The following is a 51,464-nucleotide window of genomic DNA, read 5'->3' on the forward strand; positions in this document are numbered from 1 at the left end:
GGAGGGGTTGGCACCATGGTTTGTGACAGTGGGAGCCACTTAAGGAGGTTCCAAGCTGATCAACAACCGTGGGTGGCCATGTCTACAGGAAAAGGTGCACTCCCATGACACGGCATCTTCTGCAACGGAGACACTTGACTTTAATTAAGAAGTGGGCCCTTGATATACTATCAGCCTATGTAACGCTCTTCTCTGCTGACAGTTTTATTAAAAGGCTGTGCTAATGGACAGCTATTATGCTTTGTTCCTACAGGCCCCAGAATGCAAGAACAAGCCTGCCGTTTAAACATGCTCAGGATCCTCTGTGGCAAGAGAAAAGAATGTTGATTTATTACTAACAACCCTGCAGGCAAATCTCAACCCTTTCATTCATAACTCCTCTTCTGTTGCACAACCTTGACTCGGCATGCCAGGTTTACCAGAAAAACAAGATGCACGCAAGCTTGTTTTAAAAAAACCAGGATACCCTTGCAGAGTGGTCTGTGGCATGCACAGGGTGTGAGCGCCAAGTCTTTCCTCACATTCCGAGAGCAAAGCAGCAACCAGTCCTGAAGCTGATGAATGGGGAGTGTTTGCTGGAGGACTGCATGTTTTCTAAGTCTGTCTTCTCCCATCCAGAGAAGGAAGAAATGGAGAGTTGTTCTGTTTAAGCTGGCCCATCAATTCAGTTAACACACACCTCTCTTTTAGAGAAATTCTGTCTTTCCAAGTTAGAAGCACCCACAGAAATGCGAAGTTTCCTTCCATGCAACTTTTTAAAAATGAGGGTCACACCCATTCATGAATCATTCCTTCACTGACATACAAGATGCTTCCTACCCCTCATTTGATTTACCTCCATCTGGGCAACTCTTTTCCATTTTTCTTTGCTGAATTTTTGTACTGTATTTTGTCCAACTACAACCTATATTCTGGACCAGTGCTGGGCAGCCATCACGCTTCTGCATATACTTTGTTCTCTCCCCACACACTCTAAGCTGTTTGCATTACATCTCAGTTTGATATAGGCTTTAAATCTGCAGAATGCACACCATTCCCTCCATCCAATTAGTAGGGAAAATTAACAGATTAGGGTCCAAGGCAGTCCCTCATGGGATCTTCCTCTTCCACTAAGCCATGGGCCTGTTAATAATATCAGTGTTAACCAATATCCTTCCCATCAACATATGCTTGTTCAAGTTTGTGCCACCAACTCTCTCAATATAATCTGTTTAGGCTGCCAGTGACGCAACACCAACAAGATAGGATAGGGCAGAGGGCTAAGAACGTCATCTGTCAAGATAGGATAGGGCAGAGGGCTAAGAACGTCATCTGTCTTGTGAGTTCAATACAAGATGTGAGTTAGATCTGAGTGCCAGTTGGCAACTGTTCTTATATCGAGTCTTTCGGACTGGCATAATTCCTACGACAGTCAGCAGAACTCAATGGACAGTTGGGAAATTATTAAAAGCTTGCCAATGTTATGTGATTATTGTATGGAAGTGCTTGACTGATATTGTGAAAGATCACCTAGAAAAACATATTCATAGGAAATTTAATCCTCCAAGATTGGCAAGTGTGGCAACACTTCTTAAACTCAATTTAAATTTTAATACAAACAGACTACAGCAAGCAAAAGATAAAGGTAAGCTATAATTTCATTTTCTCCCCAACTCCCTTTTCATTTGAGACAGGGTGTTGAAAGACGTAAAACACCCAGTTGAAAAACACCCAGCAGCACCAGACAGGCCGCTTAACAAGATCAGCCTCTGTCCCATCAGCCAGGACAGCTAGGCTGGTGAGGACGAGGGAGAGGGCCTTTTCTGTGGTGGCCCCCACTCTGTGGAACTCCCTCCCTAGGGAACTCCGTCATGCCCCCTCTTTAATGAGCTTCCGTCGTGCATTAAAAACGTGGTTGTTCAGGCAGGCATTTGGGGGTGGGTTAGGGTATTTTAGAAAATGTTTTTATGGTAGAATTTTGTTTTAAACTGTTTTATTTTATGTTGTACATCGCCCAGAGTGGCTGGGTGACCAGCAAGATGGGCGATTAATAAATTTAATAATAAATAAATAAATAAAAAACTTACAATGAGCCGTCTCAGCATAGTCTGCTGCTTTCTTCAGCCCACTCGTGATTAGTCAGGAAGAAACACAAATTGTCATCATCTATTTGCTAGCCAACTGTCTCAATGACTTGAAGTAAACTGTTACCAGAAGTAGCATTTACACAATTTCAAAGCCACTACCGACAGTTTTAGCTGAAACTCCAAGGAACCATTTAAAAAACTATTGGTGCTTCTACATGGTCGGCTCCTAGCATTACAAATCAAAAATCATTGTGTAGCTATTCTGTCTTTCCATTTTTAAAGGATTTTTTCTGGAAAGAAAAAAGGTAGAAGCAGCTGTGGGAAAACATAGGAGGGTTACAAATGGAAGACATCATTGGGGACCCCCCCCCCATTATATTCCATAAATTAGGCAGAATTTTAGGCATAATAAAAGCCTCATCTAGAAGGATCCAAAGTTGAGAGCCAATGTTCCTGGTAAAATGTGGATTGGTTACAGGTATGAATGAGTGATTTTTGATCAAGGATCAAGTCTGTGAAATTAATTTGCCCCTTGAATACAATACACACACACGTAAGTCAGTTTATCTCAAAAACCATTTTACAAGTAAAACAGAACTATTTTATTGATAAAACAGATCCCATTTGAACTTTTGAAAATAAAGAACATTATAAAAGGTGTATTAAAACATACCCAGATCTGAAGAGTCTCAATTTTCTGTAGTAGAAAAAAAGATGTACAATGGACTAGAACACTATATACACAGTATATCTTTATATTAGTCTATCAAACACAGTAAATTTGTTCAGAAGACACTGCAGTACTGTAAATGTGGTTCGGTAACGTACACCATTTAAAAACTGCTCTTAAGAAATTTAGACTTGCATTTTATCTACTCTTGTGTTTTTATAAATTCATTTTCCAGCTTTAGCACGCGCGCACACACACACACAAACACACTCAGAACCTCCCTGTGCTTTTTTCATTCATTCACATACTGAAAATTACAATATCATGCATATACACTGTATATATACAGAAGCTGGTATTGTATATCAGAAATTAATTTCTATGCAATACTCCCTTCAATTATTATTTGGATGCTCACAGTTCTTATTGCAAGCATTAGCTGATTATGATGATCATAGAAAAATAGATCACCTGAGAACACAGAAATGTGTGGCTTCGAAATTGGTATTTCTTACATTCTTTAAAAAAAAAAAGATCCCCTGTGCATTATGAAACTGGGATTGTGATCGCTATCTGCATGGCTTAAGGACAACTATTCCTACAGCACTTTTCTTCCAACAATGCAAAAACAGTCATATTGACATATGCACCATGGAAATGCAAGAGGAAAAATCAATGTCAACAATATTCTAGTGTGACATTCTAAGATGCCTCTCCCATCATTTGTCTGAATGTAAAAAACAATTGAAATATTAGATATTGACTCTACACTGGAAGAGACAAGTGTTCGCTTAACCCTATCGTCTTCTTTTTTAATTACTCCTCATACCATCTTCAGGGCAAGTCAACTCCTCCGATGCTGAAGTACCAGGGAAAGAACACAATGTCTTCTCATGTGGCTTGCTTAACACCTCCTTACAGGCAAGTGTCAGACGGTGTGTCGGATTCTGGCGGCTCCTGCTCCCACGCTCGCTCAGTTCATTAGGCTGCATTGCTACATCAACAAGCAGCTTCTGCTTGGGCAGAATTTGGACTCGCCTGCAAAACGTAAGCAGACACACATGAAGCAGCAGCAGTCCAAGGGGGGAAAAGCCCTGTTATTCGGCTCCCACAGTCTCACTGCAAAGACAAAAGACCTAAGACCTAAACAAGTACCTATCTATCTCCCGCTGAGCAGCATGACGACAGCAGTGCTCCCGTGTTGCTTAGCCAGCTGCAACGGGGTTTGAAATGCAAGGCTTTGCCTATCTGTAAAGGCACCGTGCTCTAATAGAACCGCAGCTGTGTGCACGTGTCCACCTTTGGCTGCCAGATGCAGAGCCATCAACCCTCCCTCATCGGGGTCATTTACATTTTCCTGATTGACAAGTTCCTCCACAACTTCAACATGTCCATTTTCGGCAGCAAGGTGCAGCGCCGTCCTGCCCGAAGGGCCCCTGGCCAGGAGATTGGCCCCTTCTTCCATCAACAACTTGGTCGTCGATAAGTGGCCACTGCGAGCTGCGAGGTGGAGGGCAGTGCAGCCTTCTGCCGTTGCTGCTTCTACATCTGCGCTGCGGTTGAGAAGCAGCCTTGATGTGCTGGTGTGGCCGGTTTCAGCAGCGACATGGAGAGCGGTGTGAAGGGACGTGTTTCTTATATTGACATCTGACTGCAGTTCCACGAGGATACGAGCAGCCCTGTAATGCCCTCTCTGGGCTGCCAGGTGCAAAGGGGTTCTTCCATCCGCTGTCTGTGCGTTCACATTGACACCGGGCTGCTTAGCCAGAAGCTTCACAATGGAGAGGTGCCCTTGCCAAGCAGCATAATGCAAAGGCCCCCAGTCATCCTTCCCTTTGACATCGACATTCACTCCTCTTCTCAGGAAGATGCGCACAATGTTCTCTTGGCCATGCTGGCAGGCAACGTGGATGGGAGCTCTTCCTTCAAAGTCTATTTCGTTCAGCAAGGCATGCTTCTCCAGCAGCATTCTTGTGCTCAGCTCATCCCCATTCTGGGCAGCAAAGTGAAGGGCCGTCCACTGGTCCTCATCTTTAGCATTCACATTTATTTTCCTTGCCAGAAGCAGCTCAACAATGCTTTTATTCTTTTTCTCTATAGCCATGTGGAGAGGTGTAGAGCCTCTCTTGTTGGTCAGGTTGGGGTTGGCGTTATACAGAAGGAGCCACTTGACACATTCTTCTTGGCCCGATTCAACAGCCAAATGCAGAAGGCTATAGTTTCCATCCAAAACAAGGTCAACATCCTGGGGCTGAAGGATCTTCATCAGTTTACCAGTGTCTCCAGACGTGATCGCCTCAGCCAGCTTTCTTTTCTGGATATCCATTGTGCCAAGATCTGGAGAGACAAAAAAAGAAACATCAACATTCCATGACCATCGAGTTTCTGCTTGTCGAATTACTGCCAAACATTAAAGGCACAGGAACCCTGCTAGAGAAAAAGCAGCAGCCCCACTGCCCATACTCCCAATTTGCAAGTTTGGTACAAAGCCAAAATGCAGAAAGCAGTTCTCCCCCACCCACCTTCACTTTGTGCACATTGGGCAGGTGTCCACATGTCCTTACCCCACATCTGGATGCACTATCATGCTGTGGGGAACCAGCTTATCAGCATTTTTGTGCGCACTGCTTATGTGGCTTGCTGGGCTCACATGCACCGTTAGGTGCGTGTGCATGTGCGCACGAGACACACACACACGGACAGACAAATCCTTACGTGCAAATAGGGATCCTTAATTCTCAATACAAGTAGGATTTAGTGCCAGTTCATAATCAAGCATTAATCTACGTGATGTTCTTAAACTGGATGCATGCAACAAGACTGGTGTCCTCACAAATATAGCCTCGACTGTTGAAAAGTTATTCCTGTGATACTGGTGGCTGAAAATGTATTGCCATGATCATGAAAACTGCAACCAGGAATTAGAGGAGGGACCATATGTCTGTGGTACAGCATGTGCTTTACATGCAGAAAGTCCCAAATTCAATATTTGGCATCTCCAACTAGAAGGGGATCTGGTAGCAGGTGATGGAAAATGCCTCTGTCTGAGGGCCCACAGAGCTGCTGCCAGAGTAGATAAGTGGAGAAACAGACCGACCTAATATAAGGAAGCGTCCCTATATTCCCTATGGAGCTGAATTTCTGAGTGGCCAACTAAGCAAGAAAGATTTCTAAAGATCGTGGTCCACCACCACCTGGAAAACCACTGAAACAGGGGCAGTGAGGTGGGCTGCTGCATATCAACCACTACTCAAGGTATTCACGGAGCCACTCGCCTTATAAAAAATAAAAAGGTGTGTGCTTTGTGCTGGCTGTGTCACAACAGTCACTATCTCAAAGTAGCTGTCTCATAGCCACATTAACATGCATATAGTACATAAGAAGCCACCACATATTCCCCCCCCCCCCAGCCTCAACACAACATCCAAAATTCATCTAAGTTTTGCTCAACAAAGCTAAAACATCCTTACCACTTCCAGAATTCTCTCTCTCAAAAGAGAGTGACAGGGAACCTCGAGAAGAAAATGCAGAGTCTACAGAGGACACTCCTGAAAGCCTCTTGTCGCTGGAAGCAAGCCTGGATTCAGAAGCACTACGACTGAGCTCTTCGGGCTGTTCCGTCTGGGAAATCCCTGAGTCCAGTTGGGACAGCAACTCCGAGAGGCTGTAATCCTTAGTTGATGTGGCATCAGACTCTCGCTTTAGCTGGGATAGCCCAGGCATCTCCTGGAAGGAGAGGGGGGAAAAAGATAGACATCCAAAATTAAAAGTGGTAGTCAAATGATAGTCAGGAGGAAGGTAACGGAAATATCAAATTCCCTTGGTTTTTCAGATACTGCTGAAATACATACGTTGGGGTAAGCCTGAGCAGTCTTGGCATCCTCCTGAGCTATCATTTCCTTATTTTCATTTTCAGGTTTTTCACAGAGGTCTTCTGTTTCCGAGGTAATGTCTTGAAAATAAAAGTAAAAACCAAAGATGAAATTCATACTGGAAGAAGATGGACAGAAAACAGGCAGGGGTATACCTCCCCACACAACACAGACTCCTTCTCAACAAAGGAATATTTTAGAGATTTTTTTTTTTTTTTAAATAAAGGTCCATCTCTCTTGTTTAGGTGCTAGAACAGGGGTGGGGAACCCATGGCTCTCCAGATCCCATCAGCCCCAGTCAGCTTGGTCAATGGGAAGAGATGTTGGGAGTTGAAGTATGACAACTTCTGGAGGGCCATAGGTTCCCCCACCCCTCTGCTAGAAGAAAGGAAATTTGGTCAGCTGCTCCTGTTGCAAAAAACCTACACAATGTGAAGATGGCAAGTGTATGCCATCATTTTTGGAACTGGCAAACAGGGTAATCAACATGGGAGGTCCAGCTCTCCCTGCTCCATGCATACCTTCCTCCAATATACTTGACTTCCTCTGTGCAAGCAATTAAATCTGGGAAAATTTCTGAACCTTGAATACCCTGTTATGTAACCATAAAACCTATTCAGCTGGAATAAAATACGTCAGTTGCATAACTTTGCAGGATATGGAGCCATGTTCAGATTTGTCACCAGGAACCGAGAGGGAAGATTAGTAGTTGTGCTGAGTGAAGAATATGTACCTCCCTCTCCACCACACACTCTTGTGCACACACACACACGTGCACGCACACAGGAATTCTTTCAAGCCCCCAAATCTTTATGTATTTTTAGGACAAACTGCCAACAGTTTTCTAGCTCTTATATTGCACTTATTTTGAAAGTGATCTTATTTTTGCGTACAAGTGCGCATTCAAGTAACTGCAATGCAATTACACACTCCAAAATGGCATTAAATCCATATTCAATCCTCTACTGAAGATTCAGGCCTACGCTGATTCTCCAACTCACTTTTTAAGGTTGAAAGACTCTTCTCGCTTCCACCTGATGAGACCTTTTTTATATTATCGAAGATACAATACAAAAATAAATGTTTTGCCTTATATTGACAAAAATCTATCACAGCTATGTTATTATTGGAGCCACAATTGTGGTTCCAATAGATAAGGTGATCAGTAGACTTGGGGTTCAGTAATGTTAAATGGCAATGGGGGGGGGCTGTTCTGTCCTTAATAAAATCGAAAGGGTTCCACCAATCTTCCTGAAATTTTCACATGCCAGACAGAAATGTATATTTTACATAACCTGGAAATTTCAGGAAGATTGGTTAAAGACTGAGGGTGAAAGGGCAGTTAACAGAAAAAACAAAATAAATACTCGGTCACGCAAAAGTGTTCCTGAAAACATGTGTTGGCAACCTTTTGTGCCCATCAGTTGTGAAAAAACCCTAGGCTCCTTATTTTAAAGACTGATGTTTTCCTAGTCCCTTTATATTGTAGTTGGTGGAATGGAATTTCTTTTTTTAAATATAGATTAGAAAGTTCACCCTAGGCAACAGTATGGGGACTTAGCTGAATCAGTACACATCTGACATCTAAATCAACATCTACTCATGATCAGACAAGTTCTCTTATAATCCCTTCCCTGCAGTGAGGAAGTTCCCCACACTGCGGCATGTACAGAACAGTCGGTTGTGTATACTTTGCATTCATCATTTTTACAAGATTTTGGTGGAGCTCCACCAGGGATTAATACAGTCCGGAACACTGAAGTGACTCACTACTTTGCCAATGAGCCTGATTAGAAGAAACATTTACCTTGAAATGTTGGCCTCTTGCTAGGGTCATCTTGCCAGCATTTTTGCATCAGTTTGATCAAGTTATTGCATGCATGAGGTCTGGATTTGGAAACAGCTGGTAGTTCTGGGCGGTGGCCATTAACTACTTTCACCATAATATGTAGAATGTTATTCTCTTCTGCAAATGAAAAGCACAAATTGAGACTACTCTGAGAGATGAACTCTCACCCCTATTCAATAGGCCAGTTTCATCAGTCTCGTATTAGGGTTCTTTCTCTAAAGGGAAACCTACATTTTAGTACAGGGGTGGACAATGGTGAGGGATCATGGGAGTTGTAGGCCAAAATATATGGAGGGTCACAAGTTGCCCACTCCCGCTTTAGCTGTCTCAAGATGCTACTAAAACCAAACTTTAAATGCATGGGAAAATATCCTCTGCTCCTACATATGAATTATTATTTATTTATTTATTTATTTATTTATTTATTTATTATTTAATTTATTAATCGCCCATCTGGCTGGTCACCCAGCCACTCTGGGCAATGTACAACATACAATAAAACAATACAATTCTACAATAAAAACATTTTCTAAAATACCCTAACCCACCCCAAATGCCTGCCTGAACAGCCATGTTTTTAATGCACGACGGAAGCTCATTAAAGAGGGGGCATGACGGAGTTCCCTAGGGAGGGAGTTCCACAGAGTGGAGGCCACTACGGAAAAGGCCCTCTCCCTCGTCCCCACCAGTCTAGCTGTCCTGGCTGATGGGACGGAGAGAAGGCCATCCGAGGCTGATCTTGTTAAGCGGCCTGTCTGGTGTTGCTGGAGGCGCTCCTTAAGATAGGCTGGGCCGGAACCATATAGGGTTTTAAAGGTCAAAACCAACACCTTGAATTTGGCCCGGAAAACAACTGGTAACCAGTGCAACTCCTTCAGCACTGGAGTGATGTGATCTCGCCGGCAGCTGCCTTTAATCAGGTGAGCCGCCTCATTCTGTACCAGCTGCAGCTTCTGAACCGTCTTCAAGGGTAACCCCACGTACAGCGCATTACAGTAGTCTAAACGAGAGGAGACCAGGGCATGTACTACCGATGGGAGCAGATGGTTGGGAAGGAAGGGGCGCAGCCGCCGTATCAGATGGAGTTGATACAGCGCTGTCCGGCTCACAGCTGACACCTGAGCCTCCATGGACAGCTGAGAGTCCAAAATGACCCCCAGGCTGCGGACCTGGTCTTTCAAGGGTAGCTGTACCCCATTCAACACCAGGTCAACATCTCCTAGCCTCCTCTTGTCTCCCACCAAAAGTACCTCGGTCTTGTCAGGATTCGGCTTTAGCCTATTCCTCCCCATCCAGCCACTCACCGTCTCCAGACATTTGGACAGGGATTCTACGGCCAACCTTGGTGAAGATTTGAATGAGAGGTAGAGCTGCGTGTCATCCGCATATTGATGACACTGCACCCCAAACCTCCTGATGATAGCCCCCAGTGGCTTCACATAGATGTTAAATAGCATCGGGGAGAGGATGGAACCCCGTGGCACCCCACAAGTGAGTGGCCACGGGTCCGAAACCTCCTCTCCCAGTGCTACCCTCTGGTACCTGCCGGAGAGGAAGGACCGGAACCACCGCAATACGGTGTCTCCAATGCCCAACCCCTCCAGGCGGTCCAGGGGGATACTGTGGTCAACGGTATCAAAAGCCGCTGAGAGGTCGAGGAGAACAAGGAAGGAGCGTTCACCCCTATCCAGAGCCCTCCTCATATCATCTACCAAGGTGACCAAGGCCGTTTCTGTCCCATGCCCAAGCCTGAAGCCCGACTGAAATGGGTCTAGATAATCAGTTTCTTCCAAGTGTGCCTTCAACTGCACCGCCACCACCCGCTCAATCACCTTGCCCAAAAATGGCAGATTTGAGACTGGGCGAAAGTTGTTCAGAACTTGAGGATCCAAGGAGGGCTTCTTTAAGAGCAGTCTTATCACTGCCTCCTTGAGGGCTGATGGCATCACTCCCTCAAGGGAGGCGTTCACCACCGCCCTGATCCCCTCACCCAGTCTCTCTCTGCAGCCCATAATGAGCCACGATGGGCAAGGATCAAGTAAGCAGGTGGTCGGCCTTACAGATGAAAGCACCTTGTCCACTTCATCAGGAGGAAGAAGCTGGAACCGATCCCACAAATTCTGGTTTTCTTAGCCTGCTTACTTACAAAAAAAGTCTGAATGGAATACAGTAGTACTCCATAGGTATGTTACATGGAATAACACTCAGTTACAGCACTGGAGCATGGGAGATGCATCCAATTATATTGCCTTTGGATAGCTATAGATAGGTTATCATCATGCTCAGGGTCTCATAGATTAGGTTAACTTTCCCAAACATGGTGCTCTCCAGATGCCCTGGACTACAATTCCCATCACCCTTGACTACTGGCTATGCCGACTAGGGCTGAGTGGAGTTGTAACCCGAAACATCTGGAGGGCACCACATCGGGGAAAGCTGGATTAGGCAGTGACTAGAGCTGCTGGTGATGGCAGAAGACATGTGGCCTGGTTGTTTACACATGTCATCTCATTATGGTCATACAAGCAACTTTCTGCAGTCCACCTGCCCTTTGCTTGTGGCACACTGTGGTCAGGATTGCTTCGCTGACTGTCAAGGGACTGGTGGATGCATGCATGCATGGTCCTGTCTGGCAAGACAGGGTTAGACTCAATGGCCTTCTAGGCCCTTTCAGATGCAGAAACGATAGCTGGGATTTCTTCAAAGTTATCCTCAAAAGGTGTGGACAATATCTGAAGCAGCTGGCATAAATGTATGTCAGCAATGATGAAGGTTGGGCATACCGAAGTCTAACAACATCACAATAGGCCCTCTTACTTGAGGAGGCGTTTTCTTTGATGTGCTCATCTAATATATGATTCATTTAAACAAATATTTATATGCTTACCTGAAAAGGGCTTTTTCTGGGTGAGAACTCCCCAGATAACAATGGAAAAGCTGCAAAAGGAACATTAATTGATGTTAACTTTAGAAAAATATGACACATTCATGTTTTGTTTTGTAACTGTTAGGCTGTCTAATGCAATCACACCAGATCATTAGATGCAGCATTAGAAGTAATGTTAGAATGAGAATAAGCCTTAAAAACATGAGAATTGCCTTGCTAGAATACACCACTAAACCAAGCTCTAACTAGCCCAGGGGCAGGCAACATGGTGCCTGTGGGCATCAATGTGTCCTCAGACACCTCCCTTGGTGCCCAAACCTAGGCCTCCCAATTTTTATCTTAAAAATATTTTTGCATTTTCGTACTGGCAGCTGGGAATGCTTCAAAGCAAAATAGGAGCTTCTAGCTGCTGCCACCTTCATTTCCCATGAATGCCTCTGTGCAGGTTATTTGTCCTTTGTGATTATTAGCCCTGCCCACCCACGGTAGCCATTTTACACTTGTGCCCAGGACAGTTTCTCAAATTTCCAGATGTGCCCATGGGCCTAAAAGCTTGCCCACCCCTGATCCAGCCCAACATTATGTTTCCAAGAGCATCCAGCCAGATGCCTACAGAAACTCACAAGCAAGGCAGGAGAGTGGCATTAGCCCCAGTTGTCCCAAGTGCTCGGTGTTTGAACATACAGGTTCCACTTAGCTATCATAGATAATGGCTACTGACAGAACTACCCCTCCATGAATTGGTCTAATACTTGACCACCTAAGATAGGGGTCACCACATTTTGTGGTGTGAATTCTCTATGTTAAGTCATGCATTGCGTGCAGAATTACTTCTATAGCCAATCAACTTCACTGGCAGGCAAGAATTCCACTGTCTACTACATTCAACAACTCACAGCTTACTACTGATAGTTCCCAGCCCACCATTTTGGGAATGATTGGCCTTGAACATTTTAACATGCTGTCATCAAGAACATTGAAAACAGTGTCAAAGTAGCAAACAGCTAGTGGATATCAAAGGGTGCTTGCACAGTATATCTCTACAATCCAAAATCAGTTGACAATGTTTTCTTTTGGCTGGCCCTAAATGAACCATCACCATTGAAACAGGCACAATGCATGAACCTTGCTTTGAATGCTTCTCAAGTTGTTAGCATGCCTAGGTGCAACCCATCCAGACAGCACTAGAGGAAACAATAAAGCCAGGGTACGGATTAAATGTGTTCCAGGATTGCTCCACAAAGTATCAAGATATACCTCCAGAGATGACCTTGGTACGCAAGTACAGGAACGAATTTGAACACATATGCCTGCCAAACTTTAACAAATCAACATGAGACAATTGTGCCACGGTGACTTCCTTAGATCCCTCTTTCTTGGGTTTTATGGAGCTGGCCTAGCATACTGTTTTGTTGATACAATTGTAATGAAATAGTTTAAAAGCAATGAATGTAATCAGTTGCGAAGTTCTTGACCTTAAGAAGTTTCCAAGCATTTAATTCTGTCAGAGCTGGCTAACAGCTCTGGTGAGAAATAGGTATAATGAAGGGGAAGAAAACAGGAATGGGTACAGACCTGTAGACATCATGCTTGGTATCAAAGTATCTATTCTTCTCTTTAATGCGTTCTGGGGGCAGGTATGCAATAGTCCCACAAAGTCCATCCATGCTGAGATCGTGAGAATGAGCAAGGCCATTGCACTTGGCTAATCCAAAGTCTGAAATCTGATAAGATAAAACAAAAACATTCTAGTTAACTGGTCTCCAAAATAATTGCTGCATGTGCAGTTTCTTTCTTTTGAGATGCTCAGATTTACTACCTTCTTTTGTTATATTCCTAAATTAAAGTTTGAAACTGGTACTTGGAAATGTGAAGCAAATTTTAAAAATCTGGAGGTACAAGAACAGGACAAGCTATTTTTATCTAAGCTAGTAAAAGAAGAAAAATGGCCAAGCAGATTTTTAAAAGCTATATCAGTCTATAAAATACATAGATCAAATCAACGCTGCCCATAGTTTTGCACAAGTCTTTTTGGTTGGCTGATAAAAATGGTGTGTGTATAAATAGTGTGTGTATTGGGATTTCATTCTGCTGATGATGCATGCTCTGGCCACTGTTAGAATAATCCTGCTGGCATCTTCCAAGGTAACTTATTTCAAGGACACCGCCCTCCAAACACTTGCCCAAGTAGCAGAGACATATTTACAGATGCACCTCAAGGCTGCAGCCTTAGGGAACAATCCAGGTTATCACTTAAGTCCTACTGCTTTTAGAAGAGGGAGAAGCATATGTTGAAATTATTCGGGCATAAGTCCTTAGCTCTGGCTAGATCACAACCTTAGCCTCTAAATTAATGCTGCTTGTCCCTCTAACCAACATGCATTTCAGAAACATTTGAAAGATATCAGCAGGTTAAAGGAATGAATGGCTTGTTGAAAGAGATAGATAAATCATGACGACATTTCCCAATAGAAGCTAAATAGTGGCCATGCATTATCTAGGAACTGAAAAAATATTCCTTAATTAAAAAACAAAACATACAATCAACTAGTGTCAGATAACTGACTTATGAATATATTATTATTAATTATGTATTATATATTATTATTCAGTAAGAACAAGAGCAAGAACTTATTAAGAGATTATATACACCCCAATTGCGCTTTTACGACCCAGTTTGCACGTAATGCTGAACCAGGTCATAAAGAAGCATGCATGTAGGAGATTCATTGTGGGGGAGGGGAGAGGACACACTACTCAGTGGTCTTAGATTCAGGGTTGTTAAGATTCTGTAGTTCTGCAGCCACTCTATACAAGAATGGCCCTTTATACTCTGCTTATCTCCAGCAATGAGAAGAGCGTGAGTGCAGAAAAAATCATATAACCGTTCCTTACATCCCTAGGGAAATAGTTAGCTTCAGTACCTTTTTCTTCTATGCGTTAGATGAGCATGTACAAAAATGAGCATTATTCTATAAGATTCATCTCCGGTTGTGTACTTAGAACAAAGTAATGTGCAACAGAGGCAAGAACAGGGTTCCACCTTATTCCCCATGCTATTTAACATATACATGAACCTGCTGGGAGAGATTTCCACAGCTCTGGGGTTTGATGCCACCAATATGCATCAATATGCATCTTATCTCTCATGTCCACCTAAATCCAAGGAAGCTGTTCTGGTGCCAAATCAGTGCCTGACGTTGACATTGGATTGGATGAGGGCAAACAAACTGAAGCTTAATCCAGCCAATACAAAACTGCTTTTGGTCAGTCAAAAGGCAGATCAGGGAATAGGGATTCAACCTGTGTTGGATGGGGTTAAACTCCCCCTGAAGACTCAGGCTCATAGTTTGGGTGTACTCTTGGACTCAGCCCTGAACCTGGATGCCCCGGTCTCGGCAGTGGCCAGGAGTGCATTTGCATAACAGAGGCTAGTGCACCAACTGCACCTGTTCCTAGAGGTGTCTGAACTGACCACAATCAAGCATGCCTTAGTTACATCCTGTTTGGACTACTGTAACATGGTCTACATGGGGCTGGCTTCAAAACTGTTCAAAAACTTCAGCTGGTCCAGAATGCTGCCGCCAGACCATTGACCGGGAGCATGCGGCAAGAGCTTCACTGGCTACCGGCCTGTTTCCGGGCAGAATTCAACGTGCTGGTTATGACCTATAAAGCCCTATTTGGCTTGGGACCAGGCTACCTGAAAGACTGCCTTCTCCCATTTGAGCCTGCTCAGGTCTTAAGATCTTCTGGAGAAGCCCTTCTTTCAAGACTGCTACCTACAGAGGTGTGTTCGGTGGTGACACAAAGGAGGGCTTTCTCAGTGGCTACTCCCAGGCTGTGGAATTCCCTGCCAAGGGAGGCTGCGTTCGCTCCCTCTGTTGTCCTTTCACCAGCAGGCACAGACCCTTTTATTCAAGCAGGCCTTTGACATGTAAGTGGATCTGTTAGGTTGGATGCTGTTTTTATTCTGTTATTCCTGTGTGTTTTTCACTGTGTTTTAATGTATCTGTTTTATTATTGTTTTAATCAAGTTTTATTTATGATTATAAGCTTCTCTGAGTGACATTTTTCTTGGTAGACAGGTGGGGTACAAATCAAATAAATAATCCTTTATCTCCTCAGTAGTGAATCCTATTGCGTTCATTGAATAAGGAACATTAATGGGGTGAGAGAGGGAACAGAATTGAAGTAATAGGCAACTTCTGGTTAAGGATTATTTTATACTTATTTGCCAACCCTGACGTTCACGATAGGTAATATTTAATACACATACGCACACCCTAATATTACAACTACAACAAACTGCTTACATATTATTTTAAAAGTTAGCTTGATGGGAGAAGCATCATTATGGGATAAAGTACAGAATAAAAATCAGTGCAACTTGGGGAAGTAAATACATCTAACTTGAAATAGCAACAAAGCAGTGGCAACAGTAGCTAGATGCAGAGGGTGAAGGAGGATGCGAGGCAGACGACGGAAGGGATTCAGCGTATTTATTCCTGAACTAATATACAGACACAGCCTAACGTCACATAGTTTTTTTAAAGTTAGAGCTACTCTAGTAATTACAGAAGTCCCAGTTCAAACCTCAGCCAAGACATTGGGGGTGGATGAAGGAAGTAAGTGCAAGATAAACAACCAGGAAAGGCACATTTAAGATATGATTTTAGATATGTTTTCCTCCTTTCATTGAATGAGTAACAACAGTTATTTAAATTTTGTGCAATTTGATTTCAGCTGAAGTTGGAACATGTACCGACCAGGTACACTAGTAACCAAGATTCTGGGGGACCTGGTTGCACAAATCACTCACTTTTTCATTATGAGCCACCAGACAACTCCAAGTTCCCAAGTTATGAATGTGTATTTTAAGCAAACAAGCTAATGCTTATCTTCATCATCAGAACACATCCAAACTAGAGTTGGAGCTTCCAGCGTATCAAAATACTCTGAAAACTAAAACATACAGATTTGTGCCTTGAAGGGCTCTCAACACCTTGGCAAAAGAGGGATGATCTGGAAGAAGTTTTGTGGGTTTAAAAATTAGATGCTTTGAAGTCAGTTTCTACTACTGCACATCAGGTTTAGTCATACAGCCCATTAACATGAATGGGAACCATACAGCACGCGCATGTGAACATGCACACAAGTATAGCCATAAAAGGGCTTTTAATTCGGTTCCAAGAGTCACCCTGTAAAACACCTATACAGTAACAGACTAAAGCGAATGGGGTACGGCTACCCTTGAAAGACCAGGTCCGCACCCTGGGGGTCATTTTGGACTCCCAGCTGTCCATGGAGGCTCAGGTGTCAGCTGTGAGCTGGACAGCGCTGTATCAACTCCATCTGATACGGCGGCTGCGCCCCTTCCTTCCCGACCATCTGCTCCCATCGGTAGTACATGCCCTGGTCTCCTCTCGTTTAGACTACTGTAACGCGCTCTACGTGGGGTTACCCTTGAAGACGGTTCGGAAGCTGCAGCTGGTACAGAACGCGGCGGCTCGCCTGATTAAAGGCAGCCGCTGGCGAGATCACATCACTCCAGTGCTGAAGGAGTTGCACTGGTTACCAGTTGTTTTCCGGGCCAAATTCAAGGTGTTGGTTTTGACCTTTAAAACCCTATATGGTTCCGGCCCAGCCTATCTTAAGGAGCACCTCCAGCAGCACCAGACAGGCCGCTTAACAAGATCAGCCTCGGATGGCCTTCTCTCTGTCCCATCAGCCAGGACAGCTAGACTGGTGGGGACGAGGGAGAGGGCCTTTTCTGTGGTGGCCCCCACTCTGTGGAACTCCCTCCCTAGGGAACTCCGTCATGCCCCCTCTTTAATGAGCTTCCGTCGAGCATTAAAAATGTGGTTGTTCAGGCAGGCATTTGGGGTGGGTTAGGGTATTTTAGAAAATGTTTTTATTGTAGAATTTTATTGTTTTAAACTGTTTTATTGTATGTTGTACATCGCCCAGAGTGGCTGGGTGACCAGCCAGATGGGCGATTAATAAATTTAATAATAAATAAATAAATAAAATAAAGCAGAGTCAAACCCAATGACTCAGTATTTGGAGTCTTAGGGATTCTCCATGCATTACATCATTAGAAGACTCTTTAAATTTTATTCAGCAGGACAGTTCAATTTTAACTCCTATCTTCTTCTGGGATAAAAGGATAAGGAGCAAAAGCAGAATGATGCTGGAGCAAGGAGCAACTGCACAGGGATGCTCAGGTACATCAATCCATGGACACTTTCCAAAAAAGAAAAGATAATGGTAGAACCCTGAACTGTCTTATATTAGAGTGAGATCACTGGTCCAACTGATCCAGCATAGTCTCCTCTGGTGGGCGGCAACTTTCAGGGGTCTTTATCCAAGATGCCAGGGAATGAGCTCAGACATAATGCATGCACTCTACACTGAATTAGGATCTACCTCAACACACACACACTTTTAAGTTTTATAATGGAAAACTGATAGCTTCGTAAATCTGGTGGTGACTCAGCACGCACACAAGCCAGTTTCCATAAACCGCAACTTTACTGTAGTGTGACCACCATTATGTAGTATGCACACCCAAATAAAAAACATGGACTCCTGGATAGAGTATAAAAGAGAGAGATCGGATTCCAACTTATAAGAAATACAATAGTAAATCAGCAATTTGCATAAGAGAGTGGCAATTCAAGACTAGTGATTCCGGCTGTACCTCTGGCTCCCAAGAAGAACACCATGGGAGACCAACCTGGTCCCATCCATTGGCCACGGAAGGAGCAGCTGCTCTAAAGCTTGCTTTCCTCTTGGCATTTCCTCCTCATTTCCATTGCCAGCAGATGTTACTGGCAGTGCACTCAAAGTAGCTTACACGAGCGCTACATAATTTACATTAGCACTAGTGCCAAATCGTATACTGCCCAACGTTTTCAATACTATAGTGACAACTCCAGGGAAGCTTGGTCCAGAGAAGCTGCTGCTGTTTTTACTCTATGCTTGCTCCACAGTTCAATAGTCAGTCTACTCAAACCAGTTTTGAAGGTGTCTTCTTAATTACTGAGTATTGGGGGGGGGGGGGGACACAAGCCTTCATTGACCAAAGTATGCCATTACTTAGCATGTTTTACCAAAATACTCAAGTCTCCTTCAAAACCGGTTTGAGTGGACCAGCCTTCTATAGACTACTGAATTATAGAGCAAGCACAGTATACACAACTTGAAGCAAACTGCTAGAGCTGGAGCAAGCTCTTCTAGGGGAATCACTCTGGATTTCTACAGTATGTAGAGCGGAATCAGTCATCGTAGTATCTCACTTTGGTAATACAGGTCACAACAAGAATCCAACATAAGGGCTGGATGCGCCCAATCTCATCTGATCTTGGAAGCTAAGCAGGGTCAGTCCTGGTTAGCACTTGGATGGGAGACTGCCTGGGAATCAGGCTTCTTGCACTGAACAGGGGGTTGGACTTGATGGTCTTGTAGGCCCTTCCAAACCTATGATTCTATGATATCCATTTTATATTTCACTTGCTACTACTATGGGAATACTATAATAGCCACCCACACAATGGATAATGATAACTGGTAAACGGAGAAATGAAGCCAAATATCCAATCCCTTCTACAAAGAAACAATGCGATCTTAGGCTATTAAAATTAATACTGCAGGGATGAGTATGAAAACCTATGGAGAGCGTGACTAGTGCTTCTAACACACATCCAGAGAGAAGGTTCCCAGCAAGTTAGAACAAGCCATGTTATCTCCATTCATATTATCAAATCTAGACACTATTACCCGATTTGAAAAGTTTCTAAATACCAGTTTGTTTTAATGGTTGACTGGATTTAGAATTCTAAATTTAGAATTTAGAATTCTAGTCTGGCTAGGCAGCTGCAGACGGGCACGTGCTCTGACGGCCCTGCAATACGAGCTTTTCATGAGAAAGACAGTTTGAACACCAATTTTCAGCTCTTTCCACTGCCTCTCTCTGTTGAGCGGTCTTGGAGCCTGAATTCTGGAATATCATATCACCCCCTTCAAAGGACTGCTTACCCAAACTCAGCAACACAAGGTCACAATCTACCCACAACTGAAAGCAAGGCAAAGGGGGAAGCTTTGGAACGTGACAGCGTGACGCAGAGGCTGGAGCGTTAGATTTAGACGTGGTAGTCCACTGGGTCACATTTCCATGAGGCTAAGAAAGCCTATTGGGTAGTCTTGGGCAAGTCAGAATCTCTTGCTCCCAGAGCTCCATGGAGAAAAGGCAGAATGCAAATGTATCAAATAAAATAGACACACCCCTTCCTGGAATTCATGCAATAATCAACACTGGTAAGGCTGAAGCTTGTAAATGGGATACAGGCCCAGGAGGAAGCAACAGCTCCCAGGATTTTACCTGAGCAAAGGTGGCTTTAGAGGTTATAAATCATGAACAACTACGGAAGAGGCCTAGTGGGTTTCCGGGGCGGGGGGAGGGACACAGAAGTCATTGGTAATGAATTTTCTTGCATCACACAAGGATAGTCTATCAAGTAATAAAGATGGATTAAAAATTAAGCTCTGTTACTATGACTTGTATCTTGCTGTCAGATATAACTACGCAACTGGAGAGCTGTAACACAGGGGCATCCTTGATTCAAAGATCCTGCTGTATGAGTGAAAGGCACTTCTGCATGTGAGTGTATGGGGGGGGGCACAATTTCTGCACCCTCCCTTCAATCCTAACCAAAAGACACTCTCTGAAGAGTCCCACCAGCCCTCTGGAGTCAGTTTTTGGGGTGAGAATGAAGAAGATTTGAACTTGCAATAGAAATTGGCTTTAAAAAACAACAATTTAAGGGATCCAAGGGTAACTGCAACTTTAATTCTGTGGAAGTGTCTAAAAATCTAGAGTTTGACAAGACACTCGACAAACAGTGGCCCAGCTCAAGCATAGCAGGAAACTATCATACGAGTCACGGAAGCCTTGAACTCCCCTCTCCATGAACCGGGCCAGCATGTTATGAAACTAAACTTGTTTTATGAAGAATGTCCTGTTTTCATTCACACTGCAAGTAGCATGATACTGACTGCACTGGACAAGAACAAAATCTCAGGCATAGATTAGCTGAAAAGAAACACAGAAATCCATTTCAGCCCTAATAGTGCTCCTTGTAAATTACTTTATGAAATCCTGGAGGATATAGCTGGGGCACCAACACAAAATAGAGGAGAGGGAATTTGCTATTTCCTTGGGTCAGAACATTTTCGCATGCAGTGTAAAAGGTTCAATTTGGAGAATGGAGTAAAAGTATAGCAATTTTTTTCATTTTTTTTACCCATGGTTAATGTAGCACTGTGATTTATAGAAGTAAGTAGGTGGCTCCCACGGTAAGTTGAGTTGTTCACACCTGCATTAAAATTAGGAGATTCCTCATATCATATCATATCAGTAGAAAAATGCTGGCTTGTAATATCAAATCACCCTGATTTAATATCTGGTGCTACCTAACACAGGTAGCACACAGCAAGGACAACAACTATTTTAAAGACACTTATACATTCATTCTTACTTTTTGTCATCTGCCTTGGGGGCCTCTCACCAGGCAGAAACATGGGATTTAAATATTTTAAATTATTTATTATGTATGCCAGCCTTCCCCAACTTGGTACCGTCCAGATCGGGGAAGGGTGATCTATGCAGTGAGAAACCCAAATGGTTATCAAGAGACCAGAATTTAGCCCAACTTTTTTTCTTGTTTAGTTCCTCTTTTCTTATATATTTTAATTAGCATACATCCTTCCACCCAAATAATTCTCCATTCAAAACATAAGATGGCTTACAAATATGAACCAGGGTAGGTGGGGGGCTGTTAACACTGTTTATTAACTACCTCGATCTGCCATCATAATTTTCCTTAAAAATTATGCAACTGTAGATTTGCATAAAGCTTTCTGCTAATTGTTTAATATGAAGGAGATCACTTTCTTTTTTCTGGTATTCTTTTTTTTTTAAATCAACTTCTTAAATGGCAGGAAAGCTGTAGTTGTTCTTAGACAGATGTACAATCTTTTCAAGAGAGGATAATGCTTTACTTACTGAATTGACAAGTTTTACAACAATGCACATTTATGTTGAAGCCCCAAAGATAAAACTTCCTTTATTTTGACCGGATTTCTTGTCTTTAGTCTGGTCATGAACCTGAGGCCAAAAACTGTGGGTCAAATATTGAAGGTCTATGACATACCTTGACATGATAATGGGCATCAAGCAGTATGTTTGCTGGCTTAAGGTCCAGGTGGAGCAGAGGTGGGGACATGCAATGAAGGAAGTTCATGCCCACAGCTGTCTCATGGATGATTCGGAAGCGTAGCTCCCAGGGCAGTGGTTCTGAGGCCAGAAGCTTTTCCAGTGATCCCGTCTCCATGTATTCCATGACCAAGCCCACAGGCTCTTTACAGATACCATAAACTGGAAGAATGTAGCGGAATTTTGCCATTTCCATTTTCTTGGCTTCTTCTAATAGTTCCATACGCTCCCTAGATAGAAAGAATGGAATACAGGGCTTTAGTTCACCTTTATCAATGGTGCTTCAGCCATTTATTAACTTTGACATGGTACATGGGACATTCTTCTATTTAACTGAAATTTAGTGCATAATTCCTGATATTACCACGAAGTGTCAATGCATTAGAACTACAAACAGGCCACCACAAATCCACTCATCAAGGATAAATGCTGCTGGACCACTGGAAAGGGCTTCTGTTTAGCTTGATGAGAACCTTACCTTTCCTCAGACACTGAATGGTGGGAGGGGTCTCAGCACAACAAACATCAGTGGCAACTATAAATTATGGCCAGCTACTAAACCACGCCAAACTGTGTGGGCTACTGGCTGTAAATTACCTGGCAACTTAAAATGGGACTAGTGAGCTGTTTTACTTTTACTGTGGTTCCAACAAATATTATGTTTACAAAGAACAGGAATTGTTAAACTGTGTACATTTTATGAAGTCAACCCCATTCATTAAATGGACTTAAAAGCTTCAGGATAAAAACAAAGGATAATCTTACAGTTACTAATGTCATGTAAGTTTACAAGTGGAGTAGAATATACATATGCAATTTTGGCTCATAAATAATCATCCTATTGTCCAGATAGAAAAGGCATAAAGGTTAGACAGATAAAGTATCTTAAAACCTCTCTGTTTACAATCCTTTATGAAGAACATAAAATATGCAACATGGTATTGAATTTTATCTGCGCTAGGATGAAAAAGTTAGATCTCAAGTGAACTCACTCTGAGGTTTTTACTCACTGGATTTTAAATGTTCTTAAATGTCTAAAAATTATCACCACATTTGTACCCCACCAAGGAGCTCAAGATAGCAGACATGGGGGTTATCCCATTTTATCTTCACAGCAACCCTGTGGGGTAGGTTAGCATGAGAAAGAGCATACATTATTTGCCCCAAGGTCATCTAGTACATTTCATAGGTAAAAATTGGCTAGGAAAACCCCCAGGTTCAGAAGTCCACCACTCCCATCAGCAGTCCAAAAACTTAACACTTGTAATGAATAAAAACCTCCATATTCCAGCATTTTAAAATGCTTTCAGTACCTCATGCCTTCAGAGGAAGGAGCAACAATTAATGCAAGTCAAGCCAGGTTATGGGCTATAGATAGTATACAGGTACAACCGAAAGTTGTACTATTTGCTGCCCTTTCTGATTAAGGGCACAGTCCTATGCATGTTCAGACAGAAAAAAGTCCTACAACTCCCAACAGTTGTTGGACTTTTTTCTGTCTAAACATGAATAGAACTGTGTCCTATATTATTTTAATCCTGTCTTTGGGGACCAAGCCCTCACAAGGTGGGTTACAAAGTAAGAAATTAGGATTAAGTACGTTACAGTTAAAACAACCAATCATGGGCTTACTGATATGGAACACAATGAAGCTGGTGTAATTTGAACATGGCTGCATGTACTAAAAAGAGAGGTCAGTTGTTCAAGAAAGGTAAAAACAGTGCCTTGAAGGCCATCACACAAAACAGAGTTCTATGTGTGACGGACATACAAAATCACCAAACATCCAAGAGTCCTGGTACTGTTCCATTTCCATGCTTACTTGGAAATATTCACACGAATATCCACCAGAGGAAATGCCCATTTCCTTTTAAGTAGCCATGGGCTTGTAATAGGGCACTGAGCAAGCTAGATGAGCAGACAACTTGCATGAGGTCTGGTTGCATGCCTTGTGACAGGGTTTTTGAAATGTTCACACAGAGCACACTGTCAAAGGCACGCAATCCAGTCCTCTTAGTCAATCAAATGGGATTGTGCCAGCCAAAGCAGGTGCACTTGGCAGGAATAATCTAGCATTGTTACCATGGACTGAATCTGTGCACAAGAGAATAGGTACTGTACCTACTTAAAACAGGAACTGTTGGAGGGGATGGTTTTACCCATGCCCTAGTAAAGAGCTTCATTCGGGTTTTGTGAGAAATAAGTGAAATCAATGTTAGTCATCAAGTTGGGCACACAGTAATTAACTAGCAAGTCCGTGTCTAGGAGTAAGAGTCTGATGCAGCAATGTTGGCTTTCAAGGTTGACACATCAAGTCACATCAAGTAGGATGAAACAAGACAGCCGAATTTTCATTAAGGCTTAGAGACATTTTTTAGTTCCTCCCTACCACCCCCAACCCAGTTCCTCAGCAGGGGTGTGGGAACAGATGGTGGGGGCTTTTTCTAGTATCCACAATGGCTGCTACCACTGCCCCAAGGCAAGCATCCTTTGAGATAATTGCCTTTGAAGAGAAACACCAAGGTGCTTTGACATGGAGGAAGGGAGTGTCAATGAACAAACAGAGCTAGCACTTGCCCCTAAGCATCCTCAACTCGTCAAGCTACAGCTAGCTTGGGATACAAGATGCAGAACATTTCTCTAACCACTACAACGGAGTTAGTGACGATGGCCAGTGACTGTCTTTACCTAACAATGTAAAATAAAACCCGCCAAGTCACAGACCAGTTTACAAAATAATAGGTCCCTATGTTATAGGGAAGGACAAGTGCTGGTTCCAGTTCTTGGGGAGCCCTTGGGCAAGATGCTCTCAGTGGGCCCCTGTGTCTTTTCCTCCTCGTCTGCACCACCTTACAGAGGGAGAAGACCATGCACATGGACATTACTGCTCTTTTCACAGCTTGCTGTGAGAGGGAAGGAGCAGCAGGGACTGGCAGCGTGACCCCTGCTTGGATGTGGGACTTGGCAGGGGCCCAACAAGGCCAACCCCCCAGACCCTGGGAAGAGCATGCAGTGATACTGTACATCCATATCCTGCCGCTGAAGAGCCTTCTTGCTAACTGTAGGCAAGTATAGGGGTTGAAATTCTGAGTTCAGTATTTCAATCACCTCAATATTAAAGGGGAAAAGCTTGATGGAAACTAGGAAGAATCAAAGGGAAAGCAAGCTAAGATTCAAAGGTTTGTCAATATTTTGTGATTCAAATAATTGCCTTGGGGATTGCAATGGTATGAAGCTTAGGAGCATTGTGTGGGTGAGGGTGTTGGAAATGGATAGAACATTGCTGCAATAATTTCTGTTGACAGGAGAAAGGCTGCTGCCTGTTAAACACAGAGTTATATGAACAGAACTAGATCTGAGAAAGTTCTTCCCCACTTTATGGCTCATTTGCCGGGTGGACAGAGAATGGAAAGTAGTATCATTCTAAATTGGACTGACATTCGGAACACTACCCCATCTGGAATATTCCCAAACTTTTCACCACATTGAGAACTGCTATATTGTCAGAGCACACGACAGGGGCATAAATGAACAATGTCAAAAGATTCACTCAGTTGAAATGAATCCAGTTCACAAGCAGAAGACATATTTGTATCCACAGTTCTTAATGGCAATAGCTGTTCCACCACTCCCATTGATATACATCTACTCTGTTTGATTAAGTATCAGAAGGGAGACAAATATGTCCAGGGGAGCATTCTTTTCACCTTTTAATTTCAGCCTAAATAAAAGAAGAGACATTTCAAACAGTCCTTCCCCAACCTGTGTTGAGCTGCAACTCCCATTAACCCCAGCCACTGGCCATCATGGCCGGGGAAGATAAAAGTTGTAACCCAACAGGCCTGGAGGGCACCAGGTTGGGGAAAGTTGTTCTGCACAATCCAGCTATACCCAGAGAGCCTGAGCACATGGAGGGCCTATTTGTAAAATCCCCTTTCACACGTTCCGCTGAATGCTCTGAGGCCAGCAGGTGCCATCCTACTCTCCCCCCTGCATGTTCAGTGAATGCAACTTTTGAGTGTGAGAAAGGGGTTCTTCTCTATTCCATATTGCTAATTGACCTCGCCTTTTTTTCCAGGCTAACATAAAGTAAATAATTCAACAGCCTTTATTGTTGAATATACTTCTGAATTAACACTTTATACCTGCCTTTCCCAATCTGGTGCATTCCAGATAGGTTGGACTCCCAACTCCCATGATTCCCAGCAGAGAAGGCTGCTGTATACAGAGTTTTGAATTCTATATAGATTCTGAAGCAAATGGGAAGCATTCAGCAAGAATATGCACTATTTCTAAAATCAAAGAAATCCCTTACAATAAAAAAGGAAAATCACTTCCATTCGGTAGTTAGGTTTTCTGTCACATAAATAGCTTTAAACAGACAGTGACACTCCAAACCCTAGTCTGAACACCCTTCCGTGGATACACACGCACACATTATGTTTGGCATTTGAATCCCCCATATAGAGACAATTCTTCTTGACATAATTCACAGTATTATACTAGGTGTTCACCAGTAAGTGCAATAAAAGTAATGAGAAAAACCTGAAGCAATACAACCACCTTCTGCATCCTTTCCCTCCCCTTGTAAGCTTGATTGTTCCCTTTGTATTCTTTAAAGGATCTTTGTCTCCTTGTATTTATATCCACCTACCTTTATTGCAATGCCTAAAGGACTGTACTCTGCAGATTACAATTATGAAAACTGGCTAGACAAGCAGTACTGCTTTAAAAGTGTATGTTTCTGCATCTACCTCCTGAGAGAAGCCAGTTAAATGCTTCATTATTACTCCAAAGAGAGAAAGAGATAATGATCCAGCAGCAGTCAGTACAAAAAAATTGCTGTTGTTCAGTCGTTAAGTCGTGTCCGACTCCTCGTGACCCCATGAACCATAGCACGCCAGGCCTTCCTGTCCTCCGCTCTCTCCCGGAATGTGCTCAAGTTCATATGCATTGCATTGGTGATGCTATGTAGCCATCTCATCCTCTGCTGTCCCCTTCTCCTTTTGCCTTCAATCTTTCCCAGCATCAAGGTCTTTACCAGGGAGTTTTCTCTTCGCATTAGGTGGTCAAAATATTTGAGCGTCAGCTTCAGTATGTGTCCTTCCAATGAGCAGTAAGGGTTGATTTCCTTTAGGATGGACTGATTTGACCTCCTTGCAGTCCAGGGGACTCATGAGAGTCTTCTCCAGCACCACAGTTCGAAAGCATCAATTCTTCGGCGCTCAGCCTTCCGTATAGTACAGCTCTCACAGCCACACATTACTACTGGGAAAACCATAGCTTTGATTAGATGGACCTTTGTCGGCAAGGTGATGTCTCTGCTTCTTACTATGCTGTCTAGGTTTGCCATAACTTTCCTCCCAAGGAGCAAGCATCTTTTAATTTCATGGCTACAGTCACCGTCTGCGGTGATCTTGGAGACCAAGAAAGTAAAATCTGTCACTGCTTCCATTTCTTCCCCTTCCATATGCCAGGAAGTGATGGGGTCAGATGCCATGATCTTTGTTTTTTAATGTTGAGTTTCAAACCAGCTTTTGCACTCTCCAATTTCACCCTCAACAAGAGGCACTTTAGATCCTCTTCACTTTCTGCCATTAGGGTGGTATTGTCTGCGTATCAGTGAAAAATAGATTTCTGTATTTAATCTCTGAACAAGCTACATGAACAGAGCATTAAAGTACCTGACCTGGAGAATTCGATCAAGAAGCATTTCAAGTATTTAAATTTTCCTATATGAAGGAGGTCAACCTTATCTATAAATCTTTTGTAACAGGACCCAATTCTGACCTGATAGAACTACTATCACTATTTAAATGTTTTTATGTTTGGGAGATAAACAATTCCCAAGTATCACACATTCAAAAAGGTGAGGCTTTCCAAGTTAGGAAATTTTGCACTTGTTGAATTTCTGCCTGTCATAGGCCCATTAAAGATAGGAAACTGCCTTATAGTGAGTGGGAGCAGGGGTCCATCTAGCTCAGCACAGTCGACGCTGACTGGCAGCGGCTCTCCAGGGTTTCAGGCACGAGTTTTCCAGACTTACCTGGAGATGCTGGGGATCGAACCTGGGACCTTCTGCATGCGAAGCAGGTGCTCTACCTACTGCTGGATAAGCCTGAGCACACTATCCATTATAGCAGTTACGTTTTTAATCTTGGCTGAAAACAGAAGCTGCCTGTATCGTGATTTTCACACTACAGGCTGCAGGAAGTAATTACGAGCCATGAAGGGCTTGTGTAGACATGTGTGGGTGTGTACAATGCAGCAATTGTACACTAAGTCCTGACATACAACTAATAACCTGTTCTTTGGTTCTATATGGTTCATATCTCATGAAAATACAAATACCCGGCCACATTTGAAGGAGCCCATGCTGTCCACTTTGTGCCCTTCGGCTACTGAATAGAAGTATGTTCTCTAATCATAATCTATTGTAATTGTCACCAACATATGAATCCTCTTGTCCAGCTACAAGCTTCCAAAAAGTGATCTGAACGGCCACTTTCTAGTACAGTGATATGACCATGAGCGTTTTGCAAGTTCTTAACACATGGAAGGCATCAGCTGAATACTGCAACATCTGGGAAGGTTGCAAGCCACCATGCCCCAATTCAATTCCCTTTCCAAGGAAGGCACAGAGCTGAAGCCTTGTTTTGTGAATGCACTCAAGACTACATCTCTATATCCCCCCACCCCGTACGTATACACACACGCACCTTCTAAGTTGGTTTTAGGTGGGATGTAAACACTGGCCTCATTTGCACATAATGCTAAAACATGGGGTTGTATCCAATGTTAGTCTAACTTAAGCTTCGTTCATTTGAATGGGTTTACTCTAAGTAGAACTATCATTGGATACAACCCATGGTTTAGTACTATCAGGACAAGCTGCGCCAAGCCTCATACTTGCATGATCTCCCCCCCCCCCCCGGTACAGCTGGGAGGAGAGAGATTAATCATAGCCCATTGTGATGTTTGAAACTGGACAAATGGGGTTGTATCCATTTGTATCCCTCTACCGGAAGGCTCTATGATCCAGCAGAGGCTTCCATGAGTGGTAATTGGAATGGTGGTGATCTCTGCAAATGCCTTCTTTCTTCTACAGTCCCCCAGGCCACCTCCCATGCTGTTCTGAAAGGTCCTCCACCCTCTGGAACAGACTTAGGAGGGCTGTGTATACGAGGCTGCAGAAGGAAGGAGGAGCCAGCAAAATGCCTCTCTTACCCTTTCCTATTTGATTTCATTGCATTGGCTGCCTCTACATATACTGGGAACCACATTCAGTTGGGAACCAACACTGTTGCTATAGCTTCATTGAATCTGTGACCCCTCATGTAAAACTGATCTGGGGATTAGAGGGAGGTGGTGGTAGGTTTGTGACATCACAGGCACCAACCAATCAATGCTATCCATAGGTGGCTTGTGTTGCCAACTGGCAGAACCAGTTTCTTTAGAGTTTGACACTGGAGGGAGATAACATTTGGATTAAATGCACTGGAGCAGCTTTGGAACAGGCCCCACTGCTCTAGAAATGTTACACCTGGCTTCACCTTGCAGGTTTGGATGTTTATCTGCCACCATCTTTTCAATCTCAGCTATGGCAGTGCTGCCATCTCTACAAGTACATGTCAGAGACTACAGACGTTACTGAACTTGAATACTGTATGATCAAATGTCTGAATTTTGGCTTTCAGTAGTTCAGTGATCAAGATAGATCAAGTTGTCTAAAAGATTAAGTTTCAAGAAATTGAATGGAATTTCTCATCTATACCACATTAGACATGAAGGAAAAGGATTCTTGGCTGTATACCCAGCCTTTTTTACTCCTAGCTCAGAGATTACATTTCATCATGTAAACACAAAAAAGGAAAATAATTTGTATTACAACCACGGCATTCTTTTTACCGTAGCCCCAGTCCTACTTAGTATCTGTCTAGTCAGAAATCATCTAATTATTCCTGGGGTTCTTCCTCTAGAGTCTGCTTAAAAAAGCAAACAAACCTCTAATAAACTGATCCTTCAATAGTTGCCAATTCATGGATTACTCAAACTAAAGCCAAAGTAGCATAAACTGATTTGGGCACTGAAGAGTTAGTGTGATTCAGGGCCACCTCACACAACAAATCCCTCTCAAACTGAGGTTTTTAAGTAGCTCAGTAAAAAATATTTGCATGTTGATAAGTTTTGCTTCTGTAACTGAAGGGATACACAGCAAGGCCAAAGGTGTTTGCTAAACTTGCACATCACCTTATTTGATCTGGATATACTTCCAAGTAACATGTTTATATAAAAACCTATATGACCCAGTTTCTCCAAGTTATGGAAGATGGCCTGCAACGAATAATTACAACTATTTTGTTTGTAAAGAAACAAGAAAGTACCTCACTCACAGACCCCATCATCACAGTAGGAATAATGTGTTCATCTGTCAAACTCAATCTCTCTCAGATTCTCATCTTTCTAATGCCAGGTTTGTTCCATCCCAATTCCACATAGGATTGTGATTTTTTGAAGTCAACATGAAAATTTGTGTTTTTAAAATCTGCATTTTTGTACACATCTTTCATAAGCATGTTCTGAAATGTATACATATTCAATGGGAGGAAGTGGGAAGAGTTTGTATATTTTTGCAAATATATGCACTTTTGTACACTGTTTTTTGTGAACTCAACTGCAAACTTCAGAAATGTACAGATTTCAGCAGCAAGCTGTATTCCTTTTCTTGTTCAGGTTCAGAAAGTGCAAATTGGTAAGTGCACTCTGCAATGCAACCAAACACATTTTTCACCCATTCCTAGTAGACTGAAAGTGAAACGAATTTTATTTACACTTTGCAAAATTGTCATAGCGACCTTTCCTAAATCATGACAACTGTTTAAAGACCTCAACATATGAGCAAAAACTGGCAGTTTGTGGTTGTACTCTTCCCTCAACTATGGCTCAAAGACAAGAAGTCACAGGAAAAAAAATATGACCATATATAGCAGGGCCCCCAAACCCTTTGGACCAGTGGGCACATTTGGAATTCTGAGAAAATGTTACGGTGCTCTCACAAAATGGTTGCCATGGGGGAGCTTGACAATTCATATAATGGCTGCCATGGTTGTCACAGCTGGTCACAAAACACCCATTTCCTAAAAGGCAAACTGATGAGACTAAAAGAAAAGTAACTTGCCCAAGAAGCTAAGCTAAGCACAAGACAGAGGTAGGGTCTGGGCTCCAAAATCACTCTTTTTAACCCAAATAAAGATGGCACTGGAGGACAGCCCTTCACTTTGCAGCACACCAGCCTCTCCATTTATTTTTTAATTAAAAATATCTTAAGAAATAAAATACAAATCAGGAGGAGGGCCAGGAAGCCTTTACGTGCCAAGAGAGGTGTTATGGACACCACGTTGGACCCCTGAGACAGAGACAGAGAGAGCATACACTTAGGTGCAGGGTGCAACGGCTCTAGAGATGCAAACTTACCAAAGAGAGAACAGAGAACAGAGACTTGCATTTAACTGGGGCACTTTGCCACAAAATGGAAAGATGCCAGTCTATTTACTGGCATTTAAAAAATAATAATGAGGTCTTTAGGATCTACTGAGGTGTTTGGGATCTAATTTTACTAATTGTTATGATTTTTTTTTTACCAGTAACCATGACTTCCTGTTACATTTTGAAGGCTCCCAGCTTGCAATGCTAAGTGCTTTGTAGCTAGCTGATTGGCCAACAGTCAGTCCATGCTGTTATCAAAAAAGAACCATTTACATAAGAAGGCTTCCAGTCGCTACCAAAGTTTGTAGCAAGCCATGCTCTCAACACTAAACAAGTAACGAACATCATGACACAGAGAAACCCAAAATATATACAAGGGACCTTAGTACTTCCTTTCTCGCTCCTAATGTGTCATTTGAGTGGGCTTGGTCAATATGCACAGTAGTTAGCGGGGAGGAGTAGGCACTAACATTTGTTATGCACTGTATTACTTCTCCAAAGCTCCATGTAGAATAGTAATTGCCAAGATATTATCTTGCTTTAAAAAGCAGTAAGGTTGTGCATGTGTTGCCCATAGCGACACTGCTCATGTGACAGAAAAGCACATGGACACCTTTGCTGTGATCACATTGGCTGGGAAGAACCTAAATGGGAGTTATCTACTTGTCAGGAGACTTTTAGAGAACCCATTTTGAAAGGGACAATTCCTTATTCCAGAATAATTACAGTTAGTGAGAATTAAAATTGGGAGTCCTTATTTCAAACATAACAGCTTTAATTTCTACTTTTTTCCTACCTTAATTGCAGTAAACACACAATAAATACAATTTGTTTAGAAAGATCCTCTTGTTGAGGGTGAAAGTGGAGAGTGCAAAAGCTGGTTTGAAACTCAACATTAAAAAAAAGAAGATCATGGCATCTGACCCCATCACTTCCTGGCATATGGAAGGGGAAGAAATGGAAGCAGTGACAGATTTTATTTTCTTGGGCTCCAAAATCACTGCAGACGGCGACCGTAGCCATGAAATTAAAAGATGCTTGCTCCTTGGGAGGAAAGCTATGGCAAACCTAGACAGCATAGTAAGAAGCAGAGACATCACCTTGCCGACAAAGGTCCGTCTAATCAAAGCTATGGTTTTCCCAGTAGTAATGTATGGCTGTGAGAGCTGGACTATAAGGAAGGCTGAGCGCCGAAGAATTGATGCTTTCGAACTGTGGTGCTGGAGAAGACTCTTACAAGTCCCCTGGACTGCAAGGAGGTCAAATCAGTCAATCCTAAAGGAAATCAACCCTGACTGCTCATTGGAAGGACAGATACTGAAGCTGAAGCTCAAATATTTTGGCCACCTAATGCAAAGAGAAAACTCCCTGGAAAAGACCCTGATGCTGGGAAAGACTGAAGGCAAAAGGAGAAGGGGACGGCAGAGGATGAGATGGCTAGATAGCATCACCGATGCAATGAATATGAACCTGAGCACACTCCAGGGGAGAGTGGAGGACAGGAAGGCCTGGCGTGCTATGGTCCATGGGGTCACAAAGAGTTGGACACGACTTAACGACTGAACAACAACAATAGAGAACATATACTCAAACATTTATCGAATACAACATGTTATTACGTGCCAAGTATTATATTAAGATACATTCCGTAGTTGCCTGATCCACAATCAAGTAAAGCCAAAGTTACTTTTCTGCTGTTCGTCTTGCTGACTCAATATAATTCTAATAGTTCAACACACACACTGTCTTTTTGAACAGACAACTGAGGTAACAAGCTTTAAGGTTTCACACTTGAACCGTTACCTGAATTGCAAGTTATTTTAGCCACATCAGATTATAAAATTAAAAAATCCCTGTTGTGAACAGCTTTGCAGCACATTTATACAGCATTAACATATATGGTCTCTCTCCCACAGTTGATACCTACAGATCACAAAGCCTAAATAATACTTAGACTTGAGAGCGAAATGGAGATTGCAACCATAATGAGGCAGCCGTTGTAAAATTCAGCACTGTAGAATAACCCACAGAGGCCAGGCACAAGTCTGAAGAATCCCACTACTCCAAATTCTATAAAACTAGAACAGTAAACACAACATGCACATATTGTGATCCTACCCTTTCTGCTGGATTACACACTGCCATTTATCTTCCCTCCAGAGAAGTTCTAAACTAACAGACTGTCTTCTATAACTTGGAGGAAGAAATATTTTCTAAACAATGATCAACTAGTGTGGGCTTCTCAGCTTCCAAAGAGCATCTAAGATACAATTCTGCTTTCCCAGTAAAACAAAACAGTCATTTCCCCCCAAAGCCATTCATGATTAGTCATACTGTGTAGAGTTTACTCTATGGAAAAAATATATCTGATATTGAGAAACAACCTATAGTTCATAACTTATACCCCACCAAAAAATCATTGTCAACACTGCTTAACTCATGGAAAACTGTTTTATTACCCAAGAATTATGTCTCTCTTCTCCATTCTTCAGCAATGACCTTTGTGAGACCCTTACAAAGACTGGAATGGACCTTGCAGACACTTGCGTGTAAACACGATCCATGGAAATAAAATTAAATTAAGTGGAACTCCCAAACACGAATGTGTAAAATTAGGAGTTACAAAAACAAATAGCAGCCGAAAACTCGCTTGGATAGGAATATCCACTATACAAATTAATCCAGTTATGACATAGTGATCCTATCTCAATATGAACAATTTGATAATATATCACAGATTATTATCCATGTGGTAACTATTCCTCAAATGCATCCAGTCTTGCAGTCTTACCACACTACCTTCCACCAGCACAGGTTTTGGTTTCTGGTTTTTTTAATGTTACAATGAGCCTAAAGAGAAGATCCCACTTACATGCCCTTCCTTTTGTTTGGTTTCAAAAGAAAGCACCCAAGCAGTTCCTGCTTTTGTGCTGCCTATTTTGAACTCTGGGGCTGCAACAGGCATAGTTTAGTATCACAAGCCAACACATGCCTGATTAAGGCAGGGCCTAATGTGCTGGGAACTGCTCCTAGCCAAGAGCACACAACATTTAACTGAGCGAGCATGAAATTCTTACCAGCAGCCTCCCTGAAGTGGTTAAACAATATCACCACCACAACAGACCCACCCAGTACATTGCAGGGGAGCCTTCCCCAACCTGGTGGTGCCCACAAGATGTGTTGGACTACAACATCTCTAGCCTGCACAGCCTATTGTCATACTGGTTGGGGATAATGGAAAATGTAATCCAACACATATGGCAGGCACCAGGCTGGAAAAGACTGTCATAGGCAAGGGACAACACAGAAGGTACTGGAATTGCCTTTCTACATTAGGTATGGTAAACGTCATTAGTTTGAAGCAACAGGTTTAATGACTCTGTTTAGTCACCATTTATGAAGGAGCCAGATGATAATTCTGCTCATTGTGGTTGAGGCCCTGACACATTATGGCCCATCTTCAAAATGCATTCATGTATGGCCTTTAGCCTGCATCTTTTTAGCAAGATAACTTGCTTTCATTCTTTTTGCCCTGCCCAGCTGGGGGTGGATAGTTGGGAAGAGAAAGAGTTCTTTAATCCTTCACTTACCTGGATAAAAACTTTTAACATCATGGTTTATTCATTACTGAATAATGAATACACATTGTTCCTTCCAAATCTGAGATTAGTTTACTTCCTGCAGCAAGCCATTTTTCGAAACGAAAATATTCATCTGTACCTCTTAAGCTGTACCAGCAGAGTACAAACTCCATTGTGACAATGGTCTTCATTAAAAAATGACAAGTTAGCCTCACATATCTTATATTCATTTACTAAATTTATATCCCACCTTTCCGCCAAAAATGTCGCTAGAGGCCCTCTTCACTTTACTATCCAGTGCCTTAATACTGAAGCCTAATCAGTTTGGAAGCAAGACCCATGTGTAGAAGTTACTGTAAAAGGAGTATATACTTCAGTTATCCCATGCAGACTATTCTCCATGTAACATGAATCTTATATCCCACCGCTAACAATTCCTACCACCTAGAGTCATATAAAGAAGTTAAGAGCGAGATAATTTCATCCTCAGAGACCTAACACTACAGGTGCAAAAGTCTGTCCTCCAAGCTATTATATAGAAACACTATGGAAAAATTCAGGAAGGCTAAAGAAATGTGTGAGAAGAGTTGAATGCAGCTTGTGAACTCACACACTCCTCACGCAACCAAAGGTATATCCTTGAATCTTTATGTCCATCTAGGGCTTGCAGTTTTTCACTATTGCTTTTTCAGGGAATAGATTTTTTAAACTTTCTGACTACCATCAAAATAGTAGCAGCCAGATAACTCTTCTACACAACTATTTTATAACACCAGTGGAACATCACACTACTGGTATTAACTCCTACCAAAAGTATTTATGTGCCCAAGCACATAATAAACTTAGCTTATTAACACATATCACATTGGTTTATTAACAATGGCGCCTAATATGGTTCTTCCATTACTAGAAGGAGTTAACAAATGTGAAGCGTTATTAAAATGTATGTATGTTTTTGCCTTTAGAACAACAACATTCTGAAGCAGTCTCACTGAACAGTGAAGGAACAAAGAAATTCACTAGGTCCAAATTGGAGCTGAGGAAATTTATGAAGGATATTTTTGTGTGTCACATTCCAGATTCGGAATATGGCCTAGCAGATTCAGGAGATTCCCCCCCTCCCTGCTCATCCACTGCCCCAAGGTTTTTGTTCCACTTTTCCCCTTTGCGTGGATCAGTAGTTAAGAAGTTGGGAGATTATGAAATTGCACCAAATATAATGGACTTGGCAGCAGTATACGAACTTTCTACTCTCAGGAAAACCTTTCCACATTCATGTATCTGTTGTGGGCCCCTTACAAAATTGCAGAGAATTTGGGATACATTTTCAGGTGGACTTCTAAGCATATCTAGGGTGATGGCAAGATCTGTAGTGTCAAGCTATCACCATGTGGAACTGACAACACATCTTAGAACAGTCTTCCCCAACCTGGCAACCTCTGGATGTGCTGGATTACATCTTCCATCATCCCTGTGCTGGCTAGGGATGATGGGCATTGTAGTCCAGCACATGTGGAGGGGACCAGTTTGGGGAAAGCTGCTCTGGAACATACACAACATTCCCCTGGAGCTGCACACTGCAGAGAATGGTCAATAATGGTGGACAACAACTGGATTTGGGGCAGCTTGCCTACCACCATCGATCTTACGATGGAATTCCAGGATTCTGTGAAGGTACCTATGTCTATCCTATAGAATGATTTCTGCACAGAGTATGAATACTCATTGCATTTTGGATCAAGGAGGGTTTTTCCTCCCTCCAGATCAGGATGAGAGCATATACCTATGGTTTGACTCTTGAAGCTATCTTCCTTCTGTTTGAGGCACACCATGGTTTGGATTATGCAGCTTGACCTGTGGGGACTGGTGAGTGGATGGGCCTAAAAACAGGCAGAGGATTGGACTAGATGACCTCTTCAGCTTCTTTTCCAAGACTTTGAGTCAGATACATCACTAATAGCAATAATTTCAATGGCAAAACACATTTCCATGTACAGCCGAAAGAAGTTATACCAAAAGAGTTTTCCCCTTTCCTCAAGAAGTACTAGGTCAGGTATCTTGGTCCACAGCTAAACAGTGAGCAAAAAGTGAGTACTTGCAAGTGAGTTGTTTTGCAGTAAGTAATGATATCAACCAGATTCCACGGCAACGTTTTATAATTAAGTCTGAATGATGTACAAATTACTAAGATTTAGGTCTGGTGTCTATTAACTGATGCCTTCACATATGTAGCCAAGTAGTGGTGTTTTCTGAGACCAGTGCCTGCAGACAAATTGGTCCTACAAGATCCTGTTTACATTTTTCTATGCCTACAAGAGTTGTTTACATTTCCCTTGTGAAAGAAGGGTCTTTCATGAATTCCAAAAGTATGACAAATACCTATTAATATATGATTACAGCCTATATATGCATATATCATTCATGCACCTGCTGAATGATATATGCATATATACAAAGGTCAGAGGACCTGGAAGGTGTTTCTGGGGACCTATGAGGCAATGGCAATATAGACATATATCACACGTACATCATATGAGGCTTGACTTTTATAGCTTGTTAAGAGCTTTGTTTAGCAGACTTGGTACAGCAAATAAATGTAAAGATAGTGATCAGTTTAATCTTGTTGATGGCTACAAAGTTGCCCCACGAGAAGAGATCGCCTAGGAGGCAGAACTTCAAATTAAAAAGAAACCTTTATAGGTCCTCAGATCAGAAGCCAAATATTTGTGATCTGTTGTTAAAAGCTGTTCAATATATTACATTCACACCCCATTTAAAAAGAAAGAAAGAAAAATCCATGGAAATTTTGTCACTTCAGTGCTTTACAACTCAGGCTGCAATTCTAAACACACTTTGAACACTAGAAAATGCATTATACCAGGACAGATTATTTGTCTACCGGGCTCTGACTGGGAGCTGCTCTCCTGGATCCCAGGCTGAATATATCTTTTCCATCACCTGCCCCCATGATCCTTTTTACGGTGCAATCCTATGCACGTTTAGACAGAAAGAAGTTCTACAACTCCCAGCATTCCCCAGTCAGCATGACTGGCTGGGGAATGGTGGAAATTATCAGGCTTTCTTCTGTCTAAACAAGCCTAGGATTGCGCCCTGAACTGAAGATGCCAAGGATTGAATCTAGGACCTTCTGCAATACGTGTGTTCCACCATGGGTGCAAGCCCCACTGAACATAACATTCCAAATCCCATATCAGAGTAACTAGGCCAACCAAAGATCACAAAAAATGTGCAAGTTTTCGAAATCTCCACAGCTGTTCATCAGGGAAGGTATTTTAAAAAGGAGGTGGGGCAGGAGAGGGAAATACCTTGATGGGGCTTCATCACCCAAGTCAGATTCCCACCTCCCTTATCCCCCACACACACCTGCTTTTTATAACATTAAGAGATCTCAAAAACCTGCACATTTTTAATCAGCTTTTGGTTGGCCTAATGAAAGGTATTACACTAATGTGGGATTTGGAATTTTTTATTTATGGTCGATGAAGCTTCTTATGGTCAAAGAAGCTTCCCTTTGCTTCTTGTGACCACTGCACACAGTGGCACTTGTGTCTGGGTAAATACGCAACAGGCTTCTCTGTTGATCTGCAAAACAGGCCTCTGCTCACTAGTTGACAATTCCCGAAGGGCAGCTCAGACTCTCCTAGGAATGTTGCTAACGGTTTGGGGGGAAAGCAAGGCAACCCAAGCCTCTCTGGCCCAACTCTGCACAAAAACAAGCCCCATCAAAGCCAGCGGGCTTTGCTTCCAACAATGCTTAACGATGTTTTTCAACCTGGTTGCCCCCCCCCCCCGCCGCCAGACCAGTCAACGGCTTTGGCTCGAGTCATTCAAGAGCAGCTTTTTAAAGCAAATGAATGCATCCCCTCCCACTCACCCACCTATGCCATGGCAGCTTCATCCCAACGCACAGGAGCCTCACGGACATCCTTCGCATGCCACCGCCTACTCCTTTGCAAAACAACCGGTCCTTTCCACTCTGAAGCACACCCCTGAAGGAAATGCAAGCACGACAAGAGCTGCGCAGGCGAGGGCAGGCCGATCGCTTCTAGCATCCCTTCACTGTTGCCAAAGCGCTTTGCTCATAACCGCTGCCTTGCTTTTATTAAGCGAGTGCATTACAAAGGAGGCATTAGCGCAAATCAGCAGGCAAAATTGCCTCGCTGCGCAAAAGCCTCCTTCGGAAATCGACAGCCTGGTCTAATGAAAAACATTCGCTTCCCGCACCACATCCAGAGGTAGAAGAACTTGCACCGAGCAGTCTGGGGGCCGCGGGAAGCATTTGTGCTTTGCTTTAATGCAGGCGAACTCAGTCACAAAAGAGCATCACCCAAGCGGGATTATGAAATACTCGCAGAATTTTGGGTGCTGAGCCTCGATGTCTATCCCTTTCGATTTCTTCCGTGTGTAGGCGGCTCAGCAAACAGAAATTTAACCCCCTCTACCCACGCTAGAACGGGCAAAAGCAAACAAGCAGGAGAAAATGGGTTTTCCTCGAATCTTCTTCAATGCCAAAGATCTTAGATGACGGAACGGCATGAGGGACGGGATTTTAACTATGCAGAAGGCCTCCTTAAGAAGTCGATTACACATTACGGCCAACTAATTCCATGCAACCCCTCCCTCGCAAGCCTAGCTAAGAAAACCCGCGCTGTCGTTAAACGGTAGGGTTACCAGGATACAGCCATGCTTTTTGGTCTGTTTTTTGGGTTGTTGTTTTTTTTTAAAGAGGAATAAATCAGCTGCACCCGACTCCGAACTGCGTAAAAAAGATTAATGCTAAAATCTAAATTGAAGAGGATTTGAAAAACAAAGCACACACCTGCAAACACAGCCAGCAGCTGTTACAGCCTAAACACGCTTGCTCGGAATTCGTAGGGATTCACTTCCTACGAAACGGATCAGCATGGCAGCTTTATTCTGAAGCTGCTCAGAAGCAAACGGGCCTGTTTCAGAAGCGCTTTGAGCTTGTAACTGATGCTTGTAACTTTATTTATTTATTTATTGCATTTATAGCCCGCCTTTTTTCCCTCTTGCAAGGAACCCAAGGCGGCGTACATTATCCTCCTCCTCTCTGTTTTATCCTCACAACAACAACCCTGTGAGGTAGGTTGGGCTGAGAGTCTGTGACTGGCCCAAAGTTACCCAGTGAGCTTCCATGGACAAGTGGGGACTAGAACCCAGATCTCCTGGCTCCCAGTCCGCCACTCTCACCACTACACCGCAATCCTATGCATACTTAGACAGAAAAAAGTCTGCAGGGCTTTTTTTCCCCTTCTGTCTAAACCTGCATAGGATCGCACCCTTAAAACACTTGCGGGGCCGCCCGGCTTCCGCAGCGAGTTTGAGCTGTTGACGGCTTTTCCCGGGGCACCTCGCCGCGGAGCGGCCGCATGAAACCGAGGGATCCGCTCCAAAGCTTAAGCGCCTCGAGGACAGCCGGGAAACTACTTTCGTGGTTGCAACGCCGCTTGCCTATCCCTCAGCGATTTCGTTTTTAAGATCCTCCAAGAGAAGCCACCGCCACCCGGCATGCTAAGCCTGTGATCAAGTCTTGTTCGAGGGAACCCTCGCTGCCCCGCAGCCTGCAGCCTCCAACTCCTTTGCTGCACTTCAGGTCGGATGTGGCAAGCCCGGCAAAAGGTCGACTTTGCCCGAAATCGGCCGGTTTTGATCCCCCGCCCCCCGGCCCATTAGTGCCCGCTGCAGCGCAGGGTTGCGCTGGGTTGCGCGCCAGTGGTGCCACCAGCCCCGCGCTCCCTTCCGCGGAGCAACGCCCAGACAGGCGGGCACTTACTTCTCATCGACATGCAGGCTGGGCGAGCACTTGATGGCGAGCCATGTTTTCCAGTGTATGTGGCGGACTTTGTAAACCTGCCCGAAGCCGCCGGAGCCGATCTTCTCCCAGCTCACGAACTCGCTGGAGTCGAAGGTTTTCAGCAGCCCCATGGCCAACGAGGAGCGACTCTCCTGCTCCATGGGGCCCCTGGATAATGCCTCCCCAGCGTGACAGCCTGGCTCGCTCGCTCGCTCTACGGAGCCGCCTACCCGGCCGCCTCGCTGGCTGCGCTCTGCTCTTGCCCAGGTGACTCAAGGTGTACTCATTCCCCAGGAGCCATGACATCACTTCCTGGGCTCGCTTCTTGCCGCTCTGTCGGCGGTTGTCAGCCGAGCGGTGCCAATCAGAAACGGGGATGGCAAAGGAGGGGTGTTGCTCTAGCAGGGCCGCCGTTGCAAAACTGCGCGCAGGAGAAGAAAGGGAGCGTTCCCGCTGAAAGGCGGCGGAGGCGGCTCGGGCCACGTTGCTTCCAGGGGAGCCGAGGCTGCAGTCCTGTTTGCGCTTACCAAGAAGGAACCCCGTGACCTCAAGGGGACTTACTTCTGAATAGACATGCACAGAGCTGCACAGTCACTTTATAATACGCAATAGCTGAAGGTCTCTGGGCAGGTCCCCAAACAAAACTTAAAAGCACAAAATACAATAACATAGTAAAACAGAATATAAAAAACTTACATTTAAATTGGACTAAAACCAGAGTAAAACCCAACAACGTGCTAAATTGTCTGTCTGTCTGTCTGTCTGTCTATCTATCTAAAACCCTGGGGGTGGGGTGACGAATGAATCTGGAGCACTTTTAAATCCAATGGGTATCCACCTAATACACTTTAACAAGGAAATAAATATTAAGGGCACAATCCTATACATGTTTAGACAGAAAAAAGTTCCACAACTTCCAGCATGCTGGCTGGGGCATGCTGGGAGTTGTAGGGCTTTTTTCTGTCTAAACATGCATAGGATTGCACCCTTTTTTCTGTCTAAACATGCATAGGATTAGCAATATAAAGGCTTCCACATTTTTCTGTACTCCTGCACTCCAAGCCTGTGTATTCTGATTAGTACCAGAGGAAGATAAGAAATGCTGTGCTCCTCCTTGATAGCCATTGGTGTAAGTGGAGGTCTTTTTACACCAAGCCCAACCTAATTGTCTGCCTAACTTCTCCATTTCATCCTAAGCTATTACAAATCACAGGCTTGGGCTTTCCCTCAGGTTCAGCAGCATCTGTTTCTCCTCCCCCTGATCCTTTTTCATTTTGTCTTTGTTTTGCTTAACATCCTGTCTGATGAAGAGTTTTTATGAACACAGCTTATTTGCTTCTCTATGACTTTTTAGGTGGTCTTAACAAAGGTATAAAGCTACCAGTTCAAGCAACATCATCACATGAGACAACAGCAGCCACATCAGCAAGGGCTTGTACACCAGCCCATCTTCTAAGGGGATATATGCCATCATGTGCCAGCAGTGTCCTCCCATTTACATCAGCCAAGTCTCTATACAAGAGAATAAATGGACATAAATCAGAAATAAAAATGGCAGTACTCAGAAACCAGTGGAGAAGTATTTCAATCTCTCTAGTTGCAATACTTAAATAAAAAGGTGTCTAAGGGAGACTCCATGATGAGTTGGGATACATCTGCAATTGAGATGTATTTGTATATTTGATGCTATCAGACTTGGGCTCAATAGCAACTGGGAGTAGCTACCTCACTACAGAAAGCAATTGTTCCAGAGCTTCCAGACAGAGGGCTCCTAGTGCTGCCAATCAAAAGACATTGTGCAGCTATTCTGACTCTTCCTTCTCAATGGATTGTTGTCATTACAAAAAAGATGGAAGACGAGATCCAATTGGTGGTTCAAAATTGGGAAAGGAGTACGACAAGGCTGCATATTGTCACCCTGCTTATTTAACTTATATGCAGAGTGCATCATGAGAAATGCCGGGTTGGATGAATCAGAGGTCGGAGTTAAGATTGCTGGGAGAATTATCAACAACCTCCGATATGCGGACGATACCACCCTAATGGCAGAAAGCGAAGAGGATCTAAAGAGCCTCTTGTTGAGGGTGAAAGAGGAGAGTGCAAAAGCTGGTTTGAAACTCAACATTAAAAAAACAAAGATCATGGCATCTGGCCCTATCACTTCCTGGCATATAGAAGGGAAAAAATGGAAGCAGTGACAGATTTTACTTTCTTGGGCTCCAAGATCACTGCAGACGGTGACTGTAGCCATGAAATTAAAAGACACTTGCTCCTTGGGAGGAAAGCTATGGCAAACCTAGACAGCATAGTAAGAAGCAGAGACATCACCTTGCCGACAAAGGTCCGTCTAATCAAAGCTATGGTTTTCCCAGCAGTAATGATGGCTGTGAGAGCTGGACTATAAGGAAGGCTGAGTGCCGAAGAATTGATGCTTTCAAACTGTGGTGCTGGAGAAGACTCTTACGAGTCCCCTGGACTGCAAGGAGGTCAAATCAGTCCATCCTAAAGGAAATCAACCCTGAGTGCTCATTGGAAGGACAGATACTGAAGCTCAAATATTTTGGCCACCTAATGAGAAGAGAAAACTGGAAAAGACCCTGATTCTGGGAAAGACTGAAGGCAAAAGGAGAAGGGGACGGCAGAAGATGAGATGGCTAGATAGCATCACCGATGCAATGAATATGAACTTGAGCACGCTCTGGGAGAGAGCGCAGGACAGGAAGGCCTGGCGTTCTATGGTCCATGGGGTCACGAAGAGTCGGACACGACTGAACGACTGAACAACAACAACAGTCAGCCTTCTCTGGTAACTTTCTCCCGTGACTCCCCAAGGAGATTCACTAGGCCCCTGCCCTCATGGCTTTTAGCCATGCTCTGAAGACCTTCCTGTTTCAGAAGTCCTATTAGCTGTATTGTTCATCATATTAGATTTTTATTGTTTTAAATTGTACTTATACTGGTTTAATATTGTAAGCGGCTTTGTGGAGGCTGTTTTGAAAGGCGGGGTATAAATGTGTGTGTGTGTACATATAATTTATTCTATATTTTTGTTTTATATTCATTTATTTTCTGTACTTATTTATTGCCAGGACGTGGCCTGAGCAGGCAATGGTGCAATCTAGTCAAAGTTAAGCACTTTTAATGGCAGGACTACATTTTACATCAGCAATACATTTTACCAAACTTGTGGCTTTATTTCCTGTAAAGTGGCCAAATGCCACTAATTTAAAGAGGAACACATATGCGGGGAGGGGGGATCAGTAGGAATAATTTGACAGGTGAGATTCTTCACTGAAAATGCCCCCCCCATTAGTGTTACAAGGGAAACACAGGGCTGGGAACCCCATGTTTGCCTGATAACATAGGAAGAAACAAAGGAAGGTGCCTCATACCAGGTCAGAGTATTTGTCTATCTTGCCCAACATCACCTACTCTGAATGGGGAGGGGCTGTGGCTCAGTGGTAGGGCATCTCCTTTGCATGCAGAAGGTTCGATTCCTGGCAATTCCAGGGAGGGCTGGAAATATTCCTGCCTGAAATCCTGGAAAGCTGCAGCCAGTCACTGTCAACAGTACTGAGTTGGATGGACCCATGGTCTGACTCAATACAAGGCAGCTCCCTTTGTTCCTATGGCTCTAGGGTCTCTGGCAGAGGTATTTCTCATCACCTGCTACCTGAACTTCTAACTGGAGATGACAGAGATTGAACCCGGGACCGTCTTCATGCAAGCATGCACTTGACTACGTCTGCCTAAAGTTCCACTGAATGGCAGAAAACCAAGCAGATGTATGTGTTTAAAACTACCCCTGATGACAAATAGGTCATGAAATGCTTACTTTGGACTGTATTATACCAGATATATTAAAAGTTAACTGCTAGATAATGCACTGGTCTGTTAAAAATGTATAGACCACACAGTACTAATCAGGAAACAGAAACTGATATACAGAGTTGATTCTCTAAGGGCGCAACCCTATGCATGTTTAGACAGAAGAAAGTCCTACAACTCCCAGCAGCTGGCTGGGGAATGCTGGGATTTGTAGGACTTTCTTCTGTCTAAACATGTATAGGATTGTGCCCTAAGGGAGCAATCCCATGCATGTTTAGGCAGAAAAAAGTCCTGCAACTCCCAGCCTTCCCCATGCTGGGAGTGGTAGGACTTTTTTCTGTGTAACTCTGCATAGGATTGTGCCCTAAGATATTTTCACCCTTTAAATAAGTGGTATTTGGCCACTTTACAGGGAATAAAGCCACAGAGTTGGCCAGGTTTTTGTGAGTAGGAGCAAGCTATAGGGTACCCTTAATCTGGATTCCTTTCAATGTAAGTGTATGGATTTCAGAACCATTTTGTTTACAGCTCCTTGATTTGGGCTCACACCCACACTCGTGTATATAATTTTGTACCATCCTATATCTGCAAACGCTGCTGCCCTTTTAAATCAACTACAGCAACGCTCCCTCTGCTTTACTGATGCCCACCTAGTATGTTCTCTTGTTGTGCTTCCTGAGGTAATGCAGGGTCTGGGAAGTAAATACTCATCCATCCACCTTACAGCAGTATAAAGCTGAACTGTTGTGTGTTTCAACATGTTTATACAAATCACAAGTGTGCTTAAAAAGGAAGAACAGCAGAGATGAGACAAATGGCTTTTGTAGTTAAAACAAAAACAAACCAAGTAGTACTGTCCCCTCAAGGCTGGTGGGCTCTTGCGGGGCTTTGATAATTACAAGACACTAAGCATACAGAGTCAGAAAATTGGTGGGTGGGTGGGTGGCGGGGGGAGAAGGATGTAGCCCTTGAGACACAGGCACTGAAAGTATAGTATCAGAGGATACCCTGCAGGAATATGGAAGGGGTTGTTGGTGATTGGGATCCTAGGTAGATAAAATAGAAGGCCACACACTGATTTCAGTTTATTATCTGATTAGCTTATTATCTGAGGGTCAAACATGGTATGACATTAAACTCATGTTTAGAAACTAGTCAGGATTTTTTTGCGGGGGGATTAACAGCAGTCATGGGGGCCCCTCAATTGGCATCAATGGGAGCTTTTTTCTTTAAGGCACATCATAACTGCCTGAGGTTGGGCAAGATCGCAGTTGGGGGAAAAGGGTTAAACCTCACCTCCCCATGTGCTGCCATCCCAATGAAAAACCAAGCCCTCCTACACCTGTTAATTTTTTTTAAAGACCTAACATGATTTCTAATGATATGTTTAGCGTCATGTCTTGTTTGACCCTGCATTCTGGATCAGACATGTGTCCTGTCCAAGGGTGTGGCAGAAAGTGCAGGCTTTGTAACAGAAAAATAAGTTCCAAATTGCTAGGAGCTCAGGTAAATCAGGAATCTCGATATAAGTACAGTTCCATTGTGTCCCCTGCCCACTGACTCAGTTGAGTACAGATTTTGTAAAGCCATTTGAGTATGTTTGAATCTCAAAAGGGTAGATTATTGTTTTTACAGAGATGTATTCTTGGTGCCATGAGTTGAGAGGGTCTTTAAAGCCTCCTTCCAGGAGAGGCCCATGCTCATAATGCTTTGATCAGTGGGTGTGGGACAAGAGTTTAATTTTCCCTACCCCCAAAGCAGCTGTGGACAGAAGACTACAATAGTGTGACAACAGAAAGGACACACACACACACACCCCGCACACACAACACAACTAGTAACTGTAAGGTGAAGGACATGTTGGGTGTTCCTAGATGGAAGGTCCTAGCCCTAGCAGTCCAAAGGCATTGTACAGCTATTCTGTCTTCTTTAATGGGATTTTCCATGGTAAGAAAAAAGATGAAAGAAGCATGGGAACACTTGAAAGGGTTTTGAGTGGTAGATGACATCTGGACCTCCTGTAAAACTCCCGTGAATGAGGGCAGAGGGACTGCATGAAAAAAGCCTCATCTGGAAGCACCCATACTGCTTTACTGCATGGTAAGGAGGGAAGACACATGCGCGGCACTGCTGTCAAGTTACATGCAGAGAAGCGTATCTTTCACCTCCATGGTTTATCATGGGTTTTTTCCTGATCTGAGAGCAGACACTTCCATACTGTAGACCAACTTCAGCATCTCATTGTCAGGAATGGACAGTTTTTTTTCAAAACAAAAACTGAAGTAGAAAACCACAACGTGTCCTTCAATAGGTTTACAATTGAAGACCGTAGACCGTGTTGGTCCACAACTCCTTTCCCTCCTAGCCAGCATGGCCACTGCTGTGAGCCCTTCTGGCTGAGGATGATGAATATGGTGTTTAGTTTGGAAACTGTAATTTATTATCATCTTTATGGCTTCAGGAAATGAATTCCATAATCAAAAGCTGGTTCTCTAGCACACAAAACACTGCAGATGGCACTGTGAACAGCAACATAAAGCACGCTCTGGCAAGTGGCCAGAAATAATATTCAGACCTGGACTTTGACTCTGTAGCTTTTGTGCCTGTTGGCCCAACCCTTCATTTTATTCTTCATGCCTGAAGGAGGCAGCTACATTTTAAAAGCCAATTTGATATTTCATGTTTGAGATTTTGCTGTTAAAGCTTGGGCATGTGTTTGAAAGCTGTCAATGGTTAATGATCCTTTATTTCTTACATTATTTCTTGTTTCTTTAAAAGAGAATGAAAATGAGAAGAGTGTGAAACTATGTAAAATGTTGATATGAATCCTTCAGGTTATATTATTTCATATATCTTACGTCTGTAACTTCACTAAGGGTGCAATCCTATGGGGATAGGCGGCCGCCTCCAAACTCGGGGGCAACTGCCTATCCAATGCAGGGCAGAAGCAAGGAGGGGATCGTTCCTTCTGCACTTCTCCTGCCCTGCATTTGTGGCTAGACAGCTGATTTCGGCTGTCTAGCTGTGGGAAGGTATAGTGGGGGAGCAGGCTCCCATAGGTTGTGTCGTACCAGCATTTCTGCCTTCCCCGCCCCGGAATGCCCCCCAGAATGCCCCGTTTTGGCTGCTCCACAGTTCTTTTCCAAGAGCAGAGTGCTGGTCCTTTTCGTGCTGCTTGAGAGGCAGTGCGGAAGGGGGGAAGGTCAGTTTTCCGGGAACCAATCTCGGAGTGCAGGCTCCAAGGTCAGTTCCTGGAAAACCTCATATCCTATAACCATCTAGCCACTAGCGGCCGTAGGATTGCTCCCTCCAAAAATGTTAAAAGAAACTTGAACATTTCATTACAAAACATTTGCTATATGTACTGTTATAAATCAGTGTGCTCTGCTATAAACACTTCAGTCCCCAGTCTCTTGTATTTCATCATCTCTCCAATAACCCACCTCTTAAAGAAAATCCCTTCAGTACTTAACTATATAGAAGGCCTACATACATTCCTCTAGAACAGCAGTCTCCAATCTGGTGTCCTCCAGATGTGTTGGACTGCAATTCCCATCATTCTGAGCCAGCATGGCCTCCTGGAATGATTAAAAAAACTAGCTGTAACAGAGATCATCTGCCCACAAGAATTCTCTTTTGAGTGTGGGTTCTGTACTGGCCCCACAGCTTATGGCTTCCCTCAAATATTCCTGCACCATCTAAAAACATATAATCTTATTAGATTTGCAGTACCTTCAAAGAAATTGCACTTGGTGGTGGTATTTATAATGGTATCAAAGCTGTATTTTAAAAAGCAGATGCTTTAAGGTAGTGAATTAGATATCTAGCTGTGAGAGACACATAGCTAGTGTAAACATTAACGGAAGGCAATAACTGCACGGTGTTTAATTATTTATACCTTGCCTTTTGCTCAGAAGTGATCTTCATGGTGGTTTCAGCTTAAATTATTTATATGTGGCTTTACCACAGTAAACTGTGCCAAAGCATCTCACAGTAAATGCCAGCTTATCAAAATGCATCACATTTGGAGTGGGTGGGGCAGGGCTGGCCCACGAGGCAAAGTGAGGCAGCTGCCTCAGGCACCAGACTGAAAAAGGCAGCACACGTTAATGTTGTATTTTTACTGCTAGAGATGAGAAAAAGCACTTGTGGAATTTTCTGCCTCATGTGCCCAAATAATGTGCCTGGCTTTGTATTCCACGCACCTTGACTTGGGTGAGTGAGGAGTGCCATTTGCTGCTCTGCCTCAGGCAGCAAAATGTCTTGGGCCAGCCCTGGGGTGGGAAAAACAATGATACATTTAGGGCCAAATTAAATGTGATGGCAGCAGACCTATTTGTTTAAAACCTGGATCTACTCTAATCATATATAAAGCAAAATGACAGTCGGGGTCCTCTAGCAAAAGGATGTGCAGCATGTGTACATGCTAAGTCTGCTCCTCCTCTAGGGTAGCCAGGTGTCCTACTGGCAGAGGACAATCCTCTATTTTGGAGAGCTGTCAAAGGACAGTCCTCTTTTTAAAGGCATCCTCTGCTTGGTGGGCTGTCCAGCCCAAATCTGGTTTGAAGTCAAAGAACCATAAAGAGGGGGAGCAGGGAGGGGTCTTGAAGTGGCCCATCCACACCTGGACAGCAGACCGAGCAGGTACACAGCTCACCTGGTCACTCTTCCCCACTCTGGTGAGATGTGTTGTATTTCTATTTACATTATAGCGATTATTTCTACATTTGCTTCTATACATATCAACTGGCATACGGAAATGTTATGCAAATTAGCCCCCTCCTTTGTCCTCTTTTTTGGTGGTGCGTAAGTGGCCACTCTAACTACTTCCCTGCAGTCTGCCCAAACCCAGCAACTATTCTCCTCGGCTAAGCTCCAGCACTCGGCTTGGCAGGAGGAAACAGCTTTGGGGAGGTGAGGCTACATGAAGGTATGTGGCAGCTGCAGGGATAATCCAATTATCCTCACCCAAGCAGCCCTTTTCCTTTTCAACCCTGGCCAGACCCCCATCCACCTGCCTCCTTTAATTGGACAGACCTGGTTTAAAGCCGTTAGATCAAGGGTGGGCAGCTCATGGCCTTCCATATATCATTGGACTGCAGTTCCCATCAGCCCTAAGCATTGGCTATGCTGCTTAGACTGAGATATTATGCAGTACTGGACAAGCCAGGCCTTAACACTGCACTGTTATCATAGCTGCTGTAACGTTTCACCATTTTAGAGTGGTACTTACTTCCTATAACTTCAAGTAAGCAAGCTACTCTTGTTAGGAGAAGATGACAAATACCAATGTTTGATCTGTTCCCTTATTGTTGCATTGGGCTGTAGCAGAGAAGATAAATTTGTACTCATGTTAGTCGGCAGTCTACTATACAGAGACTCCAAAGAAAATTAGCCTATACTCTGCTAAACTGGGACCCCACTGGAAGTAGGTTGGGGCAGAAGGACAAGATGGAGAGTTTCTAAGGAGCACCTTCCCTGTTGAGCTGTGTTTGGACAATCACAATGGGGGAAGAAGCCTCCCTGACTTCTCCCCCCACTCCTGCGACCATCATTTGCACAATCCCCCATGATGCAGAGTGGGTTGGCGTGTCACCAGAACCAGGTGTGCGGCAGGGGTGGCTTTGTACCCACCCTACAACCTCTACTGCACATCGTGGTTTTTAGGTTGAGTGCGAAGCCACCTCTGCTGTTCCGTGTGCCCAGTTCGGACGACATCTTGTGCAAATGGCGGTCATTCACAGCACGTGCAGGGAGAGAAGCCATGATGGTTTCTTCCCCTGTTTCGATCACCTGAACCCAGTCTTTGACAAAGGTGGGAGAGATGTACAACTTTCCCTGACCTTCGCTTCTTCCCCCAGTCCTTCCATGTCAATTTTTATGAACTAGTCTAGCCTGCCAACCAAGCTGGGAATACACTGGTTACCTTATAAAAATCAGAACAGAAGCTGGAACTTGAAAAGACATGCATAGGAAGATTGAGCGAAGTTCTATATATAGCAAGAAGGGGGTAGTGCGGGGAGGGGGGATCAAAGACACATGTTAGTTTAATAAGTGAAATACATTCAATCACTCCAAAAAACCTGATTGTCCATAAAAGTTAATTATAAGCTAACATGAAAATGAAATTGCTACCCTATCAAAACAACTCCCATAAATGTTATTTTAACATTCTCTACAAAAGGGTTACATGTACATGCACAGCCAAGACGACTCCTGAACCACTATTTTAAAATGACAAGCCTCTCTCGTTATGATATTAATGGTTAAAATTAAGAAAACCTTCAACGCATGTCTTCTGTTGCCAGGCTTATCAAGATGGACAGAAAAGAGTATCTCACTGTTTTTTCTCCTCACGTTGACAAGGCCTAATAAGTTGAAAGGTGTGTGATGCAAGCTTTTTAAATTTAGAGACAATGAGATAGCAGAATGGCATTTGAGGAATATGACAACTACTGCAGAGCTTTTCAGTTCTTTAAATCTGGATTTGATAAGAGAGATTTGGAAAAGGAATATGGTGTGTGGGAAAGTAACTTGGAGTATCATATCCAATGTACTTTCAGATGGCATAGTGGAAGCTACACCCTAATCCAGTGCTGGGGAACCTAAGGCCCTTCAGATGTCGTCAGACTTCAGTTCCCATCCGCCCCAGCCAGCCTCACCAGTGCTGAGGGATGATGGGAGTAGTAATTCAGTCTGGAGGGCCACAGCTTCTCCAACCCTGCCCTAATCCAACTGGGTAATCGATCCAAAGGTTGAGGAGTTTCTGCAAACTGCCTGCTTCTTTCCAGCCACTCAGTAAGCACTTGTCAAACCTCTGAAAGCCACACGTTTTTTTCTAGAGTTGCTGTTCAGGGTCAGTAGAGAGAATGGTCAGTATCCCTCAAGTGGGTATTTTTGTTGCAGACAGCTGAGGCCCTAAATTTATCACCACATTGCTTATCATGGGATGTTGCTGACAGTGTGGCATCTGAAAGTGCATTAATTGCATCCAAGTTTTTACTGACTCTGTTTTAATTATTTCTGCTTTTGATCGATTTGTAATGTATATTTTTATTATTGTAAATCACTGTGGGTGCTCTTTTGGAGGCCAAAAGGCAGGGTATAAAATAT

At 43.4% G+C, this 51,464-nt stretch overlaps 1 protein-coding gene across 2 annotated transcripts; it reads right to left on the bottom strand.

Annotated features, from left to right (window-relative positions):
- Positions 1-3,651: 3,651 nt before the first annotated feature.
- Positions 3,652-40,778, bottom strand: RIPK4 (receptor interacting serine/threonine kinase 4). Of its 2 annotated transcripts, XM_084843784.1 has the most exons (9): positions 40,503-40,778; positions 21,559-21,850; positions 12,920-13,068; positions 11,345-11,394; positions 8,416-8,574; positions 6,588-6,688; positions 6,207-6,462; positions 4,088-5,073; positions 3,652-3,774 (listed from the first exon to the last, which is right to left on the bottom strand). In XM_084843784.1, the coding sequence occupies exons 1-9, from the start codon at positions 40,682-40,684 to the stop codon at positions 3,736-3,738; spliced, it is 2,214 nt and encodes a 737-aa protein (XP_084699910.1). In that variant the 5' UTR covers positions 40,685-40,778; the 3' UTR covers positions 3,652-3,735. The 2 variants fall into 2 exon arrangements, with proteins under 2 accessions (XP_084699910.1, XP_084699909.1); XM_084843783.1 differs by lacking the exon at positions 3,652-3,774 and having other exon boundaries at positions 3,795-5,073.
- Between the last annotated feature and the right edge of the window lie 10,686 nt (positions 40,779-51,464).

This window comes from Heloderma suspectum, chromosome 3, assembly GCF_057233095.1.
Source record: "Heloderma suspectum isolate Gila_16-S chromosome 3, 16-S_ref, whole genome shotgun sequence".
Lineage (NCBI taxonomy): Eukaryota > Metazoa > Chordata > Lepidosauria > Squamata > Helodermatidae > Heloderma > Heloderma suspectum.

What these genes read in the sequence shown, in the direction of transcription:
- RIPK4 (XM_084843783.1), bottom strand. Translation starts at nt 40,684, where the DNA reads ATGGAGCAGGAGAGTCGCTCCTCGTTGGCCATGGGGCTGCTGAAAACC. An exon ending in AGCCTGCATGTCGATGAGAA is followed by an intron (nt 21,851 to 40,502) that starts GTAAGTGCCCGC and finishes CTTTCTATCTAG; the next exon opens with GGAGCGTATGGAACTATTAG. An exon ending in CTGCTCAGGCTTACCCCAAC is followed by an intron (nt 6,463 to 6,587) that starts GTATGTATTTCA and finishes CTCTCCTTCCAG; the next exon opens with GAGATGCCTGGGCTATCCCA.